The sequence below is a fragment of the Benincasa hispida genome, chromosome 9 (assembly GCF_027475165.1).
Source record: "Benincasa hispida cultivar pf3 chromosome 9, pf3_genome.v1.1, whole genome shotgun sequence".
Taxonomy (NCBI): domain Eukaryota; kingdom Viridiplantae; phylum Streptophyta; class Magnoliopsida; order Cucurbitales; family Cucurbitaceae; genus Benincasa; species Benincasa hispida.
This window is the reverse complement of record NC_143486.1, coordinates 58,382,391-58,454,479: the sequence shown is the minus strand read 5'-3', so window position 1 is coordinate 58,454,479 and position 72,089 is coordinate 58,382,391. Positions and strand designations below refer to the sequence as shown.

The following is a 72,089-nucleotide window of genomic DNA, read 5'->3' as shown; positions in this document are numbered from 1 at the left end:
TGCACTCTTCTTTTCTCACTACAAATATAATTCTGTGTCCATCGGATATAACCAAACAACAATACGATAACCTTTCACAAATCGTTCGTAAGTACAGTTGGGCCAATTTACCATTTTTCCCCTGTAATTATATCTAACTTCTTAAGTACCATTGATTCCTCTAATGAACAATACATCATAGTCCTACTATGAGTGGACACCTCTCGAGCCATGAGAAGGTGTGTGACATCACATCGTTCAAGCCCCAGAATCAACCCTTATGGGAGCAATCTATATACTTACCCCTGATTCAGGGAAAGAGTGAATTCCATCTTGTGTAGTTGAGTTCCCAACTCCCGAATCAAACGAATCCCTAAAGCGGTAGGTTTGAGTCGACAATCTGGCCACTCACACCCATGGAAATCAAGATACCGCCCTCATAGGCAGGAGTTCCCAACTCACTTAGGATTAAGGTCATGTTACCCATGGTCATCCTAGTGAAATGAAAGTCTCTGTCATAAACGACGTTATATAACAAGACTAAAAACTTCATGGTCTGGTCTTATACAAACTCCTTTGTATAGGACACCCTCGCTCGCACGTCTCCACATGAATGATCAGAATCAGACCATTTGCAGCACTTTACAACACTTGTAATATTTACAAAGCGGGTCGTATCCGTAGTGTCACCAGGATAAGGTTTCCCTCATTTATCCATATACTACAGACCATTTAGGTTATCATTTAAAGCATGATCCACTTGTATGTCTCCACATATATGCTTAAGTTACAACGACAACCAGGGATCTTAGTTTATTGGTTTGTGGTAAATGCAACTAAAATATCTCATATTTCATAGACAACAATAAAGAAAATATCTCATTTATTACATCACAAGCGTTTGTTCATACAAGTGTTTACAAACTACATGACCCTACAAGATTTAGGATATCAACCCCAACAATCTTCCACTTGTCCTAAAGCGAATAGGTGTATAAGGTAACAACAAGTATAAAACAATATACTAGAGCACTAAGGCCCAGTATAAAATCTCCCACTTGCCCTAGTCCATCCACGGGCGATCCCATAGACCCATGCTCTGAAAGTGACCCTAAAAAACTGTAGCCATGAGAACCTTCGTAAATGGGTTAGCAACGTTGTTCTTCAAAGAGATCTTCGTGACTATCATGTCCCCTCGATGCACTATCTCGCGGATGAGATGATACTTCCACTCTATATGTTTGTTGCGTTTGTGACTCCTAGGCTCCCTGGAGTTCGCCACAACACTACTATTATCACAATAAAAGGTGATGGGCCTAGACATGTCTAGAACAACTTCCAGATCAGTCAGGAACTTCCTCAGCCAAATGGCCTCCTTAGCAGTTTCACAAGTCACTACATACTCGACCTCTACCGTGGAGTTAACGATGCACCCCTGCTTAGTGCTTCTCCATACACAGCCCCTCCGTTAAGAGTGAACACTGAGCCTGAAGTGGATTTTCGATAATTCTTATCAATCTGAAAGACAAAGTCCGTGTATCCAGTAAAGATCAAATCCTTAGATCCATACATGAGCATGTAGTCCCTCGTTCTCCGAAGATACTTGAGGATGTTCTTGATGGTGGTTCAGTGACCCTGTTCTGGATTAGACTGATATCTACTGACTATCCCCATAGCATAGCAGATGTTCGGTCTAGTACACAATATTGCATACATTAAACTACCAACGACAGATGCATAGGGGACCCATCTCATCTCCTCAACCTCTTGAGGTGTCTTAGGACACTGTTCCTTAGACAATGTAACTCAGTGCCGAAAAGGCAGTAGACCCCTTTCTGCATCGAGTACTTAAGCAACATCTTGTCAATGTACGATGGCCGAGGCAACACTAGCACTTTGTTCTTCCGATCCCGAAATATATGAATACCAAGAACAAACTGAGCCTCTCCCAAATCTTTCATTTGGAATTGGATCGCTAGCCAGTTCTTAACTGAAGTCAGTAAACCTACATCATTCCCAATGATTAGGATATCATCTACATACAATACAAGGATAACTACTGAACTGTTGATGATTTTCTTGTAGACACAAGGCTTATCAACATTTTGGTCAAAGCCGTAAGATTTGATCGTTATATCAAACCTTATGTTCCAAGAATAAGACGTCTGTTTCAGCCCATAAATGGACTGATTTAGTTTGCAAACTTTTTGCTCTTGACCTTGGGTTATGAATTCCTCAGGCTGCACCATATAAATAGTCTCCTCAAGATTACCATTCAAAAAGGTAGTCTTAACATCCATTTGTCATATCTCATAATCATAATATGAGGGAATGGATAGGATGATACAAATAGACTACAACATGGCAACATGCAAGAAAGTCTCCTCATAATCAACTCCTCCACCTGGGTATAACCCTTTGCCACAAGTCTAGCCTTGAAGGTTTGCACCTTCCCATCGGCACCTTGTTTCTTCTTGTAGATCCATTTACAACCTATAGGTTTTACCCCATTAGGTTGATCTACAAGATCCCATACTGAGTACATAGACTCCATCTTGAGATCCATGGCTTTGACCCATTCATCCCAGCCAACATCCTCCATGGCCTTCTGATAAGATAACAGATCCTCAACCTCGTCATCAGCTACCATAGTCAGGATTTCAGTGAAACCCATATAGCGAACAGATGGGTTCACAACCCTCCCACTACGTCAAGGTTCCCTCAACTCTTGAGGTGGATTTGACCTACTAGATGAACTTCCATCATCAACTCTTGTTGATGGAGCAGACCTTTCAACAACTCTTGTTGAAGCTTCAGTAGTTTCGTTGGAAAGTTCACGCAATACGATCTTACTACGTGGACTATTCTCCCTCATATGGTTCTCCTCCAGAAAGGTAGTGTTCGTTGACACAAATACTTTGTTTTCCTTAGGATCATAAAAGCAACCCCCTCGTGTACCTTTGGGTAGCCTACAAATAGGCACAACCTCGAATATGGTTATAGTTTCTTTAGATTAGCCTCAAGCACATGTGCTGGGCAACCTCATATGTGGAAGTGACACAAACTAGGTTTACGCATGTTCCACAACTCCAAAGGTGTTATGGCAACACTCTTGGAAGGAACAAAGTTGAGGATATAAGCTGTATTCTACAATGTAAAACCCTAAAACGAGTCCGGTAAGAAAGTGTAACTCATCATCGATCGAACCATGTCCAACAAGGTTCTATTTCTCCTCTCTGATACACCGTTTTGCTAAGGTGTACCAGACGTTGAGAGTTGGGAAACAATTCCATGTTCTATCATATAGTTCTGAAAATCAGAATCCAAAAACTCTCCACCCCGATTTGATCGAAGTGTCTTAATCCGTCTATCCAATGCATTTTCAACTTCAGCCTTGAACTCTTTGAAGTTTTCAAATGATTTTGACTTCCGTTGCATCAAATAAACATACCCATACCCGGAGTAATCATCAGTACAAGTGATGAAATACTCGTAGCCTCCCTTGGCTTGCACATTCATCGAACCACAAAAGTCTGAATACACTAACTCTAGAGGCTCTTTGGCTTGATGACCTTTTCTAATAAAAGATATTTTAACCATTTTGCATTCAAGGCATGACTCGCACACAGGTAAAGAATTTTCCTCTAACTCTCTTAAAAGTCCATTCTTCACCAATCTCTCAATTCTATTGAGATTGATGTGCCCTAATCGAAGGTGCCAAAGTTGGGCATTTTCCTTAGGAGAAACCCTAAGTCATTTATTTTGAGTTATGGTAGTTTTAAACGTCTCTATGTTATGGAGGTAATTTGTTTAACGGCCTTAGCACGTACAAATTATTTTCCAGTTTCGTTGAACAAATCCATATTTTAGAATAAACACTTTATTCATCGAAAATTTGAGAGTATATTTACATTAAATCAGACACTTTACAGAAATTAAGTTCCTCTTTAACTCGGGAACAACATACACGTAATTCAAAATGATAAATTTATTCTATAAAGTGAACTGGAGTCCTCCCACTGTAATAGCTGAGACGACCTGCCCGATGCCTACTCGCATTGTCATTTCACCAGCCTTAAGCTGTCGCCAGGATCTAATCCCCTGAAAAGAAGAACAAACATGATTAATGGCCCCAAAGTCAATAATCCAAGTAGAATCATCATTCTCCATTAAACAAGTTTCCAAAACTAGTAAATCATATATACCTTGTTTTGCCTTGGCCTTAGCCTTCTTCTTCTTCTTTAACTAGCGAGGACAATTTTGCTTCCAATGCCCGTCCTGGTTGCAATGGAAACATTTTTCTTTGTCAATCAGCGCTGGTCGCCTTCCCCGCTACGCGACAGGTTGCGGGTTAGTAGGTGCCTTCCCCTTCCTCTTACCACCATTCTTCTTCTTCCACTTACAAGTGTTAGAAGTAGAAGGTGTAGACTTAGTCCCTGAGGTCGAACCTCGATGAAACTTTTTAAAGATGAAACAACCTTTGCCTTATCTACCTTCTTCTCCTTACTTTTCAGCAAGGATTAGAATGTCTACAACTCGTTGAGGAGAGTTGTAAGGGTATAGTCAACTTTGTTCAGTACAACATTACTGACAAAGTATAGGAAGCTATATGGCAACGAGTGAAGAATTATGCTAACCTGGCTGCCCTCATCGATGCGGGACCCATTCATCTCCACCATATTGAAGTGGACCATCATGTTTAGAATGTATTCTCGAACAAATGTACCTTCCTCCATTTTGGAGTTGAAGATGCTTTTCATAGCTCCATGCTTAAGCTGTCCAGATGGTTGTCTGAATATTTCTTGCAAGAATTCCACGATCTCACGCACCAAGACCATAGACTCATGCTTCTTGGCCAAAACGTTGTTTAGACTGGTCAAAATGTAAGCTCGTCCCTTTTTGTTCGCCCATGTCCATCTCTCATAAGCCTCCCAAATATTTTGAGTAGCGTTCTAAGTCGGAATAAGAGGACACTTCTCCATGACAACATATCCCTCGGTCTCTCTCATTAGGTTAGATAAAGTTTTTGTGCATCGCCTTGAGGCACCCTGGGAGTGTCCCCCTAAAGGATGGTTGTATTTGCACAACTCATTATTTGATCTCCATAAATGGATAGGGTTGCTTTAGTCTCTTGTCCTAATATGTTTTTTTCCCTACGATGGGCGTATTATGGCGGGACTCTAAAGCCTAAAATGAAGGGTTACACTTACACAGAATTGTTAAGGAAGTTAACAAATTTTGGACCGAACAATGGTGACTGTTAGATTCAGTTATAAGGAGTTGTTTCTGTCTAATGGTTGAGATTGTCTCATTCCAGTGAAGAGGCACTTGATCACCCCAACAGTGACTTTTGTCTTACCTCACTGAGGCATCATTGCAAAATAGATGTCACTTAGGGTACAATAGAATTATTATGCTAAAACTTAATTGGTGTTAAAAGTGGTAATGCAAATAGACTTATTAAGTTTGTTCATTTTTCAGTAACTTTATTTTAATGGCTACGTTATTCAGGCACGATGCTCTTAAGCTCATCTTCAACTCCAAGATAAAGGAGAGTACCTCTGTTTGTGAACATGTTCTAAATATGATGGTCCACTTCAACGTGGCAGAGATAAACGGGTCAAGCATTGATGAGGTTAGCTAGGTTAACATTATTCTGGAGTTGTTACCAGAAAGCTTCCTTCATTTCGTAAGCAACGTTGTTCTGAATAGGGTTTATTACAACCTTACAACTCTACTCAACGAGTTGCAGACTTTCCAGTTTTTGTTGAAAAGCAAGGAGAAGAAGGTGGGTGAGGCAAATGTTGCTTCATCTTCTAAGAAGTTCCACCGAGGTTCGACCTCTGAAACTAAGTTTGCACCTTCTTCTTCCGACACCAGAAAGTGGAAGAAGAAAAAGGGTAGTAAGGGGAAGGGGAAGGCGCCTACTAACCCACAACGTGCCACTCCGTGTGTTGGGTTTTATGTCCTAAAACTTATGGTTTGTAAACAATAAAACTTATTCTGAAAATTTAATAAGTTGTTATTGAATATATGAATTGTTTATTTCGTTTTAGAAATAAATCCAATAAACTAAAAGATCCATGACTATTACATGATTACTTGAACTTTATGTGGAGACATAAAAGTGTATCAGGTTCGAGTAAATAGTCAAAATGATCTATAGTATATGAATGAGGTTGAGTGCCTTATTCTGGTAACACTATTGGATGCGGCTCACTCTGTAGTTGTTACAAAGAGTTGTAATGTGTTACAAACGATGTGATCCTAATTTGTACATCATATGACATGAGAAGTGGGGGCATCTTGTGCAATAGGTTTGTACAAGATCGAACCACGAAATTAATCATTCTTACTTTATAATGTTGTTTACTGTTTAAGACTGACTATTTCAACGCGATGACTTAGATAACTTGACCTTAATCCTGAGCTAACTATGAACTCGTATTTATTCGGGATTATACTTAGATTTGAATAGGTGAGGGTTGCGTCACACCCCCTCCCAAACTACTCTCTGAGCCTAGGAAAGGACATGACTGCAACAATTATCAACTCTTTTGCTGACACTCACTACCTAATAACTCTAGCAGAAATAACTCTGATACTAACATGCAATCTCATACACAGTGGATGCCTCTATGGCTAAAAATATTAAGTTTAAACACACAACATATTTAGAGAGATTACATTACTAGTTTCATAAGTCCCAAAGCCCAAAACCTTATTTCCCTACATGAACAACTGTAACATGTGTACAATATTTATAGTAACCACCTAACAGACGGGTTACAATAACTTTTTCCTTGAGTGGCAGAGCAAATGTAGGGCTACCTCCTGAGGATTTGACTGCTACCTGGAGGAAAGAAAACATTTGAAAATAGGGTGAGCTTGCTAGCCTAGTGAGTGACTTAAGAAAGAAAACCGATTCTCATGCAAAAGTCTCAATAAAGAGATTAAACTGAAATATAAATTTCTACAGTAACCTTGTACTGCAATATAAACATTTTCTAAGCATAAAGCGTATAAAGCTATTTCATCGTTAAACATTAAACTATTCCTTAGTTGAGAATAACCTTGCTGTGGTTTAATCCCAACATCAACTGCTTAGTCAAGAGAGAATCCTTTTGCTCAATCTCTAACTTAGTCAAGAGAGAACCATTTTGCTCAATCTCTGACTTTAAACTACCTACGTACACGTGGCCATAACTAAGTACCGTCATGCCTTAGGTACCTTTGCTCAGATACCTTCTCAAATGTCTCTCGGTATCGAGTTTCAAGTAAAACTAGTCATACAATGACTTTTCTCTTTAAAGCATGTAAAGCGTAATGCATAGAAAACCTGTCTTTAAATATACTAACGCATGTTTTGTGTAATTACACACATATAAATAGTTTTTCAATAAACTTTCATACATGGCATGCGTTTAAAACATAACTCATGGTTTGCTTGGAATTTACTTTGTAAAACTAGCTGGCATGAGAATAATCTTTCTTTAAAACATTATAAACATTTAGTCACTCACTGTTGGGGTTGATGCCCTAAAGTCTCGTGTCCTGTAGTTTGTAAACAGTTTGTACGAACGCTTGTATTGTATAATATATGATATTTACTTCACATCTTGTTTTTTGCTCAGTTACATGTTTTATTTGCTTTACCAAAAATCAATAAACATAAAATCCCTGTTTATCAGTATGTAACTTAAGCATGTATGTGGTGACATACAAGTGGATCAAGTCTTAAGTGATAACCAAAATGGTTTATAGTATATGGATATAGGAGGGAAACCTTATCCTGGTAGCGCTACGGATGCGGCCCGCTTTGTGGAATGGTCACAAGTAATGTGACTTGTCACAGATGGTTTGATCCTGGTCATTTGTGTAGGGGACATGCGAGCGGGGGCGTCCTATACAAAGAGTTTGTATAAGACCTGACCACGAAGTGTTAAAGTCTGGTTATATAACATCGTTTATGATAGAGATTTCACTTTACTAGGATGACCATAGGTAACATGACCTCAATCTTGAGTGAGTTGGGAACTCCTGCCATTGAGGGTGGTCTTTTGATTTGTATGGGTGTGAATGGCCAGGTCGCCGATTCAAACCTACCATTTTGGGGATTCGTCTGATTTGGGAGCTGGGAACTCAGCTACATAAGATGAAATTCACTCATTCTTCGAAGTAGGGGTAAGTAGATAGATAACTCCCTTAAGGGCTGATTCCAGGGCGTGAATGATGTAGCGCCACAGACTTTCTCTTGGCCCGAGAGAAGTTCACACATAGTTGGACTATGTTGTATTGTTCATTAGTGGAATCAGTGGTACTTAAGGAGTGAGATGTAACTACAGGGGCAAAATGGTAATTTGGCCCAACTGTACTTACAAGCATCTGTGATGGGTCGTCGTACTCATGATTGGTTATATTCGATGGACATAAAAATATATCTGCGATAAGAAGAGTTCAACTGTTGGTCTTTAGTGGAATGACTGACAATTAACGGATGGTGGATCTCGTAGCTAAAGAGTTTAGTCAGCTATTCACATACCGTTGGAGCTTCGAGCCACAACTATTCACATCTCGTGCAGATCTCACTGATGCTCATTGTATAGCGCAGCACGACTATCATCTAGCATCCATGCTCATCGCATAGCGCCATCGCCCAGCGTCATCGTCTAGCGCTGATGCCGATCGTGTAATGCCAACGCCTCATCGCTTAACGCTATCGTCCATCACATAGCGCGACCCTTTGCATTGTCTAGCGCCACACCTTGGCCCATGATCGCCTACCACATCGTTGAGCTCCATGCATTTGCTACACGATCGCCTATCTCATTGCTGAACTCCGCGCATGGCTAACCTCTCAAGGTTTTGGCTACCGCATTCCTTCCCACGCATAGCTTTTCCTCTCGGCCACACTTTGGCTTCCTTCAACGCCCAAATAACCTCTCAAATGAGCATGGCCAACGCATGGCACAACACTTAGCTAATTTTCTAACCTCCAATGCATGGGTTGCACATAGCCAATTTTTCAAGCTTTACCTAATAGTCAAGCTTTCAAACTCAAGCTTTTCTTCTAACTTTTCATCCTTTTCTCTACAATTACACATTAATTATCACATCCACCTACTCACCACACAGGTCTCAGTAGGTAACATACTCAAGTAGAGAAATTAAGGCTCAGGGTTCACAGGTTGGCTCAACAGCGCATGATTTGTAGGTCAATTTCTAATCACGGTTATATCGAGTGGACATAATATATCTACAGTGAGGGGAGTGCAACTATGGGCTTTAGTAGAGTGACCCATTAAATAACAAATGGAGACTAAATTGGTGTAAAGAGTTTAGCCAATTAATCTCTGATTGTTGGAGCCCATGATCTGTAAGTCCACGAGGTCCCCATACTAGCTCGTAAATGGATTAGCTTTAGAGTAGCATGATAAGTTAATTTGAAACGTTCAAATTAGAATTAAGGGAATTAGTAATTATATGAGATATAATTATGAAATTAATTTTGAAATTAAATGGAATTGGAGAATTAATTAATATTTAAATATGAATTAAATATTAAATTCATGAAGGTGGAATTTGTGTAAAAATAATTTAATATTTAATATTAAATTAATTAGAATTAATTAAATTGTTTAATTAATTAATTATTATTAATTTATTAGAAAATTAATTTATGAAATTAATTTATTAGAAAATTAATTTATGAAATTAATTTTGTAAAATTAATAAACTATTAATTTTGAAAACTAAATTGATTTTGAAAATCAATTTATAAAAAAAATTGGGAAAAAACACAAAATGGGAAATGTTGGATTTATCCACTCACCTAACCAAGGAGCTCACACCAAACCCACTTGACTCCAGCTTCAATACTCCAAGCATGAGCTGCATCTCATGCAGGCTTCTCCTTTGCATGATAGTCCTGCAAAATATAGAGAAGATTGAAGTGGAAATGAAGCATGCATCAGTTGAATTTTTACAAAAAAATTTATTTGAAGAAGGTATTCTTCTCCAAATTCCCTTTATTTAAGCTTATTTTGAGTCCCACAACTCAATCTAAAGCTCTAAGAGAATAGTAGGAAAGATCTTGAGATGGTTCACAAGAAGAATTGGAGAAGATTTGCAGCTGAATTCGAGATTAAAGAGAATCTACAAAGGTATTACTTGAAACCCTCTTATTATTGTATGAGCATGTTTATGTACAGCCAAAATTAATGAATTAGAATGCTTATTGATCCTTGTTGCTTTCACTGCATGCTGATATACTCCTACAATTGGTATCAGAGCATCATTTAAACATTCACTTTGGTTTAATTTTGGTGTGGTGGGTGTTTTTTTCATGAGTTATATGAAAATGGTGCACTGATATGGTTTTCTGAGTTTTGGCATTTATTTTCTCTTTGATTCCTTGATTAAATTTGTAATTGGTTCTTGTTTGATGAGCTTATATGTGTGCTCAAAAGTCTGTAATTTATTTAGAGTCATTAGAGTTGAAATTAAGTTGTAATTGAAGAAAGAAGTGAAGAAGGCAAAGTTGCAGATTTCTAGATCGTGACCTTCTGCCCAGACAGCGTTGCAACACTGCCCTTGAGTGTTGCGACGCTACTCAAAAATTTCAGCGAGTGCGAGATTTTCATTTGTAGTTCAAGGGAAATCTCTTTCAAAACCAACAAGATTTGACTGTAGCTAGTGAGATCGACACTTGCCTTAGAGAGAGCTAGCGAGAGTTGAACCGATTTTCAGCAAGAGATCAAGTTTGAGCAAGATTCGATTGAGCAGCTGAGCGAGAGCGAGCGAGATTCAATAAAGCAGCAAGATTGAACCGGTTCAGCGAATGAGATCCAGCGATAGTAGCCGGTTCAACCGGTTTTCTGCAGTTCCGATCCAATTCACCTTCAAAAGTGTTTTGATTGGTCTGGTTCAGGTGGTTCTCATTCGGTTCAATCTGTTTGGATTCGGTTTAGAGTGGTTCGAGTGGTTTGGAAGCGGTTTGGAGCTGATGCTTGCTATTTTTATAATAATTAGGCCTTTGTTTGCTTGAAAATATCAAAATTAAAACCGTATCAATATGTGTGTAATTATTTATGCATGTGATGTATGTTATAATTAAAATCTTGTATGTGCATATAGTATGCCATGTAGATTTAAAATCACAATATAGGAAGTATGTCACATGCATTGAAAATATGTTATAAAATGTTATAATATATAGTATGCATGTTTAAGGTTTCTTTTATTTCATATAAATGTTATATTAAATATTGAATGTCTTTAATGATGTTGTGGATGTTTAACATGTCTAAAATTTTATAAGTTGTTATAAAATTGGGTTAGACATTTAAAATCCATAACAAAGAATAGTTGCATGCTCACGTAGGTTAACCACTCGTTTTAATAGTTAAAATAGGTCGTTAAACTTGTAAAACTCGGGTTACAAACTCAACCAGTATATAATCTTGTCGAAGGCTGGAGGTATTTAAGTTGACGGTCTACGGAACATCTCTTACCTAGGGATTATGGCCGAATTATTGAGCGTTGTTAACTGGTTTTATGAGTAATATGTGAACGATGTGAGGTTTTAAAATTGGTTTATCACCTATACATCGTAAGTTAAATCCAATTATAAACGTTATACTTGGATAAATACCTAGATTTAGGTCGTTTTATTAGCCGAAACAAGCCTAAAGAAACGAATACCCCATTTAAATGTTAGAACACTTCAGTGAGAGTTTAATAACATATATGATATGCTATTAGAACACTTCAATGAAAATCAAATAATGTATATGATATGTTAGAACACTTTGGTGGGAGATTAATAAACATATATGATATAATTATTTTTAACTCTCACATCCCTAAGAGTTCATAATCGAAAAATTCATGTGGCACTTCGTGTCACCCTGGAAGTAACCTCCATTCGGAAAGTGTTTATATGAATCGAGATTTAGGTGAATGAGGGAAGTTGTTCACTTTAAAATCAAATATGATGTTTTGATTTTAGAATTTTCACGTTCTCAAGATGTTCACACCGAAAGGTTCATACAACACTTCGTGTCACCCAGGGAGTGACCTCCATTCGAAAAATGTTTACGTGAATGATCATGGTAAATGAGGGGAAGTTGTTCAATGCAAAATCAAATAGACGATATATTGATTTCAATTCTCATGCCCCTACATAATTCCCACCGTGAGATCCGTGCAGCACTTCATGTCGATTATACCTTGACTACTCCATTCGGAAAGTGTTTGTCACGTGGTCAAGACCAAAGTGAATAGGGGAAGTCATTCATTGTAAGTGGGTGAAGGATATGTGTCAACATATCCTACAGTCTCTTCTGTTGGTTTGAACCATGAGATTCCTATGTTGCGCCTGCTTGTCGTCTTTAAGTTGGCCTTGCTAGTCGTTTAACGATGGTTATCCCCTCGGAGGGTTTTAACATAGGATTCAGAACAACTCAAACTCCAGAAATGGATAAGATTTCTAAAGTCGGTTTCAACTTTGACTTTCCAACTTTGGGAGCGTCGTTGGGATCAGACTTTTGAGGTCTAAAAACAAAGGGTTACATTTACAGAATTACTAAAGAGTTAGTAATTTCTGACCAAAAATGGTAGCTAAATGACTATTGGAATATGAGTTATTATGGAGATAGTGTTTAGTCAAGAATGTCTTGTTATAGTATCATTGCAAAAATAATCTTGGGTATATTATTACTTTGCTAAAACTTGATTGAGTTTAAAAGCAATTCACTTATAAAATTTGTTTATATTTTTTTCCCCATAATGACAAGTTCATTAGTATAGTTGTTGGCATCTGATAAACTGATTGGGAATAACTATGCAACTTTGAAATCAAACCCAAATACTATATTGGTGATAAACGATTTACGGTTCATTTTAACAGAGGATTGTCTTCCCATTCCAAGCTCTAAAGCAAATCGATTTGTTCAGGATGCGTATGATAGATGAATCAGGACGAATGATAAAGCTCGTGCCTATATCAACATGTCTTGGCAAAGAAACATGAGGATATAGATACTGCCAAAGAGATTATGGAATCTCTACGAGGGATGTTTGGACAACCGTCCTTCTCCCTTAGGCATAATGTTATTACGTATGTTTACAACTGCTGCATGAAAGAGAGGGCCTCTGTTCGTGAACATGTCTTGGACATGATGGTCACTTCAATGTGGCGTCATTGATGAGAAAAGTCAAGTCGGTTTTATTCTAGAATCTCTTCCGAAGAGTTTTTTGCAGTTTTGCACGAACGCGCTTATGAATAAAATTAAATATAGCTTGACTACTCTTCTGAATGAGCTATAGGCTTACCAGATAATAGTGAGAGCTAAAGGTCTAGAACGGGAAGTACACATTATTACCGTTGAGAAGAGAGGAACGTCCTCCAAAAAGCTTGATGTTGCTTTCTCTTCATAGAGTAAGAGTATTCCTGTTAGGAAGAACAAAGGGAAAGAGAAAAAGAAATTTGCTGGGAGAAAAGGCAAGGCTAACATTGTAGACAAAGGAAAGTGTTTTCACTACAACGAGAAATGGCACTAGAAGAGGAATTGCCCTCAGTATCTTACTGAGAAGAGGGTAGAGAATGCAAAACAGGCAAACCAGTTCCTAAAGATTGCTAGCTGTCCTCAGATTGACCAGTGGGAGATGTTGCTGTTTGAAGATAATCTTTTTCTTTTTCTTCTTCTTCTTCTTGTAAAGAACAAATTGTATATATTTTTGTTGTAAATGAAATGTTCATTTGGAAAATTATGTTTGTTCTATCGCATAGAACATTCTGTTAAGAACCAACCTTGTTATGAAACTAGTTCGTTAAGAATTTTTTGATCTCGTTAGATACTAATTGTCAAGCCTAACCAAAAAAGATGGCCAGGACCCGCCAACGCTCATGAAACCCAGGTTAAAATCCATTTGTAAATATTCAGATATTTAAAATGGCCAGAAATTAATTAAAGGCAAGTAGTTATTTAACCTAAATGATAAGTTTAGAACATTTGAACGTTCAAAGTGTACAAAACTTGTAAGGTCAAATAAGAACGAAATACTTCGATTGGATCAAAGTATAGAAAGTTTAATATTTCTAACTATATTTGATAGAACTTGAAATCTAGTGGAAAACTTTCTAATTACCTTAAATTGGTTTTTCAAACATCATTAGAATGTTGTTCCAGATCACCTCGATGTAGTGAGAGGAAAGTATGACTTCCTAGCCATTATTGAGAAACAAGTGTTGTGAGAATAAGATGCATTCCCCATATAGTTTAATAAGAAGTCTATTGTACATTAGTATGTTTACAAAGATTCTTTTGGGTAAAGTATTTGAGAATCTCCTAGTAAGACTAGGAATACAAGGTTAATAACCTAGGGCAAGTAGGAGAAAAATTGGGTATGGGATACTGAATGGTAAACCATGAGTATGAGATGACCTAGTTTATCGTATTTCTCTATAAAACTCAGAAACTCAGTTTTATATATTCAGATATATAAGTTACCACTCGAGTTTTAGTCCAAGTGGGAGTTTGTTAGGTTTTATGTCCTAAAACTCGTGGTTTGTAAACAATAAAACTTATTCTAAAAATTCAATAAGTTATTATTGAATATATGAATTGCTTATTTCATTTTAGAAATAAATCCAATAAACTAAAATATCCATGACTATTACATGAGAACTTTAACTTTATGTGGAGACATAAAAGTGGATCAGGTTCGAGTAAATAGTCAAAATGATCTATAGTATATGAATAAGGTTGGGTGCCTCATTCTAGTAATACTATTGGATGCGGCCCACTCTGTAGTTGTAAAAAAGAGTTGTAAAGTGCTACAGACAATGTGATCCTAATTTGTACATCATATGTCATGAGGAGTGGGGTCGTCCTGTACAATGGGTTTGTACAAGATCAGACCACAAAATCAGTCACTCTTACTTTATAACTCCATTTACTGTTTAAAACTGACTATTTCAAAGCAACGACCTAGTAACTTGACCTTAATCCTGAACTAACTATGAACTCCTGTTTATTCAAGATTATCCTTAGATTTACATAAGTGAGGGTTGGCTCAATAGCGCCAGCTCAATAAACCTCCATTTTAGGGGTAAGACCGGGTAAATGGCTGAGGACATAGGGTGCAAGATGGAATTCACTCTTATCCGCTTTTAGGGATAGTAGAGATGTTGTTCCCTTAAGTGCTGACTCCGGGTCTTGAACAAGGGACCCTACCCTCTCATTGGTCCGAGAGGGACTCGGTTTGTTAATCGGATCACAAACCAATTGTTCATTAGAGGATCAGTAGGACTTAAAGAACAAGAAGTAATCTCGGGGGTAGAACAGACATTTGACCCAGCCGTTATTACGAACAACCTGTGAAGGGTTAATTTACTAATCACGGTTATATCGAGTGGACATAATATATCTACAGTGAGGGGAGTGCAACTATGAGCTTTAGTGGAGTGACCCATTAGTTAATGAATGGGAATTAATTCGGTGTAAAGAGTTTAGCCAATTAACCTCGGATTGTTGGAGCCCATGATCGATAGGTCCACGAGGTCCCCCTACTAGCTCGTAAATGGATTAGCTTTAGAATAATGTAATAAGTTAATTTGAAACGTTCAAATTAGAATTAAGAGAATTAGTAATTATATGAGATATCATTACGCGTTCAATTCTAGAATTAAATGGAATTGGAGAATTAATTAATATTTAAATATTAAATTCATGAAGGTGAAATTTGTGTAAAAATAATTTAATATTTGATATTATATTAATTAGAATTAATTAAATTGTTTAATTAATGATTTATTATTATTTTTTTAAAATTAACAAAGTTTTAAGTTTGAAAACTAAATTGATTTTGGAAATCAATTTATAAAACAAAATTGAAATCAAATTTGGGAAAAAACACAAAAATGAGAAATGTTGGATTTCTCCACTCATCTAACCAAGGAGCTCACACCAGACCCAGTTGATTCTAGCTTCAATACTCCAAGCATGAGTTGCATCTCATGCAGGCTTCTTCTTTGTATGATAGTCTTGCAATATATAGAGAAGACTTAAGTGGAAATGAAGCATGCATCGGTTGAATTTTTACAAAAAAATCTGAGTTGAAAAAGGTGTTTTTCAAGTGGGTGTAGCAGTGTGTTCTTCTCCAAATTCCCTTTATTGAGTCCCACAACTTAATCTAAAGCTCTAAGAGAATAGTAGGAAATATCTTGAGGTGGTTCACAAAGAATTAGAGAAGATTTGCGACTGAATTCGAGATTAAAGAGGAGTTACAAAGGTATTACTTGAAACCCTTTTATTATTGTATGGGCATGCTTTATTTACAGCCAAAATTAATGAATTAGAATGCTTATTTATCCTTGTTGCTTCCGTTGTATGCTAATATACTCCTACACTGTGGCGTAGGCAACCAATGCAGGTTGACAAGGGAAAGTGTTTCCACTACAACTAGGATGGGCACTGGAAGCAGAATTGCCTACGTTATTTGGCTGAGAAGAAGAAAGCTAAACAAGGTAAAATGATTTACTGGTTTTGGAAACTTGTTTAGTGGAGAATGAAGATTCTATTTGGATTATAGAATTTGGGGCCACTAACCATGTTTGTTCTTCATTTTAGGGAATTAGTTCCTGGCAGCAGCTTGGTGTTGGTGAGATGATGATGTGAGTTTGAACCAAGCACGTCGTCTCAGTTATGGCAGTGGGAGGTCTCCGATTGACTTTACATAATAGGTTTATCATTATGAATGATGTGTATGTAGTTCCTAAATTAAAGAGGAACTTAATTTCTGTAAAGTCGTTGTTCGAATGTAATTATTCAATATGTTTTTCTATTAATAAAGTGTTTATTATGAAAACTGGTGTTGATGTATGTTCGGCTCAACTAGAAAACAATTTGTATGTGCTAAGACCGTTAGCAAAAAATTTCCTCCATAACATAGAGATTCTTAAAACTGTCGAAATTCAAAACAAACGAATTAAAGTTTCTCCTAAAGAAAATGCCCAACTTTGGCATTTACGTTTAGGGTATATTAATCTCAATAGGATTGAGAGATTGGCGAAGAATGGACTTCTAAACGAGTCCGAAGAAAATTCTTTACCTATGTGCGAGTCATGCTTTGAAGGCAAAATGACTAATACACCTTTGGAAAAGGTTATAGGGCCAAAGAGCCTTTAGAGTTAGCGTATTTAGACTTTTATGGTCCGATAAATGTGCGAACCATGGGAGGCTATGAATACTTCATCACTTTTACTGATGATTATTCAAGGTATGGATACGTTTATTTAATGCAACATAAGTTTGAATCCTTTGAAAAGTTCAAAGAGTTCAAGTCTGAAGTTGAAAACGCATTAAGTAAAACGATTAAAACACTTCGATTTGATCGATGTGGAAAGTTTTTGGATTATGAGTTCCAAAACTATTTGATAGAACATGGAATCTTTTCCCAACTCTCAGCACCTGGTACACCTCAGCAGAATGATGTATCGAAAAGGAAAAATAGATCCTTGTTAAACATGGTTTGGTCGATGATGAGTTACGCTTTCTTATCGAACTCGTTTTGGGGTTTTGCAGTAGAGACTGCAGCTTACATCCTGAACTGCGTTCCCTCCATGAATGTTGCTAGAACACCTTTGGAGTTGTGGAACAGTCGTAAATCTAGTTTATGTCACTTCCGCATTTGAGGTTGCCCAACATATGTGCTTGAGGCTAATCCTATGAAACTGGAACCACGTTCGAGCCTCTGCCTATTTATATGCTACCCCAAAGGAACACAAGGGTGTTACTTTTATGATCCTAAGGAAAATAAAGTGTTAGTATCAACAAATGCTACTTTTATTGAGGATGATTATGTAGGGGAGCACAGTCTTAGATGTAAAATCATGTTGAATGAGCTTTCCAAAGAAACTACTGAAACTTCAGCAAGAGTTGTTGAAGAGTTTGCTACATCAACAAGAGTTGTTGATATGAGTTCATCCAGTAGGTCAAATCCACCTCAAGAGTCGAGGGAACCTTAACGTAGTAGAAGGATTGTGAACCCACCTATTCGCTATATGGGTTTAACTGAAATCTTGGCTACGGTAGCTGATGGTGAGATTGAGGATCCGTTGTCTTACAAAAAGGCAATTGAGGATGTTGACCGAGATGAATGGGTCAAATCCATGGATCTCGAGATGGAGTCTATGTACTTCAACTCAATCTGGGATCTTGTAGATTAACCTGATGGGATAAAACTTATTGGTTGTAAATGGATCTACAAGAGGAAACGAGGTGCTGATGGGAATGTGCAAACCTTCAAGGCTAGACTTGTGGCAAATGGATATACCCAGATAGAGGGAGTTGACTATGAGGAGACTTTCTCGCCTGTTGCCATGCTGAAGTCTATCTGCATCCTCCTATCAGTTGCCTCATATTATGACTATGAGATATGGCAAATGGATGTCAAGATTGCTTTTTTGAATGGCAATCTTGAGGAGACCATTTATATGGTGCAGCCCGAAGGATTCATAGCCAAGGTCAAAACCAAAAGGTTTGCAAGCTGAATCGGTCCATTTATGGACTAAAACAGGCATCTCGATCTTGGAACATAAGGTTTGATACTGCGATCAAATCTTATGGTTTTGACCGAAACGTTGATGAATTTTATGTCTACAAGAAAATCATCAACAGTTCAGTAGTTTTCCTAGTGTTGTATGTAGATGATATCCTACTCATTGGGAATGATGTAGGCTTACTGACTTTAGTTAAGAAGGGGTTAGCAACCCAATTCCAAATGAAAGATTTGGGAGAGGCTCAATTTATTCTTAGGATTCAAATCTTTCGGGATCGAAAGAACAAAATGCTAGCACTGTCTGAGGCATCGTACATTGACAAGATGTTGATCAAGTACTCGATGTAGAACTCCAAGAGAGGCCTATTGCCTTTTCGGCACGAAGTTATATTGTCTAAGGAACAATGTCCTAAGAAACCTTAAGAGGTTGAGGAAATGAGACGGGTCCCCTATGCATCTGCCGTGGACAGTTTGATGTATGTGATGTTATGTACTAGACCTGACATCTGCTACGCTGTGGGCACAATCAGTAGATATTAGTCTAATCTAGGACAGGGTCACTGGACAGTCGTCAAGAACATCCTTAAGTATCTTCGTAGAACGAGGGATTACATGCTTGTGTAAGGTTCTAAGGATTTGATCTTTAAAGGATACATGAACTTTTATTTTCAAACTGATAAGGATTCTCAGATATCCACTTCAGGAACAGTGTTCACTCTTAACGGAGGGGCTGTAGTATGGTGAAGCACCAAGTAGGGGTGCATCGCGGACTCCACCATGGAGGCCGAGTATGTAGAGGCTTGTGAAGCTGCTAAGGAGGCCGTTTGCCTCAGAAAGTTCCTGATTGATCTGAAGTTGTTCCAGACATGTCAGGCCCATCACCCTTCATTGTGATAATAGTGGTGTCGTGGCGAATTTCCATGAGTCTCGGAGTCATAAGCACGACAAGCACATAGAGCAGAAATACCATCTCATCCGAGAGATTTTGCATCAAAGGGACGTGATTGCCACGAAGATAGCTTCGAAGCACAACGTTGCTGATTCGTTTACGAAGGTTCTCACGGCTACAATGTTTGAGGGTCACCTGCAGAATATGGGTCTATGGAACAGACCATGGTTGGACTAGGGCAAGTGGAAGATCTTGTACTAGGCATTTGTACCCTAGTTTATTGTTTTGTGTACTTGTAAATGAAAATGGCTCTTATGCTCATAAATGAAAGGTTCCTGGAAATTCTTGCTCCCATTGGACCATTTGTATCTATATGCATTAGGCTAGCTTTAGGACAAATGGGAGATTTTTGGGGTTGATGCCTTAAATCTCGTAGGGCCCTGTAGTTTGTAAACACTTATATGAACAAACACTTTGTGATGTATAATATACGATATTTTATTCACTTCAGTTTCCGAAATATGAGATATTTTAGTTGCTTTAACCACAAATCAATAAACTAAGACCCATGGTTATCGTTATAACTTAAGCATGTATGTGGAGACATACAAGTGGATCATGCTTTAAGTGATAACCTAAATGGTCTGTAGTATATGGATAAAGGAGGGATACCTTATCCTAGTGACATTACGAGTATGTCCCATTTTTTAGGTGTTACAAATGTTGTAAAGTGCTACAAATGATTTGATCCTGATCATTCATGTATTAAACATACGAGCAGGGATATTCTATACAAAGGAGTTTGTATAAGACCGGACCACGAAATGTTAAGTCTTGTTATATAACGCCGTTCATAATTGAGACTTTCATTTCACTAGGATGACTATAGGTAACATGACCTTAATCCTGAGTAAGTTGTGAAGTCTTGCCTATAAGGGTGGTCCTTTAATTTGCATGGGTGAGAGTGGCCAGATCGCTGACTCAACAATCCTACCATTTTGGGGATTCGTCTGATTGAGGAGCTGGGAGCTCATCTACACAAGATGAAATTCACTCCTTCTCCGAAGCAGGGGTAGGTAAATAAATTGCTCCCTTAAAGGTTGATTTCGAGGCTTGAACAATGTGTCCCACATCTTCTCTTGGCCCGATAATGGTTTAATCATAGTGGGACTATGATCTATTGTTCATTAGAGGAATCAGTGGTACTTGAGGAGTTAGATGTAACTACAGAGGAAAAACGGTAAATTGGCCCAGTTGTACTTACAAACAATTTGTGAAGGGTCATCGTACTGTTGATTGGTTATATCCAATGGACACAGAAATATATCTGTAGTGTGAAGAGTGCAGTTGTTGGTCTTTAGTGGAATACCCGACAACAAACGGACGACGGATATTGTGATTAAAGAGTTTAGTTAGTTATTCATGTACCGTTGGTGCTTCAAGCTATAGGTCCATAAGGTCCTCTTGGTAACTCAATGGATTCAAGTTGAGAATCAGTTTTTTGGTTAGTTTGAAATGTTCAAATTAACAAGAGGGAATTTGATTGTATGTGATATAATTAAATTAATTCAATTATATATGATATAATTGATATGATGTATTTGATACATTATTTGATTGGAGGAATTAATATAAATATGATTTATATTAAATACCATAAAAGAGAAAAATAATTATGGTTTGTATGTTGCATATGATGCAATAGGTTATAAATATAATATGATAAGCTACTCATTATATTTATTTCTAATTTATTAATTATGAGATAATTAATTTCCTTTTTCTCCAATAACTATCTTAGTGGGTGGTTTTAGACGGTTTTATGGATAAATGGGATAAAGAAGAAAAATAATTTTTTATTATTCGTTCCAAGTGCAACAAGTAATCAGATTTAGCCATAAAATAAAAAACCATTCCATCTGTAACAAGTAATCAGATTGCTAATCGAGAGGCTAAACGATCACATTGAGTTTACTATACGATAGTACTCGTTTACTACACGATCGAGCGTTGAGTCTATGCTATAGACTTCCTTTTGCTACACGATCGTTTTGTCCAATACTCGATCGTTTCCTCCTCTATTCCTCCATCCTTCTGTCCAAAATCATACAGAGCCCACAACTCCTGGATTCTCACACCGAGAATACGGAGGTAATCTTGTGGTGGTGTTCGTCTATTCGAGGATCGAGTTTTACTCGTTGGTGATCGAGGAAGTTCCAATTGCTCGTTGTGTTCGTGTTGTTTGAAGCATTCAAGTTTGTTGAGGGAAATACGTGAAGAAAGAGTTCTTCAAAGGTATTGTCTTCTCGATCCCTTGTATTTTTTTTTTTATTAAGAATCATGTTGTAATTTATCTATAATGCATAATCGTTTCCTTATGCTTGTAAATGTTTATGTTCTTTCACAATGGAGTTTGGAACGATCTGCTTCTGCTCACAAGTCCTCTAGGTTTAGAGTTCTTTAAAAAATGCCCCAGATATTTGGCAGAAAAGAAGAAGGCCAAACAAGGTAAATGTGATTTGCTTGTTTTGGAAACTCGTTTTGTGGAGAATGATGACTCTACCTGGATTATTGACTCTGGGGTCACTAACCATGTTTGTTCTTCGTTTCAGGGAATTAGTTCCTGGCGGTAACTTGATGCTGGTGAGATGACGATGCAAGTTGGAACCGGATACGTTATCTTAGCTGTGGCAGTGGGAGGTCTTCGGTTAACTTAACAGAACAAATTTCTCATTCTGAATGATGTATATGTTGTTCCTGATTTAAAAATGAACTTAATTTCTGTAAAGTGTCTTTTGGAACATTCTTATCAAGTAAACTTTTCTTATAATAAAGTGTTTATTACTAAGAATGGTGTTGATATATGTTCTGCTAAACTGGAAAATAATTTTTATGTGTTAAGGCCGTTAGCAACAAATGCCCTCCATAATATAGAGATGTTTAAAACTGTTGTAACTCAACATAAAAGACTTAGAATTTCTCCTAAGGAAAATGCCAACTTTGGCACCTAAGATTATGACACATTAATCTCAATAGGATTGAGAGGTTGGTGAAGAATAAACTTTTAAGCGAGTTAAAAGAAAATTCTTTACATATGTATGTGTCATGCCTTGAAGGCAAGACTAAAGGCCTTTTACTGGAAAAGGTCATAGGGCCAAATAACCTCTAGAGCTAGTGCATTTAGACCCTTGTGGTCCGATGAATGTAAAAGTTAGGGGAGGCTATGAATATTTCATCACTTTTACTAATGATTATTCAAGATATGGGTACATTTATTTAATGCAACATAAGTATGAGTCTTTTGAAAAGTTCAAAAAATTCAAGGATGAAGTTGAAAATGCATTAAATAGAACGATTAAAAAAAATATCTGATCGAGGTGGAGAGTTTATGGATTTGAATTTCCAGAACTATTTGATAGAGCATGGAAAGTATCCCAACTCCCAGCATCTGGCACACCTCAGCAAAATGGTGTATCAGAGAGGAGAAATTGAACCCTATTGGACATGGTTCAATCTATGATGAGTTACGCTTCCTCACCTGACTCATTTTGGGGTTATGCAGTGGAGACTACAGTGTATATCCTAAATTATATTCCCTCTAAGAGTGTTTCCATAACACCTTTGGAGTTATGAAATGGTCGTAAATCTAATTTACATCATTTTAGAATCTAGGGTTGCCCAACACATGTGCTTGAGGCTAATCCTAAGTAATTGGAACCACGTTCAAGGTTGTGTTGATTTGTAGGCTAAGAGGTGGTTATTTCTTTGATCATAAATAAAACAAAGTATTTGTATCAACAAATGCTACTTTTCTTCAGAAGGACCATATAAGGGAGCATAGACCCAGAAGCAAAATTGTGTTGAATAATATTTCCAATGAAACTATTGAATCTTCAACAAGAGTTGTTGAAGAGCCTAGTACCTCAACAAGAGTTGTTGAAGTAGGTTCATCTAGTAGGTCAAATCCACCTTAAGTGTTGAGGGAACCTCAACGGAGTGGAAGGGTTGCGAACCCACCTATTCGCTATATAGGTTTAACTAAAATCCTAGCTATGGTAGCTGATGGCGAGGTTGAGGATTCATTGTCTTACAAGAAGACAATGGAGGATGTTGACAGAGATGAATGGATCAAAGCCATGGATCTCGAAATGGAGTCAATGTTCTCCAATTCAGTTTGGGATCTTGTAGATCAACCTAATGGGGTTAAACCTATAGGTCATAGATGGTTCTACAAGAGGAAACAGGGTGCTGATGGGAAGGTGCAAACCTTCAAGGCTAGACTGGTGGCAAAGGGTTATACCCAGGTAGATGGAGTCGACTGTGAGGAGACTTTCTTGCCTGTTGCCATACTGAAGTCTATTCGAATCCTCCTATCCATTGCCTAATATTATGACTATGAGATATGGCAAATGGATGTCAAGACTGCTTTTTTCTGAATGGCAATCTTGAGGAGACCATTTATATGGTGCAGCCCGAGGGGTTTATAATCTAAGGTCAAGAGAAAAAGGTTTGCAAGCTTAATCGGTCCATTTATGGACTGAAGCAGGCATCTCGATCTTGGAATATAAGGTTTGATACTACGATCAAATCTTATGGCTTTGTTCAAAATGTTGATGAGTCTTGTGTATACAAGAAATTCATTAATAGTTCAGTAGTTTTTCTAGTGTTGTATGTAGATGAAATCCTACTCATTTGAAATGATGTAGGTTTACTGACTATAGTTAAGAACTGGCTAGCAACCCAATTCCAAATGAAAGATTTGAGAGAGGCTCAGTTTGATTTGGGTATTTAGATCTTTCGAGATTGAAAGAACAAAATGTTAGCACTGTCTCAGGTGTCGTATAGTGACAAGATGCCTATCCAGTATTCGATGTAGAACTCCAAGAGGGGCCTATTGCCTTTCAAGCACGAAGTTACGTTGTCTAAGGAACAGTGTCCTAAGACACCTCAAGAGGTTAAGGATATGAGACGGATCTCTTATGCATCCATCGTGGACAGTTTGATGTATGTGATGTTATGTACTAGACCTGACATCTACTATGCAGTGGTGATAGTCAGTAGATATCAGTCTAATCCAGGATTAGATTACTGGACAGCCGTTAAGAACATCCCCAAGTATCTACGGAGAACGAGGGACTACATGCTTGTGTATGGTTCTAAGGATTTGATTCTTATGGGATACAGGGTATGGGTCACCTGCAGAGTATAGGTCTATGGGACAGACCACGACTGGACTAAGGCAAATGGGAGATATTATATTGGGCATCTTATGTCCTAGTTTATTGTTTTGTGTACTTTGTATTTTATTATATTGTACACTTCACTAGCTTTAAGACAAGTAGGAGATTGTTGGGGTTGATGCCCTAAATCTCGTAGGGTTCTATAGTTTGTAAACATTGTATAAACAAACTCTTATGTGATTAATAATATATGAAATTTTATTCACTTTGTCTATAAAATATGTGATATTTTAGTTGCATTAACCACAAACCAATAAACCAACATCCAAGGTTATCGTTGTAACTTAAACATGTATGTAGAGACATACAAGTGGATCATATTTAAGTGATAACCTAAATGGTCTGTAGTATAATGGATAAGGTTGGGTACCTTATCCTAGTGACACTACGAGTATGACCCACTTTGTAGGTGTTACAATTGTTGTAAACTACTATAAATGATTTGATCCTGATCATTCATGTATTAGACATGCGAATGGGGATACTCTATAAAAAAGAGATTGTATAAGACCAGACCACGAAATGTTTAGTCTCATTATATAATACCATTCATAATAGAGACTTACATTTCACCAGGATAACCATAAGTAACATGCCTGAATCCTAAGTGAGTTGTGAACTCCTGCCTATGAGGGCGGTCCTTTGATTTGTATAGGTGAGAATGGCCAGATCGCCGACTCAACAAGCCTACCATTTTGGGGATTTGTTTGATTGGGGAGCTGGGAACACAGCTACACAAGATGGAATTCACCCATTTCTCGAAGCAGGGGTAAGTAGATAAATTTCTCCTTTATGGGCTGATTTCAGGTCTTGAACAATATGGCACCACACCCTCTCCTAGCCCAAGAGGGGTTTAGTCATAGTAGGACTATGATTTATTATTCATTAGAGGGATCAATAGTACTTAAGAAGTTAGATGTAACTACAAGGGAAAAATGGTAATTTGGCCTAGCTGTACTTACGAGCAATTTTTGAAGGTCATCGCACTATTGATTGGTTATATCCAATGGACACATAAATATATCTGTAGTGTGAAGAGTACAGCTATCGGTCTTTAATAGAGTGTCCGGTAGTTAACGGATGGTAGATAATGTAATTAAAGAGTTTAATTAATTATTCATATACCATTGGAGCTTCAAGCTATAGGTCCATAAGGTCCCTTTGGTAGCTCAAAATGATTTAGTTGAGAATCATTTTTTGGGTTAATTTGAAGTGTTCAAATTAATAAAAGGGATTTAATTATATATGATATAATTAAATTGTTTCAATTATATATGATATAATTGTCATAATGTATTTGATACATTATAGATTAATGGGAGAAAATAAATATTTGAATGGGATTCAAATATATTTTCTATGAATGTGATTCATAGTTGTTAAATTTAATATAAATATAATTTATATTAAATGTCATAAAATAGAGAAAAGAAACTATAGTTTATATTGTATATGATACAATATTAAAACTAAACGTTATATGTTATATTTGATATAACATATAGTTTAATATAAATATAATATGATAAGTTAGTTATCATATTTATTTATATTATTTTATTATTTGAATAATAACTTCCCTGTTTTCTCTCCAATCATCTTAATGGTTGGTTATTGTTTTTATGGCAAGAGGAATAAAAGAAATTTTGTTTTCTCTTCTTCCTCTACGACTAATGTTGTAATTGCTAAACGATTGAGAGTTGCAAAAAAATTCTGTGTGTTCCTCAATCTTCTTCCTCCTCCATCCAAACTCTCCTTCCTAACCAAAATAGTCAGAACCCACCATTCCTGGGTTCTCACCCCGAGAATACCAAAGGCTCATTGTGGTAGTGTTCAGTTTGTTTGGTATGAAAAAATCTTGAAGAAGGTCTTCAAAAGGTTGTTGTGTTCGTGACTGTTCGAGGGAGTTATACGTGAAGAAAGGTTCTTCAAGGGTAATGTATTTTGAACCCTTTTATTTCTTGTAAAAGCATGTTGTAGTTTAACTTTAAATGCATATCCATTGTATGTTTACTGTAAATTATCTTTTCAATAATTAGTGAAAATTGGACGATCTGCTTCCGCTCAAGAATCTCTTCAAGATGAGTTCCTTCACAATGGAGTTAGTGTTATGCGATGTCTTATTAACGCATTGTTTTGCTTAGTTAAACCCAAGTATAAACTTAACTAGAGTCTTTGTGAGTGCAGGGTCAAACTCATGGATTGCGTTCTATATATGCGAGGGCAAATATTATCTCAATCTTGATGCGAGTTGTTGACTAAATATGCAATGATTTTGATCCTATTCTATTGTTAGAATAAAGAGTGATGAAAACGATGGAAATCACACTTGAGAGTAAAGCAGTCTATTAAGAAGTACAAGATTCAAATGAATGAAGGTATGGTTGAGAAAAATATTCACTAACATTCCTAGTTAAAAGCATAAATCATGCGTTCAAGCAAACTATTCAAAAATTAACCTACACTTCTTAGTGTATTCAACCATAATATTCTATCTCTAGGATGCATGCGATGAGTATTTGATGCAAAAGATATTTTTTAATTTCTAAAGATGCTCTCTTCTAGTTTTATGAGGTCTAAATCCTTAGTCTTTTCAAACCTGTATTTAATCTACTTAGAATAATATTTCGACTTATTCAAATAGTTTATAAAGCATGCATAAAACTAGTTGAATGCATGATTAAGCCTTGCTTAGTTCACGGTAGCTGCAATATTTCTCAACTCATAAAGAAATTAGTTACTCATGGTAAAAGTTGAGGAGATGTATAAGAGATAAACTGTAAATGCATTCATATTGAAATAAAGAAGTCTTTTAATGTTTACACAATACAAATAACAGTTGAACAAAAAAAAAAAGTAGAGATAGAAAGTCAAGCCATGGAATGCAATTCCTTGCTCCCTCCGACTCTATGGATGACTGCTTCACAAAGAGTGTGTTGATGATGAGGTTCCCTTATTACTTCCAGAAAGGAATCCTAAGCTTTCACTTAAGATTCCACGAGGGCTCGAAGGGGAAGTAAGAATTTGGGCATAATTTTTTCTCCTATGTCTTCATTATATCTTGCATGGAAGTCTTATAGGGTATTTATAGGCGTCAATGAGTAGCTTTTCTTCTCTTTCTAATGATTATACTGATAATGTGTATTAAATTCCATATCCTGATGTGCCATCTGCTCTGTGTTAGAAGTTCATTGGCTCTGCTATGAAGCTTTCTTGTCAGCTACCAACTTGGTCTCTGATTTGACTTCCACCGCCCATGCATCATGTCATCGTTTATCGCATACGACTACAAACTTATTCAACTACGTGATTCCAATGTTGGCGTTGAGAATTCCTTGTGATCGCATAAGTAGATTTCCTGCACCCAGAAAGCATGATTTTTTATAACTTTAGTAGATAAAGTCTTTATACGTGCGTGATCGCATGATACAATTATTTTTATAAATTCCTTATCAAACTGTCGCATTTTAAGAGCTTTTTATTTTCCTAATTACTTTACATAAAAGAGGTAAAATAACTTGTATTTCTACAAGTTATTAGTGGTTTCAGACTGTACGATAGGTGGTGGCTCCAACAAACATTGTTTCTCAGAAGATAGAGGTTCAATGTCCTCTCTACTCGTATCTGGAGGTGGAAGAATAGTGGAAAAGGCAGCGGTTGAGGTATCAGGGTGAGAAATAGATGAGGATGTGATATTAGGCTATGTGGGAGAAAGAGTGATAGGTGAGGTCGTGGTATCAGGCTCTGCGGGTGGAAGCAGAATGGGTGAGGTGGATGTTACAAAGTGGGCCATACTCGTAGTGTCACCAAGATAAAGTACCCAGCCTTATCCATATACTACAGACCATTTAGGTCATCACTTAATCATGATCCACCTGTATGTCTCCACATACATGTTTAAGTTACAACGATAACTTTGGATGTTAGTTTATTGGTTTGTGGTTAATGCAACTAAAATATCACATATTTTATAGACAAAGTGAATAAAATATCATATATTATTAATCATATAAGAGTTTATTTATACAATGTTTACAAACTATAGAACCTTACTATTGAGTTTTATGTCTTAAAACTCGTGGTATGTAAACAATGGAGCTTATTCTGAAAATTCAATAAAGGTGTTTTGAATAGATCTATTGCGTGAATAGAAATCCAATAAACCTAAAAGTCCCTTAACTATTGGATGAGTACTTGAACTTTATGTGGAGACATAAATGTGGATCAGGTTCGAGTAAATAGTCAAAATCATCTATAGTACATGGATAAGATTGGGTACCTAATTCTGGTAATACTATTGGATACAGCCTGCTCTGTAGTTGTTACAAGAAGTTGTAAAATACTACAAACAAAGTGATCCTAATTCGTTCATGTTATACATGAGAAGTGAGGGTGTCCTTGTGCAAAAGAGTTTGTACAAAATCGGACCATGAAATGAGTCACTCTTACTTTATAACGTTGTTTACTGTTTAAGACTGACTATTTCAAAGTGATGACCTAGATAACTTACCTTAATCCTGAGCTAACTATGAACTCCTGTTTATTCGGGATTGCCCTTAGGTTTGCATAGGTGAGGGTTGGCTCAACAGCGCCGATTCAATAAGACTACCATTTCAGGGGTAAGACTGGATAGGTAGCTGGGGACTTAGGGTACAAGAGGGAATTCACTCCTACCCACTTTAGAGATAGTAGAGAGGTTGTTCCCTTAAGTGTTGATTTTGGGGCTTGAACAAGGGATCCCGCCCTCTTATTGAGAAGGACTCGGTTTTTTGATTGGATCATAAAATAATTGTTCATTAGGGGACCAGTAGGGACTTAATGAACAAGAGGTAATTTCGGGGGTAAAATAGAAATTTAACCCAACCGTTATTACGAACAACCTGTGAAGGGTTAACTTACTAATTATGGTTATATCGAGTGAACATGATATATCTATAGTGAGGGGAGTTCAAGTATGGGTTTTAGTGGAGTGACCCATTAGTTAACAAATAGGGGTTAGATCGGTCTAATGAGTTTAGTCGATTAATCTCAGATCGTTGGAGCTCATGATCGTAGGTCCATGAGGTCCCCCTACTAGCTCGGAAATGGACTAACTCTAGAGTAGCGTGATAAGTTATTTGAAATGTTCAAATTAGAATCAAATGGAATTAGAGAAAATATATTTAAGTATGATTTAAATATATGAACATGAATTTGTGTAAAAACTAATTTAATATTGGATATTAAATTAATTATAATTATTTAAACTATTTAAATAATTATTTATTAATTTTATTAGAAAATTAATTTATAAAATTAATAAATTTTGATTTTATAAGTAAAATATGATTTTAAAATCAATTTTAGATTTTGGAAATTGAAAAATCACACAAACTTGAAAAATGGGTTTTTCAAAGTTCATCTTCAACTATCTTACAAGAAACCCATCACCTCTTCCTTGATTTACTCAAAGCATAAGCTGCATCCCATACAACACATCTCTTTGCATGATAGTCTGCAATATATTGAAGAGATTGGAGTGAAGAAAAGATTGATGAACCGATTGAATTTTTGTTGAAAAATTCGGATGAAGAAGGTGTTCTTCAATGGGTTGGTTCAGTGAGCTTTCTCCATATTCCGTTTGATTCCAACTTATTTTGAGTCTCACAACTCAATCTAGAGCACCAAGAGGATAGTATGAAAGATCTTTTGGTGGTCTACACAAGGATTCAGAGGATTTAGCAGCTGGAAATAGAGATTTCGATGGTTCGGCCAAGGTATGTTCATGAAACTCATTAAACTCTGTTTTAGCATGTTTCTTTTATGCCAAAATTAATCAATTAGAATGCTTATGGATCCTGATTTCTTCCGTTGCGTGCTGGTGTTGATCCAACACTTATGAGATTTAGGGCATCAACCCCAACAGATGTATTAGGTTGTACAGGTGAGGTAGCTGACCAAGGTAGAGGTGGAGTGAATGACCTAGGTAGAGGCTGGATGGGTGATCCAGGTAGGGGTTGGATGGGTGACCTAGGTAGGGGTGAGATAGGTGACCTAGGTAGAGGCTAGGTGGGTGACCTAGGTAGAGGCTGGATGGGTGACCTATGTAGAGGTTTGGTGATTGACCGAGATAGAGGAGGGATGGGTGACCTAGTGGCATCGTGGCCTGTTTGTGGAGCGGGTGACCTCGTCGCCTCAAATATCGTGGAACCTTTCATAGACTATAACAAAGACATAATGGCTGATAATTGTGCTTTGATGTTTCTTATGTCTTCCTCGAGGTTCGATACACGACCATCCAAACTCGATATTGAGCTGTCAATACTTTGTAGGTACAAATATATAGAAGGATCAATATTGGCTCCCTCCCTGCGGCTTGAAACCTCAGGCTCAGGGCGTACGTGGCCCAACAGCACATCATGAAATATATCCTCACTAGGGGTGTAAGTGGACTGGTGGATGTTTATGTCATCATCAGATTCGTCGTCCCTCACTCCACCTTCGGCACTATCCTGCTCATCACCATCCCTACCTTCTGAACTATCCTTCTCATTTGAACTATCGACACTTTCTGAACTACTAAAGCTTCCCAAACTCTTGGTGTCGAAATGTACTTGTCTTATGACCCATCTATCAACGAGGGTGTCCCGAAAATCCTTCTCAGCATCAGACATGACAAGACCCTCTTTGACTTTTGTCTGCATTAACAGTCTAATGCAGTAAGATGGATAGTGTCAATTTAACAACCAAATAAACATATTGTGGCTAGATTACACTTACATTTTAAGATTAAAAAATGTCTCTCTCGAGTACTTTGAATGACACCAAGTGGGAGCATGACCATCATAATATACGAGGCACAACTACCTTACTCTTTCGAGTGGCAACATTCCCAACTACCGATACTAGGATCTTGTACGTCCACACCTAAATATGAAACAACATAAACTATGTTAATATTAAACCAAAGATAAACTTATGTTATGGATCATCTACCTGGAATGCTTGGAAAAAACCACGCAGCGAGTATTTCACAACATAATTTTTATTTCCTCCCACCTTCTTCTTATATACACCAATCTTATCATTCAATGTAGTCTTGAGGGCGTCGAATGTCCTCTTCCAAATAATTGTACTCCAATCTAGGCTATTGTAATAATCTATGTCTTCAACATCTTCAAATAATGTACGATTGATTACACTCTTCTACTTGTTCTTTCCCATCATTGCAACCTCCGTGTAATACACTAGGGTGATCTTAACAACATTGTCGTCGTTTCCGAAATTCAAATTCTTGTATTCTTCTTCTAGTAAATTCAGGTGGAATGCATTCAAAGTCGACCGATTACCAAAGTACTTTGTTGCACGTTCTTGTAAGGACCCCTCACTCCAAATAACTCACATAGGGGACCGACATAAACCAGTAATCAACAAAAAACTCATATTTCGAAAATTTGATGACCTTTCCTCTAACAAAGAAGTTGGTCAAGTTTGCTCTCTACTTCTTCACTTCCTTCAACAACATATGGTGGATAAGTGACAACATATGTGGATAAGTGGGTTGTTGAATACGAGGTCAATGTCACGTATTTTCAAAGATTTTGATCTCTTAAATTACTCTTACTTATATGATATGAACATTCAATTTATCAGTTAATAGGTTCTTAAAAAAATCAGTAACAATACATACGGTTAAAATCTCGCTATAATCGCTCTCGCTTGTCTCGCTCTAGCATGGCTCTCTCGCCTATTATTCCCTCGACGATCTCGTTCTAGCTTGTCTCGCTCTCACCTATTATACTTTCGCCCATCTCGTTCTCCCCAGTGTCGATCTCATTGATCTCGCTCTCGCAAAACTCGCTCTCACCTTATCTAACTCTAACTATATTGTCTTCGTCCTCAACCCACGCAGAACACATTGAAACTTAAAATAAAAACAGACGTGACCGATTACTAAACTCCGAAACCCACAGAACGTGTCAGTTGATTCCAACCCAACGAAACCTAAACAGACACAACATGCATGATAAAGATTAAATTCACTTACTCAAGAGTTTCGATTGCAACAACAGATGGATGATGATTTTGCAAAGCGAGATTAAGCGACACTTCCATACAAGAATTTCGAGTGACGCCATATAGGAAGACCATTACGTTTGAAGAGAGGGATATCGTATGAAGATAAAAGGGAGGGCAATTTTGTAATCTAATATCACGATAATATCAGCGAAGAATCAATTGACATTTTTTTTAAAAAAAACATTTAACATTATGGTCCCAAATTTTAGGTCATCAACCCAAATTTGGCCAAAAAAATTTCAATGGTGTTGACAAGAATTTGCGCGGTTCAATCGAAGCCTCTGAGAAAATCCATCAAAACTTTACGAAGCCGAATCGAATCGTTCGGAATCTCAGCTATTGCCAAAACCGATTTGCATCCTTGAAGAGTAGGAAATGGCGTGTTCAGTAAGTTTACAAATCCACGTCTTTAACATTTTTTTCCTTCCTGTGTCGTCATTTTCGTAATCATTCATTCAATTTCAGTTTTGACATAAGATGTACATTGTTATACTTGATATGAGATTACAATAAATTGTAAAGACTATTAGGAACATATAGTTTGATTTGTCTGTTTATCTTCTGATTTGAGCATGCTCTGAAACCAATGAACGGATGCCTTTGGAATCCTCGTAAGATTGTTCTTGTAGTCGACGTAGTAGAGTCCAAATCGAACAGTATATCCCATGTTCCACTCCCAATTATCCAGTAGCGACCACGCAAAGTAGCCTTGGACATTGCAGCCTTCTTGCCTGCATTAATTTATAGATATCAAAAGAACTATTGATCATGAATCAATCTAGTGAGACTTCATCAAATCAAGGATTAGCAGTGTTATCACCTAATAGCACTGGATAGATTTGATAGGTAATCTATATGGTATCTTATTCTCTTATCATCCTGTAGTGCCTTTTCTAAAGGTATGGACCGTTTGTTTGGATCATCCATGCCTGTCAGAACGAGTTGAAACTTGTTGTAAGTTTGTGAAAGTTGAGTACAAAGTTCCAACTATCATTACTCACCGTTCTCTGTTATAATCACTGGTGGGTTCCCATACTTATATTTCAAATAAATTGCCAATTTCCGGATTCCCCATGGAACAATACGTAACCAGCGGGAAGCTGCCTGGAAAAGGAAGAATGCATCAGCTCACTTCAATTGGAATATATAAGAGAATTCCTGGGATCTAGATGTCTTTGAGACGTACTCTTTCTCCGATGGTAGAGACGCCTTTGTGTGCTGCAGTAGAGCATACGTAGAATAAAGAGAGATTACCTTCTACTTTCGATTTGTAACCATACACGTACAAATTGCAAATTTGTGTGTGCAAATATTGAATATGGATAAGAGGATTGGGTCTAAAAGCTTACGAGTAGTAATGACATTAGAATCTGATGAAGCATCATTGAATATTAGTTTTCGAATCCCGATCCTATCATTTCGAGCATACAAGGAGGTGTAGTGGTTCATGCCAATGAAATCCAGGGTTCCTGTGAGGAACTTTGCAGTTACACGTGATATTTTTGGTAGTCTTCCCCCCACAAGTCTTCTCATTGAAGGAGGATATTTGCCAAAGAAAAGTGGATCGAGAAACCTGAAAATTTTCAAGGTCGTTTCATCAAATTCCTGAATTCAATGTCTGGTCAAGTGCCATCACTTAATTAATGGGGGTGAACAATTACCATCCAATTTCAAAATCAAGGGCTCTGAGTGCTGCTTCTTTGTTCTCGTCATTTTCAGATAATGGTTCATACCATATGGCATCTAATGCTATTCCTATCTGACCTCCTTGTCTTTTCTAGGAGACAAAAAACATATAACATGTTAAATTCTTAACTTATGATTTAGCATGTACATGCAGTAAAGTTCTAAAGTAGTTTTTAAAAAAAAAGAAGAAGAAGAAGAAGTTAGCATACGTACCTTGAAATGATTTCCGTAACTCTGATAAGCAGCAGCATGAGACAAGAGAATATTATGTGCCACTATATATGGTTCAGAGGATGAATTTCCCTTCTTGCATAATATATGACCCAAAAAAGAACATCTACCAGGAGCTTGAATTCCTAGGTCATAGCTTTTTATTGAGTAACCATGTGGTTCATTGAAGGTGATCCAGTGCTTCACTCTATCACCAAATGCTTGAAAGCATGTAACGGCATAATGTTCAAAATCTTTTCTACGAGGAAGGGAGCTTGTTATCAATTGATCATCATTTCTGCGCAATGGTATGTTATGTAGTTCAATTGTACTTACACTATCCTTCTGCTCAGCCATCCTTCATACTTGTCTTCAAGCACTTGAGGAAGATCCCAATGGTAAAGAGTTACAAAAGGTTGGATTCCTTGTTAAGGGAAAATTCTACTTCAGTGATGATATATATCACTAACCGGAAAATTGAATTTTGAGAAATAGTTTAATAGATGACCTTTTTCTAGCAAAGCATCTATAAAATTGTTGTAATAGTTTATGGCATCTGCGTTGGGCTTTCCTGTCCCATCTGTAAAAAGTTTCTCACAGGCAGTTAATGGCATATTTTTGGTAAGGAATATAGTTAGGTTTTACTTTCAACATTTGAACAATTTCTTACTTGGAAAGATTCTTGGCCATGAGATTGAGAATCTGTAGGCATCCATTCCCATATCTTTCATCAGCTGTATATCGTCCTGACCATAATTATTAATCTAGTTAGGAACAAGTAATGAAATCCCAAATTGATTAATAAATAAATTTAACTGTGACAGATGTCTTTATACTTCCATTATTATATCTTACAGTTGGTTGGTCATTAAACCATTATTCATAAAGTTTATTCTACTTTACAATGCTTAAATTATTACAGTAAAACATTAGGCACTCTTATCCTGCATATGTTGTCATTGTCTTGGCCCTTCTGTTGCATATGTTGATCTCTCAACATACTCATCTCTCTCTCTCTCTCTCTTCACCTTAAATCTGTGGTATTGGTCAACAGTCCTGTCTGCATTGCTGAAGTCTAGTATTCTTCCTATAGAATGCATCACAAGAAGTACCATTTTACTTACTAATAGGATGAATTATAGTTTATTCAAACTAGTCTTGCGTAGTAAAAGAAGTTTCCCATCAAATTTATACTTGCCTGGTTCCTTCACAAATGTATCCCATATGCTGGCACCTCGATTTCCTTCATCTACAGCCCCTTCAAACTGCAATAAAATTTGCTCTCCCTATCTTTTCATATTGTTTGAAACCAAATGAAGGGAAAAAGTAGCTACGGATTCCTCCTTACCTGGTATGCCGATGCTGCAGTTCCAAATATGAAGCCATCTGGAAAATCAGCTCTGCTTAGACATTCAGAATTGGTAAAGAATTGAATAATCAGCAAGGAAATCAGAATGATTCTCATAGGGAGAAGTATTGACTGCTGATGAGAAGATGTACTACTCTCAGGTTGTTCTGTTTCAATTCCCCAAATCATTCTTTAGATCATTACTTCTAACTTCGATTGGAAAAGGTAAAATAATTTGATAGAAACGTAAACATGATATGAACAGAAAAGGATAGAAAGATTTGGTGAATTTTGAAAGGAGATGCGTGTAATGTAATATGTCATTCAGTTCTTTCACGTTTTGGAATCTATATGCAGTTGGAGATATCATCAAATATGTCAATAAAGAAGAGAAAAGAGATAGGAAGGAATATAGAGATGACACATCCTGCAAGCAAAAGATATTAGAAGAAAAGGGCTTCAAGTGGCGTGTCTGTGGAGAAGAAGCTCAAGTTTGTAAAGCTTTGAAGCGTTTCAATTTGATGAAGCCAAGCCAACAACCGCAAGAACTGGTCGGTTTGCTTTGAAAGGTAAGTCCTCTTTTTTTCTCTCTTTTTTTAATTTTTATTGATTAATATTGAATCCAATAAATAGATTCTTTTTTTGCGTTTTGGATATTAACAATGATGTGTCATTACTATATTACAAAAGGTGGTGGTGATTATTATATCATCCTTCCACGGAAATAATGGAGAAAATAGGGAGATAAGGTCAAGAGAAAGAGAGTATGTTGGAGGGGGGATTTCTAATAGGAAGAAGCTAAATTTGGGCCCATGCAAAATCTTTCAGTTAAGAGTTTTGATTTCTTAAAATTGTGCTTTTTGGACCAATCCTAAGATTGCCCATTGGCTTCTCTTTTGACAAAAAGAGGGGGAAAATTGATATCTTGGCCATTTCGTAAGGCTATAATGTTTGAGATTTTTTTTTTTAAATTTTAAAAATAATAATAATTTGGCTTTATTGTTTAAAAATTTTCAATTTAGTCCTAATATATTTTTCTAACTATATATTTAAATTTGTTGGTAACAAACTTATACAGTATGGTACTTATATTAAGAGGAATTAGGTCACCTAATTTTTAAAATAGAATTAGACTTTTTTTCTCTAAAGTGATTTTACTCTTTTTTTTTTTTTTTTCATACTCATTAAGTACATTAAATTTTAACATTTTTCAATCAAAAGAAGATAAAATGGTCAAAACTAATGGACTCAGTTGAAATTGAAACAATATAAAAACATTAAGTAAAAGTATATATTTATTTCATGGCAATAAATAAGGTTGCATCTAATCCTATACATCTTATTTTCTTACATAGTAAAAAGTTTTTTTAAAAAAACATTTTAAAAAAATCTACCACGTGGTAGGTTTTAATTAGTTTTGGATTACATCTATATTTTTTTCTTATTTCATTGTCTTTTTTATCACTTTGACCTAAAAACATTTTCTTTGTAACGACCCGACTTTCTAGAACTTATATTAGGTCGATACTACATGCACATATAAATCTCAAAACGACTCTCTCATAATCTTAACCAAAATCAAAAGAATTTTATTAAATAAATAGTGAAAATCTTTGGTTGGGTCCCCTTGAAATAAAAATAAATTTCATGAAATTTTATAATAAAAAATTTCAAACAATGGAACTCTAAGTTCAAACTTCAAGACTGGAATTTAAAACGTCAAAACATGAAAAACATGAGTCGAAGCATCTCTCTGGTCCCAATGGCATGGTGACAGATTCCTTTTGTCATTTGTCGGTGTGTCTTTATCCTTCCTGAAAACATAACATAATAAAAAATAAGTATAAAATACTGAGTAAGTAACACCACTACCGGGGACAGGCTATGCATTTATGTCCAATAAATGCAACTTTCTAGTGAGACATGCAACAACCTCTATGAATCCTGGATGGTCATCTAATGGATAATTGAACCTGCCCTACCGCAGGTGAGATGTACCCACAAATCTCTGATGAAATCCCGAAGGAGATTACTGACCTCTGTTGAAGTCTTGAAGGAAATCACAACCTCTGGTGAATCCCGAATAAATTAGAAACCTCAGGTGAATCTAGAAAGAAACACAAACCTCTGGTAAAATTCCGAAGGAGATAACTAACCTCTAGTAAAATCCCGAAGGAGATCACTAACCTCTGGTGAAATTCCGTAAGAGATCAATAACCTCTGGTGAATTCCGAAGAAAACACAAACCTATGGTGAAATCCCAAATGAGATACTAATCTCTGGTGAATCTCGAAGGAGATCACTAACTTTTGGTGAATTTCGAAGAAAACACAAATCTCTGGTGAAGTCCCAAAGAAGATCGCTAACCTCTGATGAATCTCGAAGGAAACACAGACCTCTGGTGAAATCTCGAAGGAGATCACTAGCCTTTAGTGAAGTCCCGAAAATCACAACTTCTTGTGGGTACACGACTATGGATAGGGACAACTATCACTAACATAAATATCATGCAATAAAATCAGAGTCCCATAATCATGGAAATATATCATCATGCTCATGCATCCTTATAACATATCATATAAAACTTAGTATATACTTAGTCATCCTCATAACATATTTCATAAAATTCTAGATCATGCATATTCACATAACATACCTCAAGTAGAATTATCATTATGCTCATTATATTTTCTCTAAAATTATCCTGATAGTATCGCGCGGCACAAAGGCAGTTCCAGTAATAAAATTACTTACCTTGGAATTAAGTCTAAATAGCTAGCAATTCAACTTCGCAAAGCCTTGAATCCCAACACGTGGTTTGATCCAAAACTACTTTGAAGCTTCAAAATCAACACGATCCAATAATTATACCAAAATCAACCTTTTAGTCTAATGAACAACAACTTTAGATCTTCTAATCCAACCTCCAAAAATCACAATAAAGACAATAGTTAAGCCGACATTTAGTAGGTATCCAAAAATTCTCAACAAAGACCTCAAACCTTACAAAAAGAACGTTGAACAATTTTAATCTTGTCGAAAAGCAATATGGGAGTTTGTAAAACCTAATTCCAACATTAAAACAATATGGGTAAACCAAAACTTAAACCAAAATTTGATGATATTCAAGATCTTCCAAGAAAACCCATAAAACACCAAATAACTTACCCAAAATATTAATTTCGACGACAACGGTGCTAGCGGCGATAGCAACTATAGACAGGCGGCGGGCTCGGATGGCGTAAATTGTTTAGGCTAGCGGCTGGTTGTGAGGGTCTTGCATGGGGAGGGTTTGCGAGAGTGAGAGAAGGGGTTTCCAATTTTACAGATTCTATTCAACAGCGATTATGGATAATCCAGAGCTCCAAATAACGATCAACCGTTCAAAATGAGACCCTATATGTCTCGAACGGACTGACCAAATTTCAGCACGATCCAACGATTTAAACTTCGAAAATTGACAATTTTATGAAAGCTATCACTGAAAAACCGAACTGCTATCATTCTGTCTCTTTTTACTCTCCTTAAAATTTCAAATATCCCAATTCTTTCTCTTTTGTTTTTCATATTTTAAAAAAATAAATCAAATATTTTATTACAATATCTTTATAATCTCCAAAGATTATATTAAATTAATAAATCAATTGCCTTCTCAAATTACCTTAATTTAGGTAAAATTAAAGGATATAAAATCCATCAATTTGATACAAATTAAATCTTTCTGAATAATTAATTTAATTTAAAACCATATAAAATTAATGATCTCCTCGATTATTTTAAGTTGACTCCAAAATTCAAAAACTAAAAGAAATTAAAGTCCAACAATTGAAGATAATTAATCCTAATTTATTCGAATGTTACATTTTTGTTTGAAGTTGGAAATTCAAATCTTTCGCATTTTTTTTTTTTACTAAAATAAGAATTTTAATATATATAGCTAAATTGTTAAGATGGTGGACAAATTATGGTTAATTTTTATTTTTAAGTGGTGTGATATCCTAATCAGTACACATGTTCAATCAAGTACACATTATTTTGATATTTTCTTTGCCCACCCATCAACTTGGCCCCTCGTCACTCCTTTCATCCTAACATTATAGAAAGATATTCTTTCATCATCATTACATCACTTCAACGAAACAACCTTAAAAAATATAAGGAAGTTTCATAATATGAATAGGTGTATGTCCTACTACGACAGCGTTCCAATTCCTTATAAGGGGTTATTTGGAGCATTGAAATGATATAGAATGTAGGTAGTCCTGATATCTAGAGAGTTTTGATGTCTGAGGAGTTCTAATAGAGTATAAATGATCAAGTATGTTCAAGCATTGAGATGATATACGATACATATAAGGAAAATGACGGTGAGATACAAAACATGTTCGAAAAATGGACCCATAAACAATTAAAATCGGTGAGATGGGATAATGGGCCTTCAAACACTGAGATGATATAGTATAAGTGGGAATATACCATCTCATTTTGGACTTCCAAATAGCCCCTAAGTTTCTTCTATATGTTTTAGAATAATACTTTGATACAATTTTGTATGACTCATTCAAATGTCTATTGAATAAGCTGTCACGTTTCGAACATTTTTTAAATATTTTTTTTTTACTTGGGAATGAAAATCATGCATGAAGATTAGGGTAGCAAATATCTTTTTTGTTTTGTTTATGTAGTTACTATTAACGTCTTATAAATAGGTGAACCTCGTAGATCTTTTTTTAATGTAAAAAATGGATAAGCAGCCACCAGGGTCCCATTAGTTTTTGTCTCTTTTCTTCCCCACCCTACCATTTGTTTTAAGAAATTGAAGAAACAAGAGGCATATAAAATAAGAGAGGTCCAAATACTAATTGGTCAAACAGTGCACAAAACATCTAACAGGCTCATGTTTGCAAGGTTGAGAGGATTTTTTTTTTTTTTTTTTTTTTATTATTATTAATATTGTTTTCGAAACATTATTGAAGTATGGACTTTCTACATTACATAGATAGTCCTTATATAGAGCTAGTATTTTTAAAATGTCTTAAATTACTTTTTTTTTTCTTCATAAAACTTATTTACGAGTATTTGTGGATTGGATTAGGTTGGGTTGAAGCACTATTTAATCCAATCTTGAAGTGTTTGGATTGGGATGGGTTGGTCAGGTCATTATTTAAAATTTTATTTAAAAAATAATAACATGTTAATATGGAAAATAATTTGTTTAATTATTTTCACATATTGAAATAAGATTAATAAATCAATTTTAATTTATATTATGAAAATTTATTTTCGAATTATTGGATAATAAATAATCTAAAAAATCATGAAATTAAGTTAAATTAAAATAAATATACGGATATATAATTGTATTGGAAGTAAAACATACCTTTTAATAAATAAGTTTGGGTTAGTACAGTTTGATTCGGGCGTATTTTAGGTGAATTCATTAACAACCAAACTCATTAAGTTTTCATTTTTTGAACCCAACCCAACCCAAACCGTACGCGTGGGTTGGGTTGATTTGGTTTTTCAGGTCATCGGATTTTTTTGACATTCTTGCTTACTATTTTTTAAAAATCAAGATATACCAAGAGTATAGATAATCAAAATTTTGCATTATGTTTTCAGATTCACTGATTTAAATATGTATTTGGTAGACAAATTAGATTTTATTTCTAAAATCAATTTTTCGAATTTTGTGATCTAAACTGTGCAAATTTTGAAACAACATTCGCCTAAAATTTTAATTTTCCCTATTTTGAATGCCTATTTTCGTGGGTTGTTGGCAGCCTATTTTTGTGGATTGTGGGTTTTTTTTATTATTAGATTTATTTTTTAAATTTGCATATTTGATTTTTAAATCATATACTTTTAATGTTTTTAACGTTTTGATAGATTAAACAAAGTAGGATGGGTGACAAGGATGGGTATACTCTTTTTATTATTCTTTTTTAGTTTGCTACGTGTCTTTTTAATTTTCCCTCTTCGTTCACTTTGATTATTATGTTGATGCATCCAATTATTGTGTTATACGGAGGTAGATACCGTTATGACGGATTCATTTTCATGTCCCTCCTGACACTAATATCAATCAACTTAGAGAGTGTATTGATGTTGAATTGCAATTTAATGTCAATCAAGTTATGTCTTGACTTACCATATACATGAATGGATTTATCTCTAAACTAAGTAGAATTGCAATAGACAATAACGTTGTTTGGTATATGTCAATTATTTCAAAAGTGTTAGTAAATGACGTGTGTATAATTATTGATGTTGACAATACGTCAAATACACAGTATATGCATAGTAATGTATGCAGTCTAATAGATGCAATTACAAACAAACTATTTGTTCAAAGTAGTGACGGTGACAAAAATATCATAGTGATAGTCGAAAGGATGTTAGGTATTGGATTTTGAGGAAGAGTGAGTAATGATGATTTAGGAAGAAAAAATAGAGTATTGAACGTTGTATTTATTGGGTGGGAGTTTATTTTTGTTTTCACATTGATTTTATTTTTGTTTGTTTCCAGCATTGTAATTGTGCATACACGGTCTAGGGACCTTTTTTGTTTTACCTTCATACGATATTTTTCTTTTTCTTTATTTTTTAGAATAATTTTGGATTCATTTCTAGTTGAAAATTCCTTCAATCTTAGGATTTGTGAATCATTAGATTGGATTCTAATTCCTATGTTTATGGTAGGTTCAAAATTTTTAATACATTTTGATTTTAAATATTTTGTAATTATGTTAGTGTTAGGAAGGGTATATCTGTCACTGTTTAAAATCAAATGATAATTATTTTGTGTTTAGACATTTTTTTAATAGAATCTTAGTTTAGAAATTTTTCAAAATTACATCTATAAATTAAACATTTATCTAGTCGTTTCTTTTCAAATCGTTTACATGCCATGAGAAACTCTTTTTTTTAGGTGGAGCATTGAAAATAAATAAATAAATAAAGCCCAAAAGTTTTCATCCATGTGCCTGTTTCCAAACAAAATGTTTCCTTATTTTGAAAAGGGAACTACACAAAATAAATAATAAATAAAAAAAGGAGCAGTTCGGCAAAATAAAAAACCAAAAAAACAATCAAACACAACAACAAACTATTGGTGTTTCTTAGGGGTGTTCTCATGGTTTGGGTTAGGTAAGGTCGAAAGACTTTTTAGATCCAATTATTCAATTGTTTCTTATAAATTTCTTCAATAAATAATCTGTATTAAAAAATAAACCCAACCCAACCCAAATATTAGTTCGGATTAATCAGGTCATTTATTTAAAATTTTATTCTAAAAAGAAGCCAAATATAAATATGTAAAAATCTAATTTAATTATTTCATATATTGAATTAAAATTAAATTCAATTTCAATTTATATAGTGAAAATTTTCTTTCTAAAATGCAAAGAAACTAGTTTTTGAAGAATAAATTATTCAGAAAAATATTGAAATTAGATAAAATTAAAATCAATATATGTATAAATGATTGTGTTATAAGTAATAAAAAATATTTTAAAATTAATAATAAATTCAATTTGTGACGATCATAAGTAAAAAGTTTATTCTTTAGTTATTGATAAACAATTTGTTGGATAATATTCAACTCATACAAATCTTGAAATCAATAGAGAAGATATAGGAGAGCACAATGGAATAACTTTCTCTGGGGAAGGTGATATCTTATAAGGTTCCATTTTGATCTAAAGAAATGAGGTTTCTTTTGTTTTGTTTGCATCCCGATAAGTTGAAGCCAAAACTCTTATTCTTTGTTGAGTAATAATTCAAAGGGATCAAATAGGAAATTATACTTTGAATTATAGAATTACAATGAAATATACGATCAACCAACATTTATCAAATTTGAAAAAGGGTCCGAAGAAAATTCCCTCACACGTGGAGCTTCCCTTTGTTGCCATTTAAACGTTGATCTTATGAAAATCCCTCGAGTCCAACAAAACCACATCTGGATCGACCTTGAAGAACACAATGGAGGTTAAAATTGTTAGAATCTTTGCTCTGATACTCAAATAAAAAAGGCAAAAGCATACCTAAAACCACTTGAACAATCAAACTTCTAAAGTTACCTCATAGCTTATAGCTGGGAAATCCTCGTAGCAAGAAAGCACTTCACAAATCCCATTTTTGGTGTAATTCGCTGAAATTGTGCGAGCAAGAAGCATGATTATCTTCTACAGAATGAAAGCAAATACCTTGGTTTTATGAATAAATATAGTTGAATTACTATAAGTTCTCCCATTTTTGGGATTTGGGAGTCGAAGATTTGGTGGGTCTTGTCGGTGAAAATGGTTGATTTGATCTGTGATTGAAGGGATTGACGTGAATAGCATCAAGGATGAGTAACCATATTATCAAAAGAGGGAGGAAAGGGATGGAATTGGATGTATTCATGAAATGCGAGTGCAGAAAAAATGGAAAAATGGAAACAAAGTATAAATTCGAATTCAAAGTATTTACCTGTTTTTTATTACAAGATATTTTCATGTTATCATAAAGTATTTACATTCAATGCTTAAATTTTGATTGATTTCAACCTAATTATAAACTGGGATGTCTTTCAGTTTATGTCGATTATTTCAAATGGGGTTTGTCAAATATTTTGAAATATAAGTTGAACCTACAAATACATTGTCTAGGAAGAATTGTAGATGTCTAGGTTTATCGATTTTGTTGATGTGAAGTCAATGTATCTAGCATTACGGTATTGATGTAGTAGAAACGTAGTAATCGTAGTGATCATTATTTTGATTCGATCCTCAATAGTTGTGGGTTTTACATTGTCACCGTTAAATCAAAGATTTAAGAACAATAGTAACTTGCAGAACTTATGTTTTCTGTTTTTAAATCAATTTTGATTTTTTTCCTACCTTTTGTTTTCTGTCCATAAAGGTTTTATTTAGACGTGTTAGTCTTTCTTTGGTCATTATCTTTTGATTTTGTAATCTAGAAATTTAGATTTTATTTGTTGTATTGATTTATTTTCATTAAATCTTCCTTTATTTTTTATCTTGAATTATTGGATTAGATTCGACAACTTTAGATTTTGCGTAGATTCTGCATTTAAATATGGTGTAATTCTGTTAATTATTAAGAAGAGTATATTTGTCCATATTTTCAATTAATTACCGTTTATTTAATTAAATATTTTAAATTTAGACATTTTTTTTAATAGAATATGTGTTTAGGCATTTTCCAAAAATGCCTTTTGAAATTAGACATCTGTCCAGTTACCTCAAGGAAAAATTGGAAAAATTGGTTAAAAGACCTATATTCAATACCCAAAATATATTTTTTTTTATCGATTTGACCTTTTGCTTACCTCATCATCAATCAATTTTACAAAATTACCAAGCTCCGATGAGTCCACACGAACAACTTTGGTTTTCTTCTTCTCTCCCTCTATTCAGTTTGTGTTCAGAGTGAGTAAGAAAACAAGATCGTGAGAAAAAGGGGAGAGAGGAGAGTAATCTATAAGAGGAAAGGGAGCAAGAGAGCGAGAGTGCAAGAGTGAGAAAAGCTTATTTTACATGCGTAAAACTCTCTTTTAGTAATTTCACCTGAATTTGACGTCAACAAGGAGGAATAGTAGATTTGGAAAAATAGCAAATCAACTTTCCTTTTGTAAAAATGGCAAAATAAATTAAAAAATAGTTAATTACAAAATTGTAAAAGTCTATACTACCCCTCAATCATTCATCTGAAATGTTATTATCTTATTAAGAAATATTATTAAATACATTGTAATTATAACATACTAACATACATTTAGGGTGTCAAAAACCATTAACCAATTCATCTTCCCAATGCCAAACCTTATTCAACACGAAACCATCCAAGAAATAGAGACATGCATCAATCAAAGTTCAAAATTGAAACCCACCGGTTGTTTCAACTTCTGAAAGCCAAAATCTACTACCTTATTAAGAAAGATTGTTAAATAAACTTTAATTAAAACATACCAACATACCTTTAGTATGTCGAAAATCACAAGCCAATTCACTTTCCAATGCTAAATTCTATTCAACACAAAACCCACAAAGAAATAGGAACACATGTCCATTAGAGTTGAAGATTGAAATCCACCAGTCTTTTCATCTTCTCAAAACCAAAATTCTTTTCCATCCATCACTTCAAAATTAATAATCGGAGAGTGAGAAAGATTTCATCGACCTTCATCTGAGAGTGAGCCTAATAGTGTACAATGTTGAGGAGTGAGAAAGGTTTCATCGACCTTCATCTGAGAGTGGAACCCGATAGTGTACAATGTTCGATCAAATTTGTTGTTGATCGTTCTCCATCCGACAGTGATAAGTTCCTAAAATCGTAAGTCATGATAGTGGTTATTTTCATCTCACTTACCATTGAACAAAACCATTAATCTAGCCATGCAATAAGACAATAAAAAAAAAAAAAAAAAAAACTAATTGCTATGTAATTACAAATTGACTATGCTCGTTTATAGCGTAATTTAATGAAATATAGGGTTGATTATGTGAATAAAGATAAGAAGGTATGAACTAAACACTATGACAAACAAATTTAGAATAAAGAATAAGATTCCAAATTTAAAAATAAAAATAATAAATAAATAAATAAATGAGATGTGGTATAAAATTTTATGTTTAAAAGAAATCTATGATAATGATAAAATAATTTTAAAACCATGAAATTTAGTTAAGATTAAGAGAAAATATAATATAAATATAATAGAAAAATTAATATAATAGTTAGAAAAATTAATATAATATGAGATCTTAAATTTCAAAACAATCTTTGAAGATAGAGCATCTACAAGATTTGAAAATCCAAAACATAGGAGATGGTTGAGATACAAAATTGGAATATAATATAAATAGTCAGTTAGAAAATTAATATAATATGATATTTTAAATTTGAACACAACTTTTAAAGATAGAACATCTATGGAATTTGAGCATTCAAAAGAATTTTTGAAGATAGAAGATACTTGGGATACTAATTTGGATTATTTTCTAATTAAATTACGAAATTTATGGCAAATTAACCGTATGAAAAGAAACACTTAATTGACGCTGAAAATCTAAAAGGATTTCAATAAAGCCCACATTATATATTCGATAAGTTCACGTCATTCACTAAATTGATGACAGAATTTCAAATTTGTGACCAATTAAGAGTTGACATGTGTCTCAAAGTGAAATTGAGGACAAATTCTGTGTTTTCATATGACGTCGATTGAATAAAATTAATTTCGACCAATTTGACACTATAATTTGGGCGTTGGCCCACCTTACGCCCAAATATGAGCTTAAGGTGGGCCTAAAACGCCAAAATAGGTCTAAAGACCCGGCTCAAGTAATTAGGCTCAAAGGCTAGACCCAAGTCCAATTAAATTAGGCCCAAAGATCAGACTCATGGGCCAATCAAGGCCAGGCCTAAGCCCATGAAACCTATCAGGGTTCTCTATAAATAAAGAACTCCTCTTATTTGCAAAGCCAGCAATTCTATAGAACTTATAGGAAATTCTCTACAATTAGAAGACTCATTCTGAATAAAGTCCTTTAAAGATTCAACCAATTCTATCTTCAAAGAGCCTAGAGAGAATTCACCAAAACTCCCAACTTCCAAGACTTCTACTTGTTCGGTACTTTTCTTCTTCAAGTCAAGCACATCCACCCAACTGATAGATAGATAATCATAGGATCAAGTACTAGAGATCGAACCACATCGCATCAAATTAACCTCAACATCAACATCAACTCAAGTTCAACTCCACAAAACAAGTTTCTCCAGAAGCCTCGTGCGAACACTAATCCTCCAAGAATATCAACAAGCCCGAAGGTCGATCATTCAAGAACATCAACAAGCCCAAAGGCCAATCGTCCAAGAAGATCGTCAAGCCCAAAAGTCGATCATCCAAGAAAATCAACAAGCCCAAAGTCGATCACTCGAGAAGATTAACAAGTCCAAAAACCGATCATTCAAGAAGATCAACTAGTTTAAAAATTATAATTTATTTTGAAAGTATCAAAATACTATGTATTAGAGATTGTACTCACTTTCCACAAAATTAATACAAATACAAAGTTCAAGTTCCACGAAATAAATTTCTATTGAAATCTCGTGTGAACAATGAGAAAGTTAATTAGAAAAATTAATATAATACAATATTTTAAATTTCAAAACAACTTTTGAAGATAGAAAATCATAAAGATACTAATTTGGATTATTTTCAAATTAATTCACGAAATTTATGGCAAATTATATATTCGATAAGTTAACTAAAGTTGTTGGATTAATTACTTTTTAACTAAAAAGGCCGATGAGGCCATTTTAAGATTAAAATAAAAGTGACTCGGGTGCTACATATAAATTTTAACATATTCCAAAACAATTCCGTGTTTTGCTATTTTTTCAAATGAAAGTGTAATGTGTACTATATGACTGAATATCTCCTTTTTAAATTTTTAAATTTTTGACATTTTTCTTAGCTCTTCATGAAATAATTTTACAATTTTTCCATTATTTCTTCTTCTCCTTGTTCATATTCTTCTGGTGCACTTCTTCTCCCGTGCGATTATTTTCAATGAGACCATGCACCGGCTTTGGCGAGTCCATACAAGCAGCTTTGGCCTTCTTCTTCTTCTTCTTTCCCTCTATTCAGTTTGCGTTGCAGAGCGAGAGTAAGGGAGCAAGATCGTGAGAGAAAGGGAGAGAGGAGAGTGATCTCTGAGAGGAAAGAGAGTGGGAGAGCGAGAGTGAGAGTGCAAGAGCAAGAATAAGAAAGGAAGAAAGCTCATTTCGCATGCGCAAAGCTCTCTTTTGGTAGTTTTACCCAAATTTGATATAAACAAAAGATAAAAAAAAAAAACCTCATTTTCAAAAAATAGGACAAATCTTATTTTTCTCACAAAATTTAGGTCATCCATTCCTACTTCCAAAACCTTTTATGATGCAAAACCATCTATGAGACTTTACTATAAATCTTAGGCTCTATTTAATCTTTCGCCATAATCATACAAAATCTTCGATGTTGAAGATCTCTTCTAAACCTTTGATGTCGGTAATGTGAACGAAAACTAACGTGATTAGTTGGTTGTTTTGACATATACTAGTAGGAATCCTTCAATTATTCGAGGTATATGTTCTTTATAGTAGCATGTATATATGTTCAAGATTGTTTGTCTTTGTATTTCTATATCACATACCCCTCATGTTTGGAATGTGAATGCTTATATGGTCATTTTCTCTTTTATATATATATATACTGAAGTTCGATTGATTGAGAAAATTAAATATCTATACTAGACTACATATACGATATCTTTAGAAGTCATAAGATCAACTTTAGTATATACTCACTACTCACTAGCATGCATCTACAATATGCTTTAATTTATATGATTCAATACCACAAATTGTAGTTTATATACGTGCAAATATATTATATATCTTTGTTATGCTAACATTTGTGGCATATATGAATTCATATGTATGTTAAATAAATTTTGGTACATACATTAATATGCTTTCTATGCATATAATATTCATGTCATTCAAAATTAGGTCCATTTGGGTATAATTTACTATGGACTTAAATTGGTTTAGATTTTGGATTGAAGCGACTTTTTTTTTTCTTTTTGAACCATAAACGACTTTGATTACTTCGCATGATGCAATTTATAATGGGACTAGTTTCATAAATGGAATTCAAGCCCAAAATAGTAGCATATTGAGTACAAGAATAAAATAATTGCATATATAGAACAAAAAATGTTAAAAGACCAAAAAACTCACGTCCAGTCACTATTTCGCACGTTGTTTCTCGATTCTATCAGTGATAGCTTTCAATTTGAGAAATGTGCTATCCATATGTGTTAATAGGGAAGCCTGAAGGCTATTCTCGACCCTGTCAGGTGAGATGCCAACCATCTCTCCTTTAATTGAACACATTTGAGAAGTGTGCTATCAGTGGCTATCACTGATAACTGCTATCAGTGGTAGCTTTTCGATTTGAGAAGTGTGTTATCAATTGTTATCATTGATAGTTGCTATCAGCGATAGCTTTCAATTTGAGAAGTGTGTTATTAGTTGTTATCGTTGATAGCTACAATCAATGATACTACTATCAGTGATAGCTTTCAATTTAAGAAATATGCTATCAGTTGCTATGATTAATAGCTGCTATTAGTTACTATCAGTGAATATCACTTATAGCTGCTATTAATGATAGTAACTGATAGTTGTTATTAGTGATAATTTTCAATTCGAGAAATGTGCTATTAGTTGCTATCATTGATAGTTGTTATTAGTGATGTTGCTATTAGTTAGAGCTTTCAATTTGAGAAATGGGCTATCAGTTGCTATCACTGATTTGTTTCTATTAATGGTAGCTAAATAGTAGTTATCGTTGATATGTTTCTATCTGTAGTTGATGTTTTTTGTTGTTTGAATTTGATATCATGTTATACTTTGTTGGGATTAGTATCCTAAATCTCTTGTATTTTCGTGGCTTGTAAATTTTGTACAAACAAATTGTTATTAATAAAATAATTGTTATTTTATGATCATACACTCAATTCCAATAAACTAAGATCCTAGGTTATTTATGCATTTTAAACAAGTATGTAAAGACATACGGGTGGATCTTGTTTAAATAATAACCTAAATGGTTTGTAGTAGATAAATAAGGTTGGGTACCTTATCTTGGTGACACTACGGATACGGCCCGCTTTGTAGATGTTATAAGTATTGGAAAGTGCTACAAATGATCTGATCCTGATCATTCATGTGGAGACATGTGTACGGAGGTATCTTATATAAAGAGTTTGTATAAGACTGAACCATGAAATGGTTAGTCTCATTATATAACACTGTTAATAATAGAGACTTACATTTCACCAGGATGACTATAGGTGACATAACCTGAATCCTTAGTGAGTTGTGAACAAAGTCCTTTAATTTGTATGGGTGAGGGTGGTTAGATTGTCAACTCAATAAGCCTACCATTTTGGGGATTTGTCTGATTGGGGAGCTGGGAACACAACTACACAAGATAGAATTCACTCATTCACTGATATTGGGACAAGTAGATAAATTGTTCTCTTAAAGGCTGATTTCGGGGCTTAAACAATGCGGCCACACCCTCTCCTGGTTCGAGAGGACTTGGTCATAGTTGGACTATGACTTATTGTTCATTAGAGGAATCAGTGGTACTTAAGGAGTTAGATATAACTACAGGAGCAAAACGGTAATTCTGACCCAATTGTACTTACGAGCAATTATCTAATGGGCACAAAAATATATCTCTAGTGCGAATAGTGCAGCTCTCGATCTTTAATGGAACGACCAACAGTTAATGAAAGTTGGGTAATTTAATTGAAGAGTTTAATTAATTATTCAAATATCATTGGAGTTTCAATCGGCAGGTCCATAAGGTATTCTATGTAGCTCAACTGGATTTAATTGAGAATTAATTATTGGATTAATTTGAATTGTTTAAATTAAATGAGATAATTATTTATATATGATATAGTTAATTAAATTGATATATATATATATGTGTGTGTGTGTGTGTGTGTATGATATATAATTAATATAAAGTATTATGAGAGGAATTCAAATATGATTCGAATATTAATTATATGAATAAGATTCATGTAATTGAATTTAATATAAATATGATTTATGTTAAATATCATAAATAGTTGAGAGAAAATAAACCTATAGAGTATATTGTATTTGATACAATATGTAACTATAGGTTATGTGTTATATGCGAATTAAAAGAGAGGGAGATTAGTATTAATTTAATTAAAAGAGAGGGAGATACAACTCCCTCCCACTAATCTCTCAACCTAAACGTGCAGATGGAGTGAATGGAAGGTGAACATTGATGTTCTTCCTCAATTCTCTAAAGAAAAATAACATAGCCCACAATTCCTGTCAATTCTCAACCCTAAAGAATACAAGAGGCTCCATTTGTGGTGGTGTCCCAACTGGAAGATCGGATCGAGATCTATTTGAGTGAATATGCGAAGAAATGTTCTTCAAAAGTATGTTTCTTCTTCCAAATTCCTTATCCAATGCTGTAAAATTAAGATATTTTAATACATATCCTTATGCTATTTGTTCTGTAATTTTAACAATTATGTGAAATAAGAAAAATGAGAACGATCCTCACTTTCCGCATCGAAACCTTCATTGGTTCCATTCAGTTTGTAAATAATCAAGGTCTTTTGATTAATTTTTTGATACATGTAGTGTGTTTGTATGTCGTTATTGATGCATATAGGTATAGAATGATATCCTTCTATTTTTTTTATTTCAATCTTTTAATAAATGTTTCTAAAAATGGTGCAAACTTGAGGAGTAAAAAAAGTAATTTCTTTCAAATTCGTTTTCATATGCTATTTATATTTAAAATTTCGTTATAATAATCAAACTTGATGATTGACTTGTTGGTGTTAAGTCACTTATGAGTTAGGCACTTTCAAGTACTGGTTTGAAACTCAATCTCGCAATTCTTTTTTTTTTTTTAAATGATTCTAGTGGAAAATGAGAATATGAGAGAGAGAGAGTGGAATGTTTGGAGAGATGAGGAGATTGAGAATGGAAGCAAAAACTGGAGAAAAGAAAGAAAATAAAAAAAAAAAATCTAAGGAAGAAAAAAAATTAAAAAATTAAAAAAAATTGGAGAAAGGAATTTTTTTAAAAAAAGGAGAAAGAAAGTAAAATAAAAATGAAAAGATGAAAAAAAAAAGAAAAAGAAAAAGAGAACAAGAAAGGAAGAAAAGAAAGAAAAAAAAAGGGAGAAAATGAAAGAAAATTAAGGGGGAGAGAGAGAGAGAAAATAACACATGTAAAAAGATACGGGAGGGTAAGATTCAAAATTAGAAAAAAAAAATCAAAAGTTGACACATCAATACTTCCATATTTGCAAATATTTTAAAAATGTATTATATTTTTAGATTTTTTTTCTTTATTGCACTATCTATTACAAATATCCGTTTATAATTTCAGGTCCAATCAGATTAGTGGTCAAATTTATTGATTGTGGTCTATACTTAATTACCATATAATTCGATAAACTTATTGTTATCATCAGATGGCCATAAAGGAAACACGTGGAAATTTTTAGTTTGCCATTCATTAGTCACCAAAGTTTAGTTTAGGGTAGAGTTGGCAAAAATCTCCGTGGAGTCGGGTCCCCGCAGGTCCTTACCATGATCGGGGTGGAGAATCTCCGTTTTCACCAGGGATGGGAGTCAAACCAAGGATTATAACCGGGTCCCCGATCTGGGATGGGGAGGGTATCCCCACCCCGTCCCCGACCAACCTCGACCTCGATTAATTTTTTTACAATTTTTAATATATATATTAATCTTACAAATAAATATATATAATGTATAATTATATATAATAAATATATATTAATTTTATAAATATTTATATAATTATGTATATTACAAACAACAAATTAGGGATGGGTCCCCACAAGGACCCGTTTCCCCCGGTGGGGAATCCCCGTCCCCTTCCCTGTGGTGGGGAAGGAGGTGGGGATGAAGGAAAATACCCCGCGGGGACGGGGATGGGAAATCCTACCCACCACTCCGGTCCTGACCCCATTGCCAACCCTAATTTAGGGGCACTATAATTCTTAATTTTCCTTAAACAAATAAAATAGGTTGTTGTTATGACGTGTCAAATTTTAATTGCCTAAAATTTACCTATTTTCTTTTTTAATACCCATCCTTTTTTTTTCTTCTTAATTTAAAATAAAATGTCATTAAATTAAATAATTGTCTATTAGACTTCAAAACTACAATCCGTTACTAGTGTGCACACTAGGTATCTCTATAAGAGAATAATGTTTTTGGCTAATTTAAATTAACAACATTTTCAACTCTTTTCATTAGTCAATATAAGACTTATAATTAGGGGATGTACGTAGGCTGGGGTTGGGTTGTAACATATTTTTGGATCAATTTGAAAATTCAAGTGGATCAAATTGGCAATCCAAATTATCCAAATATGATCTCCAACCCAACCCTCAAATTTTAGGTTTGGTTGTTGGGTTATTATTTGTTTTCTTTCTAATTTAAAATACTTAAATTTACCTACAATACATATATGATAACTAAAATCTCATAAAACTCAATTCTTATATACTAGATATCTATAATATCTATTACAAACTTTATACACAAATAAAAAAAAACATAAATAATTCACATGTTAATCAATTCTAAAAGAAATATACATATATTTTTATTAATATATATGTCCTTAACCCAACAAAAATAGAAAAATCAACCCAATTTAATCCAAAAATAAAACTAACCAAACCAAACCATTATAGTTTGAGTTGGGTAATCCAGATTGTACGGGTTGTTGGGTTATTTGAACACCTCTACTTATAGTCATTTTTTAAACTTAAAAAATTAAAACGTTAGTAACTCCTAGGCCAAAAAAAAAAAAAAAAAAAAAAACTCAAACTTCAGAGATTAAAAATGATATTTGACATACATATACATATATATATATATATATATATATATATATATATATATATATATATATATATATATATATATATACATGCATATATAATTTATTGGAACCGCTAGTTTATTTTAGTTTTGAGTTAGCATAATAAAAATTAAAAAAAAAAAAAAAACCTTTTCAATTTTTTTTTTTTTTTGATATAAAACAACATTCTCAAATTAATTAAAATAACAGAAGTTTATGAGAGTTTATTTTAAGACTCAGTAAAATCAATAATTTCAAATTGTTCATTACCCACATTTTTTTTGTTTTGCTAATTAGTCATCACATTTCCTTTATTTTTCTTCGTTTTTTGATTTGAACACTATGGAATAATTAATTTACATTAGAGTCGAATCAATTAAAAAAATTATTTGATCTTAGATTAATCATAAGATCAAAATGAACATTTTGAAAATAACAGGACTAAGGTAAGCAAAAGCCAAGACTACAATAACCAACATAGTATGTAAACTTTTTATGTATGAGAAGTATACATATTTCAATAAATTATAATATTGACCCTTTTCAACTCAATTAATACTCACTTGAGCATACTTAATTTGGTTAAGCAAAAACGAATTTGGTTCAATAATGATTGATATATGACTTTATTGTTTAGAACTAAAAGGTTTGATCTTCCATCACCCACATATTTAATAGAAAAAAATGTTTCTAAAAAAATAGGAAAAAATTTATATTTAATGATTTAAATGTGAAATTGAATAACTACGAGCATAATTAAAAGAGATAAAAAAGAGCAAATCAAAAGTTTTTTTCTCTCTCTTCGAGGATAAGAGGAAATCAAGATTTTCTAAGATAAGATAAAAGAAGACATAAATATAGATAGATATAGTTATATTTTTCTAATAGTTTGAATTTTTATATAATTTTATCATCTACATTTTTTTTTTCCAAATTCATTAATTTTTTTCCCGACATTAATAATTTAAACTACTTTTTTAAAGTTTAATTTCAAGGACACTCTTAAACAAATGTTATGTGAAAAAAATTTGTACATATGACTAAAAAATTAGGTTAAAAATGTCAGATGACACAAGATGGGAAGAAAATATCGAAGGATCATTTACTGACGTCAAATTCAGGTGAAATTACCAAAATATACTCACGCACACAGAAAAGCATCTCACTCTCGGTCATTTTGAGTCTCGGACTCACTCTCTCCCCCTCGTTGATGATCCATTTGCAAACATCTATGGAACAATGGAGCGTCTTATTCTCCCCTCTCGCCTGTCTCGCTCACACTAGTCTCACTTCTCGTTGGTCTCGCTCTCATCGATCTCACTCTTGCTGATTTTGCTCTTCCTTTTCTCACTCACAAAATCACTCTTCTTTGTGTCGGAGTTGCTCTGTGAACCCAATGTATCAGAGAAGAAGAAGACAAAATAGAAGAATAAAAGAGGGGGAGAAAAGAAGAGGAAAAAGAAAAAAAAAATCTTAGTAGCGTGGAGAAGAAAGGAAAAAGAAAAAAAAAAAGAAAAAAAAGAGCAGTTTGATAATTTCACGTGATCATGACATCAAGAGAGGGTCATTTGACATTTTTTTTTAAAAAAAATTGGATTATTTGCCATTTTAGACCTTTAAAATAGGTGGTGTTATGCAATTTTTCCATGTCAAGTAGGGTGAAGAAATTGAAAATATAATCTCATAAGGAATAAGAATATATCCTTATGAAGGACAAAGCCACAACAAATCCAAACAAGATTTATCATAAACGCGTGTCCAAACATCAAATCTAGGGCAACCTTCCTTCTCCTCTAAAAACCCTAATCTCATTCCCTTTATCATTCTACCGCCTCGTCCCTTCCCGTTCCCCTTCCCCTTCCCCCAAACCTCCGAAAACCCTAATTCCCATTCTCCAATGGGTCGTGTGATCAGAGCACAGCGTAAGGGAGCTGGATCAGTCTTCCGCTCTCACACTCACCACCGGAAGGGTCCTGCCCGTTTCCGCTCCCTCGACTTCGGCGAGCGAAATGGTTACTTAAAAGGTGTGGTCAGTGAAATCATTCACGATCCGGGCAGAGGTGCGCCGTTGGCCCGCGTTACCTTCCGCCATCCCTTCCGCTACAAGCACCAGAAGGAACTGTTCATCGCCGCCGAGGGTATGTACACTGGTCAGTTCGTTTACTGCGGGAAAAAGGCTAATCTTGTTGTTGGTAATGTGCTTCCCATCAGAGCCATCCCTGAAGGTGCCGTGGTTTGTAATGTCGAGCACCATGTTGGTGACCGAGGCGTGTTCGCTAGATGCTCTGGTGATTATGCTATTGTTATCAGCCACAACCCAGATAATGATACCAGCAGGTAAATTTGGATTTGTTAACTTTGTTTTTTGTTTATCATAATCGATGCATATTTTTTTTAAGAACTTCTGGGTTTTTTTTGCTCCTTTGAATGTGCTTGTGTATTTTGCATTCTGAGATGGAGGATTTAAGATTTCTGATCTGGGCTACATATTACGTTTCTCGTTTCTATTAATTTTCTATCGTAATAATCTTTTTCTTCATTAATATGAAAAGATCTATTATGTGAAATTAGTTTTCTGTGTACTAAAAGTTCCATTTGTTTTCGAACTGACAAGAAATGATGAAATTGATTTGTGGGGATAATCATATTGGCACCATGAAGAAATTTTTGTGAGAACGATGGTTGGGATGGAAGAGGATTATTTTTGAAGGAAAATAAGTTGAAAGCTTTATGAGATTGTCAATTCTTTTAGCCTTTTGTTAGCCTTTTGGAGTGCATAGTGTAAATCTTTTGCAACTAATTCTTGTTGTCAACTATTCCTGAATGGATTTTTCCAAATCCTTAACCATGTTATATGGTTTTCTTTTCTTTGTTATACCATCACTTGGTTGATGATAATGTCGTGCTTCCTTTAAAAGAATATTGTTTATCTGTGTCGAGGTAATTTTTAATTGTGTTTTCTGACAGCTGCTTATTGTTAGTAACTTTACAACATGGTGTTCCTCCTTCATGAACATGAACATCAATTTGAACGGATTTTTTAATGATAGGAAACCTCGTACTCCTTTAGAATACAAACTCTCCACATTTAAGTTTACTTGCTGAGTGATTTGTTAGTGCTGGCTATCGTGTATTCAGTTCTCTCAAGAAGGCACATGTAGAGCGCCCCCTCTGGAGTGATCATATCTGTGTCAGGAAAAAAGGGAAAGACTGAAGGAGATTAGTTTTCTGTAGTCAAATGCAGTTGTGTTTTAAAATGTTCACTAAATTTTGTTCCTTGAGTATGAGATTTTTAGATTTGTTTCTATTCCATTCCTAATATGCCTTCGATCTTAAAATTCTGTCTTTTGCAGGATTAAGCTACCATCTGGAGCCAAGAAGATTGTTCCTAGCGGGTGCCGTGCTATGATTGGTCAGGTTGCTGGAGGAGGAAGAACAGAGAAGCCTCTTCTCAAGGCAGGTAATGCTTACCACAAGTTCCGTGTCAAGCGTAACTGCTGGCCCAAGGTTAGGGGTGTTGCTATGAATCCAGTTGAGCATCCCCATGGTGGTGGTAACCATCAACACATTGGTCACGCCAGTACTGTCCGCCGTGATGCCCCGCCTGGTCAAAAGGTTGGTCTTATTGCTGCCAGAAGAACTGGTCGGCTCCGTGGACAGGCTGCTGCTACTGCTGCCAAGGCCGACAAGGCTTAGAGCAATTCAACCTGTTCAATGCTTATTTTGCCTAATCCTTAGCCCCATTTACATTATGTTTGATTGGATTTGGATTATTTTGAAGACCGTATTTAGATGTTTTTGTTCCTGAGTTTTGTTACAAATATCCTTTTTGAACATAATCTCTCCCTTGTTTCTTGTTGCTATGATGAATTTGATAGCATGAACACCAAGGTAATATCTCTTAAAAAGGATGGATATTAGGTTTTTTATGACAGGTTCTGGGAGAACAATTTCTAGCCAACTACTAAAACCAGTTTACAAGTATATCTGGTCACGAGACAATCCATCTAACCTTGGCTAATAAGGGGTTGGTTTATGTAATTGAAGCTTGTAATATGATCATGTTCGTCCTTTTTGTTCCTACTGTTTACATTCACAACTTGTATCGTTATGGTTGATGGTAATGGTCGTTTTTAATATGATACAACATAAATTACTTTGGTTTAACTACTTTGTTTTTCATTCTTATTTTTACTTTGAAGATAAGAATTTAAGTTGATTGGTTTCTTCTATTTCTGTATCTATCTAGTTAAGGAGAAAATGCTGTAGACTTGGAAGTTAAACATAGAAAGAATTTGAACAAAAATAGGACTACATTTACAGAATAAATTCGTAATTTTATTATGAAAGCTGTTTTTCGTTGTTTCAGTCTTCTACAATTTGTTTCTCATTAATGTTTTCGTTCCATCTCGAGTCTTCCTCTCACGAAGCTTTTCTATCCTATTCTTGATTCATTTCTCTGTGTTATACTCAAACATGTTATTGTTCTCACAATATTTGGCTTCTTTCTCCATTTCAACTAAAACCTTTCAACTCTTTTAAAACTGATCACCAAAGTCTGCTGACCTGTAGGCTGTATGGCCTATACTTTTCAACCAATCACCACGTTAGAGATAATACAATATACACGCATGTCACGTGTACCACTATGTTATATGTCATTGCCATATCACTTTTTAGTCTGCATTTTAACATAATAATAACAATGACGTAAGTCGTTTTAAAACCAATTTAGGTTGGGTTAAGAATGTATTTTCAAATGTTTAATTTAAAATGTCATTTTAAAAAAAATTAAGAATGTTTGATAACTACTCAAAATAGTTTTGGAAGTGTATTTTCAACAATTTTTATGTTTATATAAAATTAACTTCTTTGATATACTTTTTTTTCCCAAATCAATCCAAATGGACCCTTAGTTTAATGATAAAAGAAATGTATTAGCAATCCTTCATTAATCCCACAACTTTGTTAATAACACTCCTTAGTCTTTGTATTTTTCAAATATGTAATACTTTACTTTTTTAATCTTAATTATTAACAATTGTTAGTCTTTACACAACATTTTTCTAACAATTTTGTCTTGTTGGTGCACAAATCTCGTCTAGTTCGTCTATCTTCAGGTATAACTCCTTTAGTATTAGAAATTTGTCCGAATTAACCTGCAAGAGGAATTTGCATAGTATGGCGAAAACTTGGATACACTCTAATGCCTAAGTTAGCACACGAAGTCAAAGTGTTTAGTTCGGTTAAGCACCTAGAATATTTTTTTAACCCTTCAGGTATAGAAAAAGACTATTTATTGAGTATGTTGTCTGACATTCGCTCGAGACATGTGTAATATTAAGGATTAGTTCTCAAAGTTACAGACTTCTAACCAATGAGCTTGGCTCAGTTGTTACTCCTTTGGTGATAATAGAGGGAGCTTGGTGTTAGATTCAGGAAGCAAGCAGCAGAAGTAAAACATGATCATAAACATTCTAATTCATTAATTTTGGCTTCAAACTAAGCACACACATAAACTAAAAACAGAGTTTCAACACTAACCTTTGAAGTACCTTCGATTCACGATCTTCAGCTGCAATCTCCTTTTCTTTGGAAGTGAACCACTACAAGGTCTTCCCTACTATTCTCTTGGTGCCTTAAATTAAGTTGTGGGACTAAAAATAAGCTTGAATCGAAGGAAATTGGAGAAGAGGTTACTAGTTTTACATAGTGTGAAAAATACTTCTTTAAACACAAATTCTCAGCTTCAACAACAATGGCTCTCTTCTTCCACTCAAAATTTTAACTTTATATTGTATGACTTTCATGTAGCTAATAGCCTTGTATGAATCACAGCTCATGCTTGAATAATTGAGCTGCAGAAGAATGGAATTGTGTGTAAGCTGCTACAAATTGAAAGTGGAAAAATCCCACTTTTTGCGTTTCCAATTTTCTTCTTTTAATTTGAAAATTTTAATTTTAATTTCTAAAATAAAAAATCATTTCAATTAAAAAATTAAAATTTTATTAATTTTACAAAATTAATTCAATAATTTATTTTCTAATAAAATTAATAAATTAATAAATTAATAAAACAATTTAATTAATTTTATTGATTTAATATCAAATATTAGATTAACTCGTCACCAATTCCATTACCATGAATCTTTATGAAGGAAATCAGAATCACAATAATTTCCATGAGCAGCGAAACAAGGCTATTCCAAATTACAACCATGAATCAACAAATCATTTACAGTCGACTTCAAACAAACGGTTATGCGATCGTCTAGCAAAGCTATGCTATCGTTTTGTAAATTCTGTACGATTGTTTAGCTCGCCCAACCGTCATTTAGTAAATCTGTATTTACTTGACGACTTACGTGAGTTTCTTTTCGCGGAGAGAAGACTCAAATTCCTTTTCAAACTCTTTGTAAAAATTCATTTTCAAAATAGGAAACTACTTTCTTTTTAAACTCACGGTTAACATGATCCAATAATCGCCCACTACTTTGGTTATTTAAAAGAAAAAGTATTAATTATCCAATAATTAATATTATTATAAATATAAATGATAATCAACTTATCATACTATATTCATAACCTATAGTTTTAATATTTCATCTCATGAAACATATAAACCATAGTTCTTTTTCTATTCCATGGTACTTAATGTAAATTTCATTTATATCAATCCTCCACTAGATGTATCTTATACATCATACCGATTATATCATATATAATCAAAATACTTCTTGTCAATTTGAACATTTCAAATCAACACCAAGAACTGATCCTCAACAGAATCCAAGCTACCAAGGGGACCTCATGGACCTGTAGCTCCGAAGCTCCAACGGTACGTGAATAACTGACTAAACTCTTTAGTCACGGGATCCACCATCCGTTAACTGCCAGACACTCCACTAAAGACCAATAGCTGAACTCTTCTTACTACAGATATATTATGTGTCTATCTTAACCAATCAACAGTGCGACAACCCTTCACAGATCGCTTGTAAGTACAACTGGGCCAATAACCGTTATGCCCCTGTAGTTATATCTGTCTCCTTAAGTACCACTGATCCTTCTAATGAACATAAGTCATAGTCCTACTATGACTGAATCTTCTCTTCCAAAGAGAAGCTGTGGCCACTATGTTCAAGCCCCAGAATCAACCCTTAAGGGAGCAATCTCTCTACGTATCCCTGCTTCGGGAAAGGAGTGAATTCCATCTTGTAGATTGAGTTCCCAGCTCCCAGATCAAACAAGTCCCCAAAAAGGTAGGCATTTTGAGTTGGAAATCTAGCCACTCTCACCCATACTAATCAAAGGACCGCCCTCAAAGGCAAGAGTTCCCAAAACACTCAGGATTGAGGTCGTGTCACCTATGATCGTTTAGGTGAGATGCAAGTCTCTAGTATCAACGGCGTTATATACAGAGTCTAGTCATCTCGTGGTCTGGCTCTTAAACAAACTTTTTGTATAGGACACCCATGTTCCACGTCTCCGCATGAATGGTTAGGATGTACCATCTGTAGTAGTTTACAACACTTGCAGACCTCTATAAAGTGGGTCGTATCTGTAGTGTCAACAGGATCAGGTATCCCACCTTAATCCTTATACTACAGACCGATTTAGGTTATCACTTAAGACATGATCCACTTGTATATCACATATACATGCTTAAGTTTACATAAGATTACCAAGAAGCTTTGTTGATTGGATATGAGTAAATGCCAGAATTAAATAACACTTATTTTATTCATTGAACAATGTATATCTTTACAAAACAACGAGTCTCCAAGAGAATTAGGACACCAATCCCAACAATATCCCACTTGTCCTAATGACTCGGGAGACTAATGTACAATATACAATATAAACTAGGGCATACCCAGTATCATCTCCTACATGCCCTAGACAAGATGTCGCATGTCTTGCAGACCCAGACTCTCTAGGTGACCCTCGAACACTTTAGCCGTGAGGGGATTTGTAAAGGGATCACCAACTTTGTGCTCCGATGCGATCTTCTGGACTATCACATCACCGCGACGCACAATCTCCCTGATCTGGTGATATTTTCGTTCTATGTACTTACCTTGACAATGACTCTGAGGCTCTTTCGAATTTGCCACAACCCTGCTGTTATCACAATAAAAAGTGATAGGAAAATCCATATTTGAAACGACTTCCAAATCTGTAAGGAACTTCCTCAGCCAAACAGCCTTTTTAGCTGCTTCACAAGCCGCTACGTATTCGGCTTCCATAGTGGAGTCCGAGATACATCCTTGCTTGATGCTTCATTAAACTACAACCCCTCTATTCAGAGTAAACACTGACCCCAATGTCAATTTGCGAGAATCTCGATCGGTCTGAAAGTCAGAGTCCGTGTATCTTGTAAGGATCAAATCCTTATCTCCATACACAAGTATGTAATCCCTTGTTCTCCAAAGATACTTGAGGATTGTCTTGATCGCCATCCAGTGATCAAATCCTGGATTGGACTGATATCGACTGATAGTCCCTACTGCATAACAAGTACCGGGTCTAGTACACAACATTGCATATATCAAGCTTCCTACAGTAGAAGCATAGGGAATCCGTCTCATCTCTTCAACCTCTTGAGGTGTCTTAGGACATTGATCTTTAGACAGAACGATTCCATGCCTGAAAGGTATCAAACCCCTCTTGGAATCCTGCATCTTGTACCTGATCAACATTTGATCAATGTACGATGCCTGAGACAGGGCTAACCATTTGTTCTTGCGATCCCGAATGATCTGGATCCCGAGAGCATACTGTGCCTCTCCCAAATATTTCATTTGGAACTGGTTAGCTAGCCAACTCTTAATGTCAGTCAGATATCCTACATCATTCCCAATGAGTAGGATATCATCCACATATAGTATCAGGAAAGCTACTGAGCTGTTGAGATCTTCTTGTAAACACAAGGCTCATCAACATTCTGGTAAAAGCCAAGCGACTTGACAGCAGTGTCAAATATGATGTTCCAAGATTGAGATGCTTGTTTCAACCCATAAATGGACCTATTAAGCTTGCAAACTCTTTTCTCTTGATTTAGAAGTACGAAGCCCTCTAGTTGAGTCATATAGATGGCCTCCTCAAGACTACCATTAAGAAAAGCAGTCTTGACTTCCATTTGCCATATTTCATAATCATAAAATGTGGCTATGGACAGAAGAATCCGGATAGACTTAAGCACGACAACAGGTGAGAAAGTTTCCTCATAGTCAACTCCCTCAACCTGGGTATAACTCTTTGCCACGAGCCTAGCCTTAAAGGTTTGCACCTTTCCATCTATACCTCTCTTTCTCTTATAGATCCACTTACACCCAATAGGTTTGACCCCATCAGGTGGATCAACAAGCTCCCAGGCGTTATTGAAGTATATAGACTCCATTTCTTGGTTCATGGCTGATAATGGGAAGAAATACACGTTATCATAGTGCTAAGTTCTTAAACAATGCTGGCTTGCATTGATAAAACATGTTAAATTGCGTCCAAAAAGCATCAAATTCATAATATTGCGGTCGCATGCATTCATCGCATAGGAACAGTTGATTTTTGTATTTTTGTGCAGAAAATGCATTGACGCAAAGCGGAAATTGCGATCATAGAAAATCATTGGCCGAATACAGCATTACCGCAAGGCTTTGAGGTGATTTTGTTTGCAAACATTTGCTCGAGAAGGATTGCCGCAACTTGGTCGGCGCAATATGGTGGACGCATCTGGGTGAAAGGCATAATTAATCACGATGGGACAGAAAGTTAATGATAGTCGAATCCGAATTAAGTTGACAGCCGTTAACGATAACAAGTACCATCAGCTTTTTGGTGACAAATATTCAGTGCATCAGTCAGGGAATTAAAGCCATCCCATCTGTGCAATCATAAGAAAGAAGCCGCCTTCACCCCGAAGCCCTATAAATACAGAAGGCATCCTTTAGAAAAGAAGTTTGGTTACTTAGGAAAAGTTTCTATAGAATTTAGTCTTTGTCCATAGTTTTCTTTTATCCTTAAGGCGGAGAAAGGGAAGAGCCGATACACCGGAGATCGCTCAGGGAAACTCGAGAGAGAACCTCGAGGCGAAGAAGCAGAGAGCGGGCCAAGTCTCATATTTATGTGTGCCTCATTCATCCATTAGAGATACGCGGGAGGGTAGTCTAAGGACAGGATCTAGGCTTGGGAAGGTCAGGTCAAAATCTAGGCTTGGGAGAGTCATATTAGAACTGCATAAACAAGAGATGGGGACTTAGAGATAAGCTCTGTTTGCCAACTTGCATCGCATGCATCCTAGAAATGGGAATGATGATACGTGGTCGCCTTGTTTGTGTATCATTGCATAGACAAGAATTAGAGGTTTATGTGTAGGTCATATAGACATCTTTGCACGTACGTAACATGCGTTATAGTCTTAGAAGCCGTGGCATTCGCACCGAGAGGTGGTTTACTATTGTATGCCTGTTGCATGATCGCAAAGCATGAACGTATTCTAAGAAGTGTTACCCAAAACTTTTCTCAACTCGTTCACCACATACTCATCACATCTTCAGTTTATCAACTCTTTTCAAACTTCGCCGCATTTTTTATTTTTCATTAATGCAATCAATAACAACCTTAACAATTATTGATTTATTTAGTTACCGCAAAGTATTCATAAAAATTACCATCGCAACCTATTTTCACAAGTCCCTGAGTTTGACCCTAGACTTACCAGGAAACTCAGTGGGGTTTACACTTGAATTCCACTGAGGAAACTTGAGTGCTCAACGCAATTCCACCATCGCATATCATCCATAATTCACTTTATAAAACCAAGCATCAAGTTTTTGGCGCCGTTGTTGGGGACTTCGACAAAATAGTGTGCTAATGATAATTTTTCTAATTTCTTTGCAAACTTTTAATCTTCGGCGAATTACGACTGGAGATTGAGAGGACGTTTAGACAAAGATTAAGAGACTGCTAACATCAACCACAGTCAAATAAAGAAGAGATGGCGGAGTAGCCTTAAAATGGAGCACCAAACAAAAATAATGTCATGGCGAATCCAATCCTGCTGGCAAACGATCGTAATAGACCCATTAGGGACTATGCATCACCAAACCTCTACGATTTCTCTCCAGGAATTATGAGGCCTACCCTCGATGGAAGCAGATTCGAAATGAAACTGGTGATGTTGTAGATGATCCAGATTGCAGGATAATTCGGAGGCCGACATGGCGAGGACCCGCATGTTCACCTCTGAAGCTTTATTGAAATCTGCAATACTTTTGTGTTCCCGAACATCTCTGCCGAAGAAGTTCGACTAACTTTGTTCTCATTTTCTCTCTGTGATCAGGCTAAGAAATGGGCATATTCTCTCAAACCGGGAGAGATCACTTCTAGGAACAGGTCGTAGAGAAGTTTATGAAGAAATATTTTCACCTACTGAAAATGCCAAACGAAGGAAACTAATTACAAATTTTGAACAAGACATGGACGAATTGCTCAGCGATGCCTGGGCGAGGTTTAAGAGGTTGGTCAGGGATTGTCCACACAATGAGTTGCAGACTGCCTTCAAATAGAAATTTTATATCATGCTTTGAATCTCGATTCGTAGACCACTACCAATGCGGCAGCCACTGGTGGTCTGCTTGATAAAACGTATGACGAGGCGAAGAATATCTTGGATCGCATCTCTAAGAACCATGAAGATTGGAGAGAGAGTGACCAGAGATTGAGAATCAAAGACAATGAAGCACGTAATGGTGCTATTGCTTCACTACAAAACTAGATGATCGCAATGATGAACTTAATTTAGGGAATTGCGATCAGCAGCCCAACACCCACAAAATGGGCAAATCAACGCAATCAGTCAAAACACCGCAAGGTGTGCAACTTGCGGTGATGGGCATACAATGGAAGATTGCCCACAAAATCCACAGTCCGTTTACTTTGTAAAAAATAATCCCTTTTCGAATACATACAACCCCAGGTGGAGAAACTACCTGGAAGAATTAGCAACAGAATTTCCAACCCGTGGCGTAGAAAGAAGGGTCACCAGGATTCTTCCCACGCAACAACGGTCAGACAAACAATCAAACAAGTAGCTCACAACCACCGCAATCCTCTTCCTTGGAAAGCCTATTGAAGCAATACATAGAGAAAAACAAAACTGTGCTTCAAGGTCAGGCTACGTCCATCCGCAATCTAGAATTACAGATGGGCTAAATTACGAGTGAGCTGAAAAGTAGACCACAAGGGGCTCTGCCAAGTTCAACAGAACTCTTACGCAACCTGGGGGGACCAGGTAAAGAGCAATGTCAAGTTGTGACATTATGAAGTGGGAAGACTGTGGAGGGAGAAAAGAAGAAGCTTAGTCGGACAGCTCCTATTGCGGCTGAACATGAAATTACGGTGACGCAAGAAGAAGAAAGAGAAAAAGAAGCAGTAGAACCAGAGGTTACATCGACCTCAAAGCCAATTGAGACGGGGACCGTGAAAGTGCAGTTACCCTCTTTCCCGCAGAGACTAAGGAAGAAAAAGAATGAAGAGGTACAATACCAACGTTTTCTATCTATGTTAAAGCAATTACATATTAATATTCCTTTCAGTGAAGTGATTGAAGAAATTCCTGCCTACGTAAAGTTTCTGAAGGATATGGTAACTAAGAAGAGGGGCACTAATAAATTTGCTACGGTGGCGTTAACACAAAGTTCAAAATCAATAATTCCACCGAAGATGAGCGATCCTAGGAGCTTTACTACACCATGCTCCATAGGAGGACTGTACATCGGGCAAGCATTGTGTGACCTTGGAATCAGCATCAATTTGATGCCTCTGTCGATTTTTAAGCAGCTAAATGTGGGGTAACTTGTCCCCACGACCGTGACTCTCCAGTTGGCCGATCGATCTCTGGTGCATTCAGAAGGAAAGGTGAAGGATGTGCTGATCACTATTGACAAATTTATCATACCAGCCAACTTCATCATATTGGATTACGTGGCCGACAAAGGTGTGCCCATCATCTTGGGGTGACCATTTTTATCAATAGGTCGTGCTCAGATTGATGTGCATAAAAGGGACATCACTTTGAGAATCAACGGACAGAAGCTCAAGTTCAACATAATTCGTGCCATGAAGTATCCGGATGAAGAAGACCTGCATGATTCAGATGACCAGAATTTGATTGAGGAAGAAAATTTTGATGAAGAGAATGAAAAAGAGGATGCCAACACATTCGTTGCTACCTGTAATATCATAACAAAAACAAACAAGGAAGAAGAAAATATCGCAAATAAAGAAGAAAAGCCAACAGAAAAATAAGAAAGAAAAATAACACAACCATCCCTAGTAGAACCACCAACACTGGAATTAAAGACCCTGCCGAATCATTTAAAGTACGCTTTTTTTAGGCAGAATGAAAAGCTGCCTGTTATTATTTCCTCTGAGCTAAACGAAGACCAGGAGAATGCGTTGTGAGCATTCTAAGGAAACATGTGCGAGCAATTGGCTGGACGCTCGCCGACATTAGAGGAATAAGCCCAACATATTGTATGCATCACATTCGTCTTGAAGAGGACCACAAAGCAACGATCGAACATCAGTGCAGTCTCAACCCTGCGATGAAATAGGTCGCCAAGAAGGAGATAATTAAATGGTTAGATGTGGGCATCATCTATCCTATAGCAGATAGCACGTGCATCAGCCCCGTGCAGTGTGTGCTGAAAAAGGGCGGCATGACAGTAGTCCCGAATGAAAACAATGAATTAATATTGCAAAGAACCATCACTAGGTGGTGCATTTGTATGGATTACCGCAAACTGAACGCGGCCACAAAGAAAGATCATTTCCCTCTGCCATTCATTGATCAAATGCTAGACCATCTAGCTGGAAATGACTTTTACTGCTTTCTGGATGGTTATGCCGGGTACAACTAGATTATGATAGCTTCAGAAGATCAAGACAAGACCACATTCACCTGCCCATATAGGACCTTTGCTTTTTGCCGTATGTCGTTCAACCTTTGCAGTGCACCAAACACGTTCGAAAGGTACATGATGGCCATCTTTTCAGACTATGTTGAGGACTCTGTCGAAATCTTTATGGACGACATCTCTGTTTATGGGAACACTTATGAAGTCTTTCTAGCCAACTTGGAGAAGATATTGAAGAGATACGAAGATACGAATCTGGTGCTTAATTGGGAAAAATGCCATTTCATGGTGAAGAGGGCATAGTGTTGGGACACAAGGTTTCTGGGATGGGTTGGAGGTGGATAAAGCAAAAATCGAAGCAATTGAAAAACTTCCACCCCCAACAAGCGTGAAGGCTGTACGAAGCTTCTTGGGGCACGCTGGGTTCTACAGACGCTTTGTTAAAGATTTTTTCGAAAATAGCACGACCATTGAGTGCGTTGTTAGAGGCTGACAGAAAATTTGATTTTGACAACAACTGCCTCAACGCATTTCGAGTTTTGAAGAATGCGCTGATTACTGCACCCGTACTAATTGCACCTAACTGGACACTTCCTTTTGAAATTATGTGTGATGCAAGTGGGTATACGATGGGGGCAGCTTTGGCACAAAAGAGAAAAACAATCTTGCATCCCATCGCATATGTGAGTAAAACATTAAACTCTACTCAGACAAATTATACCACCACAGAGAAAGAGCTTTTGGTGGTAATTTTTGCGTTGGAAAAATTTCGAGCATATCTGTTGGGGACAAAGGTACTCATCCATACTGATCATTTGGCAATAAAGTACTTAATGAAAAAGACGCAAAACCGAGGTTGATCAGATGGGTTCTCCTCCTTCAAGAATTTGACATGGAAATAATTAATCGGAAGGGGAAAGAGAACCAAGTTGCGGATCACTTGTCTAGATTGTAAAACCTTGAAGTTGACCGCAATGAATCAGAGGTGAGTGCGGTGTTCCCAGATGAGTAGCAGTTCCATATTGAAGAACTACCGTGGTATGCAGACATAGTCAATTATTTAGTTTGCGAGCAGTTTCCTGAAGATTACACCTACCACCAACAGAGAAAGCTCAAACACGAATGCAGACATTATTATTAGGATGAGCCGAATCTGTACAAAAGGGGGGCAGACCAGATTTTGCGATTATGCGTACCGAACGCTGCTCAACAATGCATATTATCGCAATGTCACGACTCACCATATGGTGGGCACTTTGGAGGGCAGCGCACCGTAACTAAAGTTTTACAGAGTGGATTCTTTTGGCCTACATTGTTTAAGGATGCAGCTGACTACGCAATGAAGTGTGATCAGTGCCAACACACAGGTAACATTTCATGGAAACATCCAATGCCAATGAACACCATCTTGAAGCTTGAATTGTTCGACGTATGGGGGATTGATTTCATGGGACCATTCCCTCATTCGAATGGTAAACATTATATTTTATTAGCCGTCGATTATGTATCCAAATGGGTAGAGGCAATAGCATGCACAGCAAGCGATGCAGCGGTCGTCTCCCAATTCCTGAGGAAACATATTTTCACTCATTTTGGCACTCCCCATGCCATCATAAGTGATGAAGGGTCCCACTTTGTAAACCATAATATCAAGGAGCTGCTGCGCAAGTACAACATTCTCCACAAAGTGGCCACCGCATACCACCCATAGACGAATGGTCAGGCCGAGGTGTCCAATCGGGAGATTAAGCTGATACTCGAGAAGGTAGTAAAGCCTTTGCAAGGAGATTGGGCAACAAAGCTTGATGATGCATTGTGGGCATACCGGTCTACATTTAAAACACCAATAGTATGTCCCCATATGCGTTGGTATTTGGTAAGGCGTGTCACTTGCCTCTGGAGCTGGAATATAAGGCATTGTGGGCGGTAAAGAATCTGAACTTTGATTTGAAGAAAGCAAGAGAAACGCGAAAAATGCAACTGGTCGAGCTAGAAGAATGGAGGATTAATGCATATGAAAACATGAAGATTTACAAATAGCGCATCAAGCGTTGACACGACAAACACATATGCGGCAAAAACCTCCAAGTCGGGCAGAGGGTTTTACTCTTCAACTCACGTCTGCGGCTCTTCCCGGGAAAACTAAAGTCACGTTGGTTTGGACTATTCATAGTTAGACAAGTATTTCCGCATGGCGCGGTTGAATTATCAAATGATGACGGAACCAACATATTCAAAGTTAATGGGCAGCGAGTAAAGGCATATCATGGAGAAGGCTGGCATCGCCAAGTCAACTCCGTGGTACTAAAAGAACTTTGAAGAAAGAAGGAAGTAGGTGGTCCCTACATTATCTGATGTTCGCAATCCATCAGGGACACAAGTGTTGGGAAGCATGGAATCTTCAACTATTCTCTACTATTCTGAATTTTCATTATACTATCTCTTTTCAGCTTTATCTGTTCTTATTCTACAAAAAAGGGAGGGGGAGAGATTGCAATAACGAATTTTGTTTTGTTTAAAATAATTTGACCCTTTCTCTGTTTTTCTTGCAACGATCGAGGCGCTGGATTACGGAGATGATACATGAAGAACAACTTACTTTATTCCATCACTGCAATCCAAAGAAGATAGATCACCGTAAAGAAGGACACATCAATATACAATGCGGGCGACAAGCAAATTTGAGGTGTATTCTTCCTTATCTTTATTTCAAATTTTGCACTATCGCATCGCGTTTTAGTTTTAAAAGTTTTTATCACGCATCCTTTTTTATTACAATAATCATTTGACATGGATAAATTTAGTAAGTTACCGCATTTTGTCTCTTTGCCAATTACGATTTCAATGATGAAAAACATGCTTTTATTTCTTTCGTATATACTAAAGTCAACTTAACTTTAAGATAGTCACCTCATGAAATATTCCTAGAAGTTAGGGGTTTGCTAGTTTTCTTTCAAACTCTCTTTACAATGCATGCTAAGAACATTGCATGACTTATCTCAATCTTTTGGCAATAAGGACATTGCCGCTTTTTAAATTTAGGAGTGAGATATTTATTTTTGACCTTGCTATTTTGAAAAAAAAAACAAAAAAAAAAAAACAAAAAAAACAAAGAAAAAAGAGAGAAAAATTTTGAGAATAACAACTCCACCGTCAACGCAATGGGAAACCTATGTTGATAAGAGTTAAGTTGTGAAAGGCACTTACCCGTAGTTGGATGTTTGCACGACACACGTGGGGGCAAGCCAAAACAAAAGTAAGTCACCAGGATCAACGCATAAATAAATGACCGCAACTTTACTGCCAAGTAGGCATGAGTTTAGTCTGAGAAAGAGCGCATTGCTCGTAGTTGGATGTCCCATGACATACATGGGGGCAAGCCAAAAACAAGGCAAGGCACTTGGATCAGCGCAAGGTCAGAAAAAAATAATAATGTCAAGAAATATGCAAGGATAAAATCATTTGACACCTCGGTGGAAAATTTTCTTTTTGAAATAAATTATGCGATGTTCCGAAAATTAATAAAGTCCTTTTGAAGGTTAAGCTTGCAGTCCTTAGGTCTTAGAAATATTGTATGAAGAGACTTGAATAAGACTTAAGGAAATTTTGGTATATAGGATTTGAACGAAGTATCCTTGAGAAATCTAGTTAAAGAACATTGCGGTCGA

General features: G+C 35.6%; 2 protein-coding genes, 1 long non-coding RNA gene and 1 pseudogene across 5 annotated transcripts; 2 read left to right on the top strand and 2 right to left on the bottom strand.

Annotated features, from left to right (window-relative positions):
- Window positions 1-32,972: 32,972 nt before the first annotated feature.
- On the top strand, window positions 32,973-36,702 carry LOC150033964 (uncharacterized). The gene is made up of 2 exons (XR_016532389.1): window positions 32,973-33,117; window positions 35,995-36,702. It is a non-coding gene; the product is annotated as an uncharacterized LOC150033964 (long non-coding RNA).
- Window positions 33,137-36,163, bottom strand: BGLU41 (beta glucosidase 41). 3 transcript variants are annotated; one of them, XM_090318206.1, is made up of 13 exons: window positions 35,975-36,163; window positions 35,821-35,891; window positions 35,655-35,709; window positions 35,297-35,372; window positions 35,135-35,206; window positions 34,963-35,050; window positions 34,630-34,885; window positions 34,392-34,507; window positions 34,080-34,303; window positions 33,917-33,948; window positions 33,732-33,834; window positions 33,551-33,659; window positions 33,137-33,461 (listed from the first exon to the last, which is right to left on the bottom strand). In XM_090318206.1, exons 1-13 carry the CDS (start codon window positions 36,161-36,163, stop codon window positions 33,257-33,259), a joined length of 1,596 nt encoding a protein of 531 aa, XP_090174332.1. In that variant the 3' UTR covers window positions 33,137-33,256. The 3 variants fall into 3 exon arrangements, with proteins under 3 accessions (XP_090174332.1, XP_038898444.2, XP_090174333.1); XM_090318207.1 differs by lacking the exon at window positions 33,137-33,461 and having other exon boundaries at window positions 33,468-33,659; XM_039042516.2 differs by lacking the exons at window positions 35,821-35,891; window positions 35,975-36,163 and having other exon boundaries at window positions 35,547-35,709.
- Window positions 36,703-49,826: 13,124 nt separating the features above from the next.
- Window positions 49,827-49,922, bottom strand: LOC120087431 (U6atac minor spliceosomal RNA; annotated as a pseudogene).
- A 6,231-nt stretch (window positions 49,923-56,153) lies between these two features.
- LOC120086532 (large ribosomal subunit protein uL2) lies at window positions 56,154-58,341 on the top strand. Its single transcript, XM_039043231.2, has 2 exons — window positions 56,154-56,839; window positions 57,856-58,341. The coding sequence occupies exons 1-2, from the start codon at window positions 56,400-56,402 to the stop codon at window positions 58,196-58,198; spliced, it is 783 nt and encodes a 260-aa protein (XP_038899159.1). The 5' UTR covers window positions 56,154-56,399; the 3' UTR covers window positions 58,199-58,341.
- The last annotated feature ends 13,748 nt before the right edge of the window (window positions 58,342-72,089 follow it).

Coding starts and splice junctions, on each gene's coding strand:
- BGLU41 (XM_090318206.1), bottom strand. CDS start 36,163: ATGATTTGGGGAATTGAAACAGAACAACCTGAGAGTAGTACATCTTCT. Junction 35,373..35,654: donor ACCAATACCACAGATTTAAG/GTGAAGAGAGAG, acceptor AATTATGGTCAG/GACGATATACAGCTGATGAA. Junction 34,886..34,962: donor TGGCTGAGCAGAAGGATAGT/GTAAGTACAATT, acceptor CCTTCCTCGTAG/AAAAGATTTTGAACATTATG.
- LOC120086532 (XM_039043231.2), top strand. CDS start 56,400: ATGGGTCGTGTGATCAGAGCACAGCGTAAGGGAGCTGGATCAGTCTTC. Junction 56,840..57,855: donor CCAGATAATGATACCAGCAG/GTAAATTTGGAT, acceptor TGTCTTTTGCAG/GATTAAGCTACCATCTGGAG.